General features: G+C 36.1%; 4 protein-coding genes across 6 annotated transcripts; 2 read left to right on the top strand and 2 right to left on the bottom strand.

Annotated features, from left to right (window-relative positions):
• Positions 1-16,601: 16,601 nt before the first annotated feature.
• Positions 16,602-17,060, bottom strand: LOC130472177 (uncharacterized). The gene has a single exon (XM_056842661.1). It carries the CDS (start codon positions 17,058-17,060, stop codon positions 16,602-16,604), a length of 459 nt encoding a protein of 152 aa, XP_056698639.1.
• A 4,554-nt stretch (positions 17,061-21,614) lies between these two features.
• On the top strand, positions 21,615-32,574 carry LOC110786645 (CMP-sialic acid transporter 2). The gene is made up of 15 exons (XM_021991207.2): positions 21,615-21,813; positions 22,046-22,103; positions 22,223-22,268; positions 22,403-22,514; positions 22,859-22,938; positions 23,168-23,243; positions 23,340-23,440; positions 23,991-24,062; positions 28,075-28,123; positions 28,204-28,245; positions 28,334-28,455; positions 29,902-29,961; positions 31,368-31,416; positions 31,764-31,858; positions 31,956-32,574. The coding sequence occupies exons 1-15, from the start codon at positions 21,787-21,789 to the stop codon at positions 32,005-32,007; spliced, it is 1,041 nt and encodes a 346-aa protein (XP_021846899.2). The 5' UTR covers positions 21,615-21,786; the 3' UTR covers positions 32,008-32,574.
• LOC110786597 (putative disease resistance protein RGA3) lies at positions 32,291-34,841 on the top strand. Its single transcript, XM_021991148.2, has 4 exons — positions 32,291-32,444; positions 33,038-33,639; positions 33,746-34,041; positions 34,166-34,841. Exons 1-4 carry the CDS (start codon positions 32,291-32,293, stop codon positions 34,839-34,841), a joined length of 1,728 nt encoding a protein of 575 aa, XP_021846840.2.
• Positions 34,842-36,183: 1,342 nt separating this feature from the next.
• LOC110786643 (uncharacterized) lies at positions 36,184-41,246 on the bottom strand. 3 transcript variants are annotated; one of them, XM_021991205.2, is made up of 7 exons: positions 40,530-41,246; positions 40,358-40,433; positions 38,099-38,229; positions 37,935-38,005; positions 37,439-37,520; positions 37,142-37,172; positions 36,184-36,908 (listed from the first exon to the last, which is right to left on the bottom strand). In XM_021991205.2, the coding sequence occupies exons 1-6, from the start codon at positions 40,938-40,940 to the stop codon at positions 37,152-37,154; spliced, it is 792 nt and encodes a 263-aa protein (XP_021846897.1). In that variant the 5' UTR covers positions 40,941-41,246; the 3' UTR covers positions 36,184-36,908; positions 37,142-37,151. The 3 variants fall into 3 exon arrangements, with proteins under 3 accessions (XP_021846897.1, XP_021846898.1, XP_021846896.1); XM_021991206.2 differs by having other exon boundaries at positions 36,184-36,636; positions 40,530-41,245; XM_021991204.2 differs by having other exon boundaries at positions 36,184-36,696; positions 40,530-41,244.
• Between the last annotated feature and the right edge of the window lie 10,569 nt (positions 41,247-51,815).

The raw sequence follows: 51,815 nt of genomic DNA, 5'->3' as shown, positions 1-51,815 counted from the left end.
GTGATAGGAGTTAGTGGGGTATTTTTTTAATTGAATGAGAGAGGATGTAGGGACAAAAAGAATTTAGTGGGAAGAGAGAGACAATATAATAATTGTGGGGTCATTCCTAATTTAGAAGTGTAACAACTAATCTGGGACGGACGAAAAAGGAAAGTGTAACAACTAATCTGGGACGGAGGGAGTAATCAATTTCGTATTATCAATTACGTGCAAATAGAACTTTAGCATTGTTTTTCTAGCATTTAGCATAAATTTATAAACCGCCTTTTACGTAATATTTTTATAAAATAATTTATTTATACCTGAGCGATTTCCTTCAATATTGTTTGATGATTCGTAAATTCCCAAAATACGCTACTTTTTCACTTATTTCCCACACCGTCCACGTCAGCAAGAAAGGCGGTCTAACTTTTTTTATAAAATATACAATAAACCGCTATCTGAAACAACGGTTTAAAGAGGTAAACCGCTATCTGAAATAGCGGCTTATAAAACCACGCGGTTTTATAAAATTTTGTTTTAAAACAAACCGCTATCTCAGATAGCGGTTTATACCATTGAACCGCCATCTGAGATAGCGGTTTGCTTTAATACAAAACCTCCATCTCAGATGGCGGTTCAACGCTGAACCGGAAAAAAAAAATACTTTTCTTTCTCCCTTGCTGACGTGGACGGTATGGTGGGAATTAAGTTAGAAAGTAACGTACTTTGGGAATTATTGAATCTTTATGCAATATTGAAGGAAATCGCTCTTTATACCTTGGGGGATCGTGAGCTAGCGCGCACGATCCAACAACTAGTAATACAAAAGGAACAAAATAATTGGAAAAAAATGAGATTTCGATCTAGTGCTGAACACAGAGAGGTATATGTTTGATAATTCTCGTGAATTTAATTTGTATTACCTTTATTACTCCCTCTGTATTTATTTAAGGGATACACTTGTCTTTTCCGGTCGTATTTATTTAAGAGATACACTTGTCATCTTTAGTAATTTATCAACCCCACCATCTAATTAAATAATCTATCTAATATATCATATGTCCCACCATCCTATTAAACAAATAATTTCATAACTATACCCCCTAGCTCTCACCCCCTAAAATGACACAGTCCCCACTTGTTTTACTTATTAAAATATCTACCCAACCCCACTTGTTTTATTACTTTATTTCATTCAATTCTTCTTCTTAATACACGTGCCCGGCTAAGTGTATCTCTTAAATAAATACGGAGGGAGTACTTATTTGCATTCAGGAAAACGAGTAGTTAAAAATAAATCGAGGAATTAAACAACCAAAACTTTTTCGCACGTGGCGGGAACCTTGGAGTGGGAATGCGCGGGAAAGGGAATGCGGATTATCCTATGTATCACAGAGTGGTGCGGTGTGAAGTGGGACCATGTGAAGCTGTCGGTTGAAATTACGCCGCCGACATAATTATTTATCGTTTATAAAAAAAGGAAATTAAAAATTAAATCATACCATAAACTCTTTTTGTACGTACTCATCAAATTGACGGGGGCCTTTGTTGTTTGATTGTTTTATTGTTTGAGAAAGGGCCGTCTTACGAGTAGGCAGCTAATCTGTTCAATTTGCAATTTTCCACTCTTTGTAATTTCCCTATTTTCATCAAAATAAATTACATCACCAATTGCTATTTTCATTACGTGACAAAAGAAAATTTACCCAATCATGAAATTACGGAGTTTGTATTGTACCATAAGCTGCATAACTTAGGCTTTATTCTCTTCACTTTATATGTTATATTTTTCTAGTTTTTGTTCTAGTCTAGTCTAGTCTTAGTCTTTCATGCGAATGTTTTTTTTAAAAGCTTTTTTTCTTGAATACTTCCTCCGTCCCTTAATACTCGCACCGCTTTCCTTTTCGGGCCGTCCCTTAATACTTGCACCGTTTCTATAAATGAAATTTTTTATCATTATTATATTGTTTCTCACACTTACCTACACCCCTATTATTTTATAAAAAATTATTTAAAAATTCACATCCTCCACTCACCACTCCCCACCTCTTACACATTTCCCACTAACAATATTAAAAAAATACCCCACTATTAACTAACACCATTAAATTAATAAGTCAATTCAAATGTCTTAAACTCCGCACCGGTCAAACCGGTGCGAGTATTAAGGGACGGAGGGAGTAGTTTTGTCTGATATAATAAACAATAAAAATAACGTAAAAAGATCAAAACCTAAATTATACTAATACTGGTATTATATGCAAATGATGCGTTCTTAGGAAACAAAAGCGGTAAAAAAAAACTTGTTCACAAATGAGGTAAAAATAATGAAATTATATGGAGTATCTATTTTACAAATATCTATTTAATGTATCTATGAAATGATGAATTGAACAATATAATTAAAACAATTTACTCTTTTTCCCTTAAGAGGGGTAAATAGACTTTTTGACTTGTTTACTTCGCACCAAGGTCCTTACATAACTACACGTGCAGAAGTGCAGTCCATTCATTCGTCTAATAGATTTGCACCATATAACTAACATTATATAAAATTCCAAAAAATAAAACATTATAAATTTTTGTGGTTTTAACTCTTTACTTGATGGAGGTAACCCCATGAAAAACTTTATATCGAATAAGCAAGATCCGGGTGCGCACAATCAGGTTGTTAAAAAGTATTTTATTTGTACAACAGTATTAAGAAAAATTAAATTAAAATGTTATTTATAGTTGATGGAGAATATGTTGTTCAATTTATTTCATGAGCTATGCACCATAAAGCGTATTATGAAATGACATACGAAGTACAATTTTAAAAGTATTTAAATTGTGTATATTAAGCGGAGTACACACTACTTGCATCAAATGGCATTCCGCCAGGTTCGACACTAGGGGGCGTTTGGTTGGGGGTTTTCAGGAAAGGCAAAGGGAATGAACTAGTATGAATCCCTTTGTTGTCATTCCCTTTACCATTTTTTGTTTTTCACTTATCCCCAAAAGCCTCTAACTTGATACCCTACCCCCCCAAGACTTTCCCATTCCCTTTCCCCCAACACCCAAAAAATTGTTGACCACCACCATTGACCAACAATGTAACACCATCGAACACCTGAACCACCTTCACCGTCGACGCACCTTACCCCACCCACCCACCTTCGACCCTTTCCTGTCGACCACCCCACCCACTCAACCACCAGCGACTTCCACCCTTTCCGGCGACCACCCCACTCACCCACTATCGACTTCCACCCACCCTTTCCCACATCTTCAACCACCCTAGAACCACCATTTCCACGTCGAAAACCACCAAAAACCACTCGAAAACCTACCCTAAGCAATCAAAAACCACCGTAACCCACCCCCCACATACTTCCCCATCAAGAAATTATGTATTTAAAAGGTTAAATTTGGCCATGAAAACTCCAGATCTAGAGTTTTCATGGTTGAATTTAACCAAAAAAATATCAAATTCTACCATTTATGAACATGGTGAAACAAAAAGAGAAGAAAAAGAGATATTAGAGCGACGGGCGACGGGCGACGGCGGTGGATGAGGGAGAGCTGCCGAATGAAAATGTGGGGAGAGGGGCGGCCGGCGGAAGATGAGGGAGAGTGGCCGAAAAATACGCAAAACGGCGGTAGATGTGGGGAGAGGGGCAGGCGGCAACCATTAGAGGGAGGAAGAATGTGGTGGAAGATGGCTGGTGTATTGCAGTGTTGGTGTGAGAAGGAAGAAATTACTGGAACAAAACAAACAACTACTTACAACAATGGATTTCACATTCCATTCCCCCCCTTTCCCTTTGTTGAGTTCATTCCGTTTACCCCGTGCGAACCAAACCGCCCCTAGTTTATTTTTTGTGATAGGGAAACAATATAATATGAACATAATATAAATTATAGTCTTATGTGTTTCAAAGATTACGAAAATAAAAAAATCTATACATATATTTAGGGGTGTGTAAAAATTGGTCCGGACCGAAAAAATGGATCGGATCAGACCGGATCGAAGACAATCGGTCCGGTCTCCGGGTCGAGAAATATCAATTTCCGGTCTTCGGTCAGGTCCGGTCCGGTACGGTCCAAAACACGATTTTGGACCGGATCGATTTTTCCTTAATAAAATATGATATAAACTATTTAAAAATTTAATTCTCTCATCTAATATGTTGTAAATATTACTATATTGTGATATATTTTATTTTAGCTTCTAAAAAAGGCCTTAAACAATTGGGATTTTATACATACTTTTCTTTTACACCATAATTTTTAGAAAAAATAAAAAAATATAGAAATAGGTCTACAAGCGGTCCAAACCGGTCCGGTCCGGATTTTGGACCGATTTTTCCGGTCTGGTCCGGGTCCGGTCCAAGCTTAATTGGTCCGATTTTTAGGTCTTGAATTATTAAATTTCGGTCTTCGGTCCGGTCCGGGTCTGTCTGGTCCGGTCCGGGTTTGGACCGATGAACACCCCTACATATATCAATGTATGCTAATAATTTGAATAATGAGTTGGCAAGTCATATATTTTTTTTGGCAGTTAATATTAGGATTATATTAATACCAAAGTGCATGGGAAAAAAACCCAAGAATTACAAGTAAACCAGACCACTAGGCCACAAGATACTACAAGAATACGAACTAATCCTGTAGTAACCTATTTCTTAGTTCATCAGTGAAGGAAATAATGCCCTTGGTCCAAGTATGCATTCTATGTTAAGTCTAATAAATGCGGTTCAGTATTAATTAACAAGTTAATAATTCAGTGAGATCAAGTGAGCTGAATGCCTAGCTAGAGGCCGCTTCAGTTCAAGTGGAATTAATGATATTAATCCACAGCTTACTCTTGACTGAACCCGTAGGGTCACACAAATAGTACGTAAACGGATCAAGTATTTAATGGCATTAAATACTCCATCTATGAATATTCGGAACCGACGGATCTTGGTTTCAGTGGGAGCTAAGATCGTCACAGGCAAGAAATGAATACTCCGGAAACGATGATATTGCCGGAAACGGAAATATGGATCGTATCGGAAAAATAAATATTATCCAAGTCGTAGATGTTGCCGGAAACGGAAACATGGTACGTATCGGAAAATATTATCGGAAATGGAAATATTGCCAGAATCGGAAATATTGCCGGAAACGGAAATATTGTCAGAATCGGAAAATAATTCCGGAAACGGAAATATTAAATATTTGTTCGAAACGGAAATTAATTCCGGAATCGGAAATATTAAATATTGTTCGTATCGGAAATGAATTCCGGAATCGGAAAATTTAATCAGAAGCGCATCGTACGAATAAGCATCGGACGAGGCCTGCCGGACGAGGCCCAGCACGAAGCCAGGCCATCGCCCAGCAAGCCAAACGCGCCGCACAAACAGCCACGCCAGGCCCAGCGCAAGGCCAGGCCCAGCAGGCTGCGCAGCGCGCACAGCGCGCACAGCACGCGCAGCGCGCAGCGCGCTCGGGCGCTGCGTGGGCTGCTGCTCGCGCGCACGCATGGGGGCCCATCGTGGCTGCCGTGCGTGTGTGTGCAGGTGTTTGTGTTCGTGCACGTTTCCTAAAACATGCAGAGTTCGGTTAATGATTAAATTCCTAATTCTATTTGATAAATTAATTAAATTAGAGTTCTTGTAGGATTCTAGGTTTAATTAATTTGTATCTGAATAGGATTTCGATTCCCTTTCCATACCCCTATAAATATGAGGCTAGGGCTCACAATTTATAAGAAGTTTCAAAGTATTCAAAAGTGAGTTTTTGAGAGAAAATTAAAACACACATCTTGCTCATAAAGTGCCGAAATTTTCTAGTACCTTAAGGGCGATTCTAGTTGGTCAATCTTAAGGCGGATCCGGACGTGCTGTGGACTATCTACGGAGGGACGACACTTGGAGTCCTAAAGACTTGTTCTTGTTCGGTTCGGGCGCAGCTAGGGAGGGCACGCAACAAAGAGTATGCATCTAAATTATGCTATATGATTATGTGTAAATAATATGTTGTCCTGGGTTAATGGTTGTTTCCGCATGATCTATGTAATGTCATATGTATCATAACCTAACAGTGGTATCAGAGCCCCTTATTATTTTCATAATCTAAATTGCATGAACATGGTTAAATATTACAAATTTGCAAGAATTAAAAGGGGTGATTAATTTTCGTAATTGTTAATTAATTGCAAATTGCGTTTATTTAATTATACGTACGCAGTTTTTCGGCAGTTTCTTCTTTACTCATCCGAATTGAGTGATTTTTGTGTCAATTCCGCATGTAAAAGGCATTCTAAAATTTTGACAAAAATAATATTTTTCTGCCGAACCCAGAATTCTCAAATTCGAAGCCTAACTATGACTTTTCGAAGGTTTTAGTTTTTCGAATGCAAAATTTCGTAAATTTAAGATGTTAAATTAAATATTTGCGATTCTTGTTGATAAATCTTGAATTTTTGATTGACCTACTGCATATGTTTAACAAGTTTGAATGCCTAGTCTTGTTAATTATGCAATCTAATTTGTAATTATGATTAATTTGTTGAAAATTAGAATAATTTAGAATTAATTTGATTTTCATAATTAATTGTAATTTAATTAGAAACCTATGATTAAAAACCACCATAAAAATTGTAAATTTATGTTAAATTTTAAATTTTTATGACCTAGACTTGAATCCATAACAATCGGAAATCAATTGGATAATAAATTTTCGATTTTTCGCCCTAAAATTATGAAATTAATATTATTTATTAATTTGTCATTAATTTTAAATATAAATTTTAAATATTATGCGATTCGTTCATAAAACTTGCACGCACGAAGCAATGGACGCTTCGTGTTACCCTTAAGGGGTGTTGTATAATGCGGGCATGCGACGACGAGCAAGGGAGCTCGTCGCCCGTGCGGCACGAATGCAATGAGCAAGGGCGTAGTGCACGAGCACAAGGCAGCAGCCCTGCCTTGTGTCGTGTGCCACGAGCAATGGACGAATGGGCATGGGCGAAGGGCGAGCCAAGGCAGTCGCGTGTGGGCAGCAAGCGAGCTGCGCCACAACGCGCGCTGCCTCGCACAAGAGCGCGCAGCCTCGCGCGCAGCGAGCGCAAGCTCGCGTGCCACGAGTGCTGCGCCCAGCGTTGCTCGCGCGCACAGCGAGCGATGTCGCGCGCCCAGCGAGCGATGTCGCGCGCCCAGCGAGCGATGTCGCGCGCCCAGCGAGCGATGGCTCGCACGCACAGCGAGCGATGTCGCGCGCCCAGCGAGCGATGTCGCGCGCACAGCGAGCGATGGCGCGCGCGCACTGCGAGCGATAGCTCGCGTGCGATGAGCGCTGGCGCGCGCAGCGAGCACCAATGCGTGCGGAGGCTTGCGATGGGGATGCAGAAGCTATGCGACGAGCGCATGGGCTGCGCGCACATGGCCAGCAATGGCTGTGCGCGTGCGGCCCATGGGCGTGCAACGCGTAGGGTGTTTGCGTTACGATTAAAGATCGTTTTGAATGTTTAATTTGAAAATTCCAGTTCACGTAATTTTAATTAATTTTAAAATTAATAATTTAAATTATTTTCTTGGATTTTAATTTTGAATATTATAATTATAATAAATGTTATTTATTCTAATTATTTTACTAAAATTAAAATCATGAATTAATTTAAATACGACTGAAATTAAATTAAACTTTTGGATTCAATTATAAATTGATATGAGCTTTAAATTTTAATTAAGTTTGTATGTTTCCGGTTGGACTAGAAATACATTTTTATGTTTAAAATTAGTAAAGCATATAAATTTATTGGTTTAAGTGGGAGCACTTTTTAGTCATAAACTCTTGATTAGGTCTACAAATCCTTAAGGTTAAAACAACTTGATTAGAATTAATAAGGACTGAATAATTGGTAGATTATTGGTGCCCTTGATTAATTGCTGCAAATGTTTACGTGATGCATAATGTGTTTTACTAACCAGCTATGTGGGCCATTCATGATAATGAATGGGTGAATGGTATATATTGTATATGTACTGTTTTGCAGGTTATGAAGTGACTAGTATGGCCCAAATAGGATAGAAAATATGGTCTGCGTACCATTAATTTGAATGTAATTGGTCTAAAGTACCAAAGTTATTTTTCAATTCAAATATGGTCTGCGAACCATCAAATAGTTGTAATTAGTTATAGCTTATCCTATTTGAAGAAAATGGTGCCTCCCACGGAGATTTTCAAGACGGACTTTGAAGTCAAAGCTTCAAGATGAAGTCGGGCCATACTAGATCACATTTATCTTATGCATATTTTAAGTTATTTATTGTTTTAAATATGTCTTAAAATGCATGAGATCAAAAGCTTGATTATGTTGCATGATTAAGGATTTTAGTTCACTTAAAATCTAACCAACATAGTAAGAGCCTTAAGTTCCAAACTTAAAAATTGAGTTAAAAGGTGCCATGCCAAAATATACACTTGCTTGGATATCCTTTACATCAATCTAGTAATAGTTTTCGCTCAGCGAGGTGTTACTTATTGGTCCTAAAGGGGCAAGGTACACAAATAATTGTGAGTACATGTTAGTTTTGGTGAAACTCAACGATATAAGTAAGGAGTCCTTTTATGTCGTGGCAAAATCGATAGGTTTACCTAACAAGTTCTTAGACGTACCTATCAACCAAGAGTAGTTTCTAGACTATTAGAAAAAGGCTTTTGCTTACCTAAGATGTTTTAGGATTAAGTCGACAAACTGTGCTTAGTTCTTCAATGATTTTAGGATCTTGGAATCATTTTATTCACACCTGCCGGAACAATAAAATCGAATAAAATGCTAATAACTTGTTTGAATTGCATGGTTGCTTTAATTTCAAGTTATTATTCATGATAAATGTTTAGACTTTGCATGCTTCAATGTATGTTTTAATTATTGTTTATAATTAAATATCTTGCACTGCAATAAATCCTTTTAGAAAGGTAACAGTAAATTTCCTCGATTGGTAGTGAATCCAAGAACGATTCACGGAAAAGAGAGAAAGTGAGCAATTTAAAATGTACGTTTCTTATATCGACTTTTATGGTTGTTTTCGAATATCAAAATCGAATGGCAAACCAATTGGTGCTTGTGAATTCAAAATACAATGTAGTTTTGAGATCATAAAGCATTGAGTTTAATACGCTCAGCTTTACCAATGGTTAACAACCTAATATCTTTGTCCATTTAATTCTCGAATGAGTCTAGTCCCTAGACATTCGAATAGATCGATGCTTAGAGAACTTTAGAAGCTTCTGGTAAGATCATCTAGTTGAAACAAAATATTCAAAATAAATTAAAATGGTAAAGAACCTTGTTGGTGACATTGGACATGTCTAACAAAGTATAAAAGTCAACACTAAAGAATTCAATTCTTAAGACTATAAGAAAGGGTACAAGAAATAGGAAAACGAGGAACAAATGAAAGGAATTACGATTCCGTTTCTACCTATAAATTTATGTTTAAAGAGAAGTAACCTAGCAATCAAACTTCCTTGGTATCATATACCGCTTGAGGTTCTTACTTCGGTAATAACTCAAACAATGGAAGCTAGGATACACTAATGACCTACAAGTGGGAAATGAAGCATGGCAATGCTACATTAGTTGTAGGGTCATCTAGTTTGTTTTAAGTCCTTTCAAAGGCTGGAACTAAATGGCTATTTTGTTCCATAATCAGCATACCTAAATTTCTGCTTCAAACACAGAAAGACTCACATTCAGAAGAACAAAAACAATGATTGTTTGTTTGTTTATTTGAATGAAATGGCCATTTAAGGAATGAGTCAATATGCTTGATTAAAACAAACAACTCTTTAAAGAACTTTACTAGGTTCAAATCAACCCCTTGATTTGAGTTCCACTAATTGACAGGCTAAATCGTACTCCTATCAAAGATAAACCTAACGTTCACCAACTAAAAATATAGCAAGGGAAGCAGGGATCGTATCCACAGGGAAACAGGCGTTCTTTCTACTATTAAATTATTAATCTAGACTACTGGTAACAAGAGTTTGGATTGGGTTGTGTATTAAACTAAAGCAAATAATCAAATCGGAAAATAACAATATTAAAGGAATCTAGGGCAGCAGTTCACCATAAATGCAGACCGGGATTGGACAACGAACAATGACAATCAATTAACAATCATAACTAGGAAAACATGCATCTCTCGAATCTTATGAATTCCTTAGGATAGAACAACTAGCGGGCTCTCGCTACGTACTAGAAATAATTCCTATCTAATAGCCACAGACCAAAAACATCAGATTTATACCTCTCGGCGCATAATCCAAGGTTAATCAAACTCAAATCAAAATAGTCCGGCCGAACAGAATTGACGAGCAATAATAATAAGCTATAGAAATTATAATCAATCAATCAATAATCAAGCCCACATATAATCCCAATCATGCATTCATGGATCCCCTAAACCCTAGAAATTAAACTACTCACTCATGATAATAAATAACAAAGCAATTAGCATAATGGAAAACATGATTAAAGCAACAAAATAAATTAAGGTAGGAAATAATACCGACTTGAAGAACAATGGAATAATAAAGCTTGAATCTTTGATTAAAATTAAAACTAAGTGTTTGGAGAAAATAGAGAGAACTAAAATAGACTAAGTAATTAGAAAACTAGAATCAAAGATGTCACTAAAAATATAAGGGGCTAGTATTTATAGTTTACCCAAAATAGAGCCCAAAATCGGAAATAAAATCTCGCGAAATACGCTGGAGGTTGGCGTGGCCCGATCGGGCGATGTGCTCGATAGTCGGCCCGATCGGGCGAAATTCCGCCCGATCGGGCGGTTGCAAAATGCCCAGAACAGCGCCCAGAATGACCGCCCGATCCGGATCGGGCGAAGCCCGCCCGATCGGGCGCGTGTTGAAACTGCACGATCCTCTATCTTAAAAACACCATATCTCCTTCGTTATAAGTTGGAATTAGGCGAGTGACCACTCGTTGGAAAGCTCTTGAAGTCTAGAATCCAACCCAATTTGAATCGCTGCATTTGGAGTTGTATAACTCGAGTTATGATCAAAAGAGTGGACGACATTCAGTTTTCTACTTCTTTCACTATTCGCTTTGCATGCAAATTCTTCCAACTCAATGTTTGCGCTCTCGAAAGTATATAATCTCTTGTATTGATTCAAATGAGTAGGAAATGCACAAAAATATGCTAATTCCTACAATGATGAACCTGAAACTACAAACACACTACAAGGAGCACATTAGTACTAAAATCGCTCCGAAGAGCTCATTTGAGATCAAAAAGTACTAAGGGACGGGGGTAAAAACTCTATATAAAACGCATATATCACTAATCTTTGGCATTGTTGCTTAGACCATATCAACAAGTTAACATTCAAAAGCTATATTTTAATGGACTTTTGAAAGTTGGTTGATTTCTAGATCAACTTAAGACAAGCTAGTCTTACTTGTTGAAAGTAACAAAAGATATGAACTATTGTTAGAACGCCTAGACAATAGAGTTCAAAGCTAAAGAAAGATTTTATGACTTTATTATTTCACATGGATTTGAGTGAATATAGGTTTGTTTACTCAAATGTGATATAAGTTGAATCTGTTTGGCTAGTTCAAAGATTCAGAAGTATAAAATCCACTTGGCAAGAAATCATAATGATCTAGGTTAGATCATGTTGATGATTACTTGAGACCAAATATGATCATCAGTGATTGTGTGTTGTAATTTCACAATCTAGGTCCATAAGATAAGGCATATCGTAGTTGGAATAATCGAAGTCAATTAGTACTTGATTCGATCAATGATGAATCATAAAGACTTTTCCTATAATTTCTAAAACAAAATGCTCAACTACCACCAAACTAAACCAAATTCGTCAAAGCTATTGAAAAGTAATTTCAAAATATCTTTTCATAATATATCTAAAGAGTTCTTAAACTCAGTGGGAGCTTAGTGTTTGTTATTTAACAAACTAAGGCCCAAGTATAGATATATGTTTCATTGTGATGAGACGCAAGGGTATTGTTTCTACCACGAATTTTGAGAACATAATGTTTGTTTGCTCGAAATGATGTCCTTTTGGAGATTCGTTTCCAAAATGACAAGTGGGAGAAAATAGACCTCGAAAGTCTTCGAGGCGAACAACAAACATAAACGGACATTCCGGAGGCTTTTCGAAGTGCTTCAGAAAATCCGAACTTATTCTTTAAGGGCTTTAGAAGTGGCTTTAAAGAATAGACATCTCTTAGAAGACTTTACAAGTGCTTCAAGGAGAAACAGAATATTCAAAGGACTTTTAAGTGGCTATTGATATTCTATTTGTTTGATGTTCTATACCCAAAGTAGGCATAGAGTTCAGGTCACTGAAACTATGCAATTCTTCTATTAGATAGTGAAGAAACCTACAACTTACAGTCAAACTATTATCATGTAGATTAATGAGTTTGTGACCTGTAAGAAAGCTATGACGAAACCCAGATTCCCTAAAATGGTTAGAGGCCATATATAGACTCAAATGTTTTAGATGGTTAAAGGCCATAAAACATACTCAATGTTTTGATGACAAAATTAAAATTTTGTTGATTTGCAAGAATAGTTTCACACCTATTGGTTGCAAGTTTGTTTTAAGGATAAAAACCATCAAACATAAAATTGTGTTTACACGCAAAGCTAGATTAGTTGCTAAAGGTTACAAGCAAATTCATGACATGGATTGTGTTGAAACCTCATGCATAATCGTAATGCTCAAGTCTATAAATCAAGCAATGATTGCATATTGGTACATATGGCAATTGGATAACAAAACATATTCCTCAATCAAATGTTGGAAGAAAACTATGTACATGGCATGTCATAGGATTTGTGGATCCAAATAATGCTTGAAATGAATGCCAGCTTAGGAAATCTAAGTACAGATTTAAGCAAGCAATTGGGAATTGGAATTGTATTTTAGTGAAGCTAATAAGTATTTTAGTTTCATAAAATATACATGATTCTTATAGAGATATAAGAAGTTTAGTGGGAGTACGTAAAACTTAATTGGTCCTATGTGTATCACACACATATCTCTCTATTGTGAAATAACATTCAAATACTAATGACTTAGATTTGAAATTATTCATCAATGATGGACCATGGCGAAACTTAGTACATACTGGGTATTAAAATCTATTTACAAAGATCTTATGATATTGTTTTGGATTAAGTAATGGCATTTACTAAATCAAAGACGAAAGACTCCATTGGAGATATTCGACCCATATGAATAAATCTAAGTAAAGGATGTTTGAACTATGTATAAGCATTTACTAAGTTAAACATCAAAGAATCTAAGTAAGATTCTTAAACCTATATTATATGTCAAAGAATTTAGCTGGATTTAGTATCTACTGAAACTAGATGAGCTGAAGTTACATGAATAGAATTCAATTGGGAATTATTCTGCAAAAGAATTTATCATGTATGATATAATATGAGGATCGCCAAAAACGTATCGTATGACTTTAGGCATGACGAACATATACCAATCTCTATTGATCTAAGTGAAGATCAACTAGATTGAGATCAAGAATACTTATGGTACTTAAAAAGGTACATAGGAATAGTTCTTGATTCAAGGAAATAAAGATATGCTAAATATTGATGCTACACGCATAAACACTGGCAAAGGATCAAGCAAGACCCTTTGGAGTTAACCATTGATAAGGACGAGCTATAGAGCATCGTGTTTTGAAATGGCAACATGGATTGGAGACCATGAGTTGTTGCGTGGGAAATTAAATATTAAATGTTCTAAGATACAACTGGAAAGTCTTCCACATATCTGTGAACTGCTTGGATAAGTAAATCCAAACAAAGCATCACTAGCAACCTAAACAGTTGAAGTAAAAGTACTTATTGCCTAAGAAGCAATAAAACAGGGTTGTTTGTTTATGTTAAAGAGTTTCTTCACTGAACTTGGGTAGATCATATGTCTTCTGACTTGATGGTTCTTCATTGCAAGATGCGTAGAACTACTCTTGTAGCTAGAAGGAATAGATCACAAAATAAACACACTCAAAAGATCTTATCATCATATCTCGAAGAACATTCGATGAAAGGATATTAAGATTGGCAAAGCATGATAACTAAACCTATGCAACAAGTGAGAAACAACACTCACATTGTGGCACTGGAAATCAAGCATAGCTTTGAATTCCATGAACTGTTTTAAAGATGGGTTTGAGGCCCATGGTTATAAAACATTGGGGTTGAACATTTATCATATATGAAATGTGTTTTCATATTCCATTTAATCTTGGTTTAGTATTAAATGATGAGTCCCTTCAATTTGACAATATATTCAAGATAGACTGTCAGGACCAGTCCTGTGACTAAGAAATGTCTATCAAGTGAACTTGAATGTCAAAGGTTGAAAATGGTCCCTAATCGGAGTTTTCTATAAAATTGGACGCATAGAAAACGTTAGACGATTAGAATGCAAGATGACTAGTAGTTCTGTTTCTTGAACTATGTGGACATGGCAATGTCATAATCATTTGCATAGATACTTACTTTGGGAAGACTAGTATCGGACAAGACCTATGAAACTTTACTGTAAGAGATGAAAGTCTGTCATAAGTAAATTTCATTAAATTATTAGACACTAAATCCTCAATACCTGAGTGATTTGAGATTACTTGTTTGAGAACTGGTTGCTTTGACGTTGACCACCGTCGCACCGTAAAAGGAGGCTATAAAGGCAACGCTCAGGTAATCACCTATCAAACGAAGTCTAATCTCAAGATCGCAAGATTGGGATTGTCCTCCCATAAATCGGGATGAGATGCTTAAAAGTTGTACAAGGCCACTCGGAGAGCTAGAAACTGTGAAATGCATGGTCGTGCTCGGATGAATCATAGGCTATGATTATCTGTTTATTTGATCAGTTGAACTCTGAAACCGAGGAACACCTCTGGACATAATAAGGATGACAACTCTTACCTTATGTTCAAGAGCAAGCATCGAGCGAAAAAGGAATTAGGAAATGCACACTTGTCCCTAAGGACAAGTGGGAGACTGAAGGAAATAAGGCCCTTGGTCCAAGTATGCATTCTATGTCAAGTCTAATAAATGCGGTTCAGTATTAATTAACAAGTTAATAATTCAGTGAGATCAAGTGAGCTGAATGCCTAGCTAGAGGCCGCTTCAGTTCAAGTGGAATTAATGATATTAATCCACAGCTTACTCTTGACTGAACCCGTAGGGTCACACAAATAGTACGTAAACGGATCAAGTATTTAATGGCATTAAATACTCCATCTATGAATATTCGGAACCGACGGATCTTGGTTTCAGTGGGAGCTAAGATCGTCACAGGCAAGAAATGAATACTCCGGAAACGATGATATTGCCGGAAACGGAAATATGGATCGTATCGGAAAAATAAATATTATCCAAGTCGTAGATGTTGCCGGAAACGGAAACATGGTACGTATCGGAAAATATTATCGGAAATGGAAATATTGCCAGAATCGGAAATATTGCCGGAAACGGAAATATTGTCAGAATCGGAAAATAATTCCGGAAACGGAAATATTAAATATTTGTTCGAAACGGAAATTAATTCCGGAATCGGAAATATTAAATATTGTTCGTATCGGAAATGAATTCCGGAATCGGAAAATTTAATCAGAAGCGCATCGTACGAATAAGCATCGGACGAGGCCTGCCGGACGAGGCCCAGCACGAAGCCAGGCCATCGCCCAGCAAGCCAAACGCGCCGCACAAACAGCCACGCCAGGCCCAGCGCAAGGCCAGGCCCAGCAGGCTGCGCAGCGCGCACAGCGCGCACAGCACGCGCAGCGCGCAGCGCGCTCGGGCGCTGCGTGGGCTGCTGCTCGCGCGCACGCATGGGGGCCCATCGTGGCTGCCGTGCGTGTGTGTGCAGGTGTTTGTGTTCGTGCACGTTTCCTAAAACATGCAGAGTTCGGTTAATGATTAAATTCCTAATTCTATTTGATAAATTAATTAAATTAGAGTTCTTGTAGGATTCTAGGTTTAATTAATTTGTATCTGAATAGGATTTCGATTCCCTTTCCATACCCCTATAAATATGAGGCTAGGGCTCACAATTTATAAGAAGTTTCAAAGTATTCAAAAGTGAGTTTTTGAGAGAAAATTAAAACACACATCTTGCTCATAAAGTGCCGAAATTTTCTAGTACCTTAAGGGCGATTCTAGTTGGTCAATCTTAAGGCGGATCCGGACGTGCTGTGGACTATCTACGGAGGGACGACACTTGGAGTCCTAAAGACTTGTTCTTGTTCGGTTCGGGCGCAGCTAGGGAGGGCACGCAACAAAGAGTATGCATCTAAATTATGCTATATGATTATGTGTAAATAATATGTTGTCCTGGGTTAATGGTTGTTTCCGCATGATCTATGTAATGTCATATGTATCATAAACTAACAATCAGAACTTCTACAAGCCACCCGAAACAAAATTTCCTTAACAAGACATTCTGAATTTTTGACAGATTCTGAAAATAACAGAATTCCTCATTAGCCAGATGATGTAGACTGTTTCAGTGAAGCACATCACATATAGCTTAGCAATACAACCAGTTTCCTGCTAGCTTAGCTGCTTCCCTAACTCATAGGTGAGTCCGGCACTCCCCCTATTGATACCCAATTTCTTTAGCACAGCTTGCCAGACTGCAGTTGAAAAGGAACAAGAAAATAATAGATGTTCTACTGACTCCTTCCCACCAGAACACAACACACAATCATCAGAACACCCAATTTCCCATGTTTGCATTCTGTCAGTAGTATACAACCTGTTGAGAATGGCTAACCATGTAATGAAAATACTCCTAGGACTAGCCTTGTTATAACACAGCACCCTCCTCCAAGACACCTTGGGAAAATCATCTTGCAGATTTCTATAAACTATGCTAATAGAGTATTTACCTTTAGCCACAGCCTTAGTCCAACCACCAATCTGTAAAATGAATTCTTGACTTTTAAAAATCTTTTTAAGAGACCAGCAGGAACTAGGAACAACAAATTGGAGAGGATCTTGTCCTTTCATATAGAAAATGTTAACCCATTGCACCAAAGCTTGTCTTTTTTGAAAGTCAAAGCCCACAGAAGCTTGCCTATTGCTACTTTATTCCAGAGAGCAATGTTCTTCACATTCCACCCACTTGAAGATCTAGGCATATACAACTTTTCCCATGCCATAAGTGCCTTCTTTGAGTTCACAGTATCACCAGTCCAAAGAAAGATTCTGCAAAAAGCTTCAATCTCCTTGATAATTCTTTTGGGAAGGATAAAAATCTGGCAACCAAAATGTCTGCATCCCAAACAGTATAGTCTTAATGAGAATAAGCATGTCTGCACAAGAAAGGAACTTAGTAGACCACACATTTGCTCTGGCAAGAATCTTATCAACCAGTGGCTTACATTGGTGGTAGTTGAGCTTTTTAGAGGAAAGAGGGATCCCTAGGTATCTAAAAGGCAAGCTACCTTCTTGTATCTCTGTTGTGTCTAAGATATAGTGTTTCTCAACAGTAGACACACCCCCAAAGTAAACATTACTTTTATTCATATTAGCCTCCAACCCTGAGACTTTTGAAAACTTGAGAAAAGCACCAAGCAACAGCTGCACTGAAATCTTATTTGCTCTCGCAAACAACAGCAAATCATCAGCAAACATCAAGTGAGTGATGTTTAGTTTTTCACATCTAGGGTGAAAATTGAAATCTGGAGTCTTCTTCAACTGATTCATGCACCTTGATAAGTACTCCGTTCCAATGGAAAACAGAAAAGGAGAGAGAGGATCTCCCTGTCTCAAACCTTTCTTAGCCTTAAAAGGTTTACTAGGGAAGTCATTGATGAGAACTGAATATGACACAGTAGTGATACAAGCCATAAGAAATTGCACAAACATCACTGGGAAACCTAATTCATGAAGTACAGTTTCTAAGAAAGTCAACTCAACAGAATCATAGGCTTTCTTGAGATCAATTTTAAGAACACATCTAGGAGACATGTGAGCTCTACCATACCCTTTAATCAACTCAGTTGCTAGCAGGATATTGTCAGTAATATTCCTACCAGGTATAAACCCTGATTGGCATTCACTAACCACTTTTGTAATTACTTTCTGGAGTCTTGCTGTAAGAACTTTAGAAATCACCTTGTAAACCATAGAACAACAGGCTATTGGCCTGTAATCTTTCACATAAGTAGCATTCATAACTTTGGGAACCAGAGTAATAGAAGCAAAATTCATACCAGGATACATCTCCCTAGTTGGAAGAAGTAAAACACAGCCTTATACATGTCTTCTTTGATCACAGGCCTAGTAGCTTTAAAGAACACAACATTATATCCATTCAACCTTGGAGCCTTGTTATCATCAATATCCTTAAGAGCATCATAAATTTCCTTAATAGTAACAGGCTGACAAAGAAGGTGAACTGCAAGAAGACAGTCTAGGACCTGATCTGATAGTTGGTAAGTCAACTTTAGGTAAACTGGTAGCAACAGTACCCAATAAAGATATGTAGAATCTTTGGATCTCTGCAGTAATATCCCCTGGGTCAGTCAATTTATCCCCTTGATCATTATACAAAAGAGAAATTCTGTTGGAATTTCTCCTCTGCTTAACTGATGCATAGAAATATCTAGAATTAGAATCTCCATCAACTAACCACTGAATTCTAGATTTTTGTTTAAGAGCAGATTCCTCCAATGAAAGCCATTTTCTAAGCTTCTCAATGCCCAACTTCTCATCTGCCTGTAATAATAAATCTGTAGGATCTGAGCTAAGATGATGTTGAATATCTTCAAGCTCATTTTGAGCTTGTTGAATTCTCAAATTAATCCCTGCAAACTCCTCATGATGAAGTTGTTTCAATTTCCCCTTAAGTCTCTTAAGCTTGTACCAGAAACTTTTGAGTGGATTACCTTGCATAGGTTTACTCCAATCTTGTAAAACCACCTTCTCAAATTGAGAATGCTTCACAAGGAAATTGAAGAACTTGAATGGTCTACCACCTCCCCTCTGATCATCATCAAACTTCATCAATAAGGGAGAATGATCTGAAATGGAACTATTTAGGTAATCTACAACAAGATAACCATATTTCAGCATCCAACACCCATTCCTTAGAGCTCTATCAATTCTACTAGATATTCTAGCATCTCCCAACCCCTTGTTAGTCCAAGAGAAGTAATTCCATGTACTTCTTAGTTCACCCACTCTAGTGTTAACCAAGAAAGATTCAAAATCCTGTGTTTCATTCTTGCTAATATCAGCTCCATTAATTCTGTCTTGGCTAGATAAAACCGCATTGAAATCCCCAAGAATAGGCCAAGGTGATTGAGAAACACCATCAGTTAATCCTGTCAAAGAGGACCATAATGGTTTCCTGGTATCCACTGTATGTAAACCATACACAACAGTAAGAAAACAAAGGAAAACTCCTTTACTGTCAACAAGTTCAGCATGTATAAATTGTTCATGAGTGACCAATATGTCCACAGTTGCATTCACCACTCTCCAACCAACCCAAATTCTACCACTGGGATTACAATTAGAGTTACAGTGCCAACTCCAACCACTACCCAACTTCTGCTAAATTCTAGTTGTATTTTTATGCTTAACTCTAGTTTCCAATACAGCCATGACATCTACTTATTCCTGGACAAAAACTTACTCAAAGTTGTTGTCTTATTAGGGTCATTCAGACCCCTAATATTCCATGAACACACTATCATTAGGCAGTTTAGAAGTAAGTTCAGCGGGTCCCCTTCCACTTATTCCTCTTCTTCTCCTATCTCCTGATCAGGTAGCAAAACTCTAAAAGAGTTCTGGACTGGGGTATCAACCTTTGCAGAGTTTTCAGTCTTGTGCTTAGTCCTCCTAGTGTCAACTCTCCAACCTGCATCATCATCTGAATGTACCACTGCAGTGCTACCAATAGGTGTGACTTGAGTATTGCTGAACTTATTGTCCTTGTTGGATCTTCTTTGGCACCCACTTTTTTGTCGTCACTTTAGTATGAGTAGTAACTGCATTGCCTTTCTTGTGACCTTCGCAATTATGTCCAACTAAGCAGCATTTCTTAAAGTATGGGGCTTCCAGTCATAAGTCACAACTTGCTTAAATTTCTGTCCTGAAGGGTCAGCAACTGTAATGCTATTAGGCAGTGGCTTAGTTACATCAACCTCAATAAGCACTCTAGCAAAAGATACCCTAAGTTGCTGAGTAGTGCATTCATCTGCAAACATTGGAACTCCAGTCACACTACTCAACCTGCTCAATGAATCATCTCGCCAACAATTCATAGGAAGATTTGGAAACAAAACCCATAAGGGTATCACTTCCAGAACTTCCTCATGGAAGTTAAAATGAGGGGACCATTGCTTGATAATTGTTGATTTTCCATAAAAGAATTGAGGACCAGCAAACAAAATGGCATCCTTGTGGCAAGTCATATCTATACCTAGTCTATACCTAGTATTTAAAAAGGATAACCATAGATTATTGGAAGCCATGTGTGATGTGTCACCATAGATTATTGGAAGCCATGTGTCATCTCTCATTTCATTCATTAATTCATTATTAGTTTTTTATTTTTTATTTATTTTTTATTGTTTCTATGTTTTACAACTTTAACTACTCTTCCACTTCATCTTCCTTATTCAATATAAATTACCAATAGTCCAATATACACATTAATCTCTTCCACTTCACCCCCTTTAACATTCAATATTAACTCAACATATATTTTTTTATATTTTTTCAACCTTCAAATTAGGGGTGACAATTTCATCAAAGTACGACGGATATTTGAACAACCCGAACCGAATATATGGTTGAAACCCGATAAAACACTGATTTTAAACGGGTGGCGCATGGATCGGGTCGAATTCGGGTGGAGCTTCATCCAACCCGTCACCCGATCCATCATTTGATCCATCCATCCATCCTTTAAAATTATTAATTTTGTTTACTACAATTACTTAATTATTAATAGAATCATGTATGTATTACTAATAATTTTTTATTATTAGTTTTCGGTTATTTTATAATGTAGATGTCAAAATTATAATTCATTGTTCACTATATTAACACATATTACTTTATATTGATCGATATTATAAATAAAGTTGACGATACTTTTAATTACTATCGTTAATCATCCGCGGATGCATGATGGATGAGTCGGATGTGGATGGAGGGTAAATGGAGTGACAGATGGGTTTGATCATAGATGAAAAGTTGACGGATGGAGGCGGATGAATCTCCACCCGATCCACCTTCGATCCATTGCCACCCCTACTTCAAATTACACCTCTATTTAATTCATAGATTACCAAAAATCACAAGTCATCACTAATTAAAACTTTAAAAGACAGTTGAACAACCATTATACAACCACCCGTTCAATGAACGGGCTCAAAAGCTAATTATTATCCGTATATTGCACATATTTTTAAAATTTTAAACACATGTCGCATCCTAACCAACTCAACCCAACCCATACACGGCGTGTCCTAACCAACTCAACCCAACCCAACCCAACCCAACGCTTACCCGCCCAAAAGCCTGGTTTTTGGCTCAACAGCAATCAGATCTCACTCCCTTGCATAGTCCTCTTCACTCTCCTTCACTTTGCTTGTTCAGACACGAAATCGAACATACTCCAACTCCACTGTACTATTCCAGTACTGCACAGTGAATGACGGTGTGCAACAATCACTTCACCATCAAAACCACAAAATTGATTGTGTAATTCTCTCTAATGGAGTACCGCAAGATCAAGGATCAGGTTTTTCTCTTTATTCCTCACAATTTTTATGTAGTTTCATATTTTTATTTTGTTCAATTGATTCTTTCTATTTATCGACAATGTGATTTCAATTCGCCGTAGTTGCATCATTATCACGTTTAATCTTATCGTGATTGCTGGAGATTGTTGATTTTTGCAGTCAATTGATCTTCCTTATCCTAAATCATTCTTCAAGATATTTTGAGAATTTTTTATTTTAATGTTGTTTTAGGATAAAGATGAAGAATCCGCGGGTAACCTAGAAATTTCACGAGGGAAACCTAATTCAGGTATTTATTCCCCAATTTGATTGATTTGGACTTGATTGATACTTAAATTTAGAGTTCCGTAGTGTTAAACTTGAATTCTTTCTATGGCTGATAATCATTTGGCATTGTTAATAATGTAGCTGTTTTGGGAGGTTTATCTGGCGGATCACCTCAATGGAAGCGCAAGTATGTTTATGTTCTTTTAACTTAGCTGATTTCAGCGTTGTGTTTTCATGTGCCTAGAACTAGAGAGATTTAAGATTTTTAGCTTTTTTATATTAATTGCTCTTGGTAATTTGGATTTCTTGTAATGTAAATAGGTCAATGGTTACGCTTGCTCTAACTATACTTACTAGTTCACAAGCTATACTCATCGTCTGGTCAAAGAGAGCTGGGAAATATGAATACAGTGTCACTACCGCAAATTTTTTGGTGAGCGTAGCCTTCATTTGGCTGAGCTTATGGTGTAGTAATATGTGATCACATTCTCTTTTCGTGTTCTTTGTTATTTGTTTCTTGAACTTGATCACAACTCTTAGATAGTGGATATGATCCCTAGAGAATTGATGGATGTCCCTTTAAAGTAGCCTAGCAGCGCATGCCTAACTTTCAGATCTTCACCTCTAATGTAATTTGTTATAATACTGGTAGCTGAGTTTGAAATTATCGTTTCTTTGACTATTTCTGGAGATCTGGACTTCTTTGATATTGATTCAAAGTTTTCTTCTGTTTCAAGTTTTGAGATTTTATTTTCTGACCCTACCCTTTGCTACCAGGTCGAAACTTTAAAATGTGCATTATCACTCCTAGCCTTGGCAAAAATCTGGAGAACTGAAGGTGTTACTGAAGACAATAGGTAGTGAGTTGTTTGTTAAGTTTTCTGCCTATAATCCATCAAATATCTTATAATTGCGTGACTGGGAAGTTGTCTCTTCATGAATTATCTTTCACATACATACTACCAGAGGAAAACTAGGTTGTCTTTGCCAAAATTTTCATTTAACTTTCCCATTTGCTCTTATGGTTTCAGTGTCCATTTGGAATTGTGATGCTGATTTCAGTTTTCCATATGGCTGTCATGTTAGGTTAAACACTACAGTGGATGAAGTAATTGTATATCCTATACCAGCAGCGCTTTATCTTGTTAAGAATTTGCTCCAGGTTGTTACCAGTTGTCTGGGTTGCTTCTTTTCAGATTCTTTTAAAGGAAGATTTTCCTCTCTGGTTACTCACCGTTTTTCCCCCTGACGTGATCAGTATTATATCTTTGCATACGTGGATGCTCCAGGATATCAGATATTAAAAAATCTGAATATAATCAGCACTGGTGTTCTATATCGTATCATTCTTAAGAAACGGTAAGCCCTTTTATGTTAAAGATACTGCACGCCATATATCTGTCCACTAATGAAGCATATATTTTGTTCTTCATATTTTCACTTGAGAAAAGTTTAGAAAACCTTGTTAACCTTCTTAAAACATCAGAAAATATATACTTTATCCAAAATGGTTTAGAAAACTTTAGAAAGTTGTAAAGGACCCTGACATAGCCAATAATTACAATAAAGCATGATGAATCTGTGTGTGTTGGGGGGGGGGGGGGGGATTATGTTTCAACGTAATATTTAAACATTCTAGGGAAGTTTCGAAAATTTTATATAGGTTTAGAAAATTCCAGACGTACCAAACATACTCTTGGTATTATCGAGAAGCTGGGATTACCGACGTATCAAGGAAAATGAACTGATTACTTTTAGGATCTTTTCTGTTGACACAGCTTTGCTATTCTTGGTTGTTCGATGATATTGTGTTGCAAAATAATATAATTTTGAAACTCATTGTTAGAATTATATTTATGAATGTGGCTGCTGATATTGATAATGACCATTCTAATTGTGACGTTTTCAGGTTAAGTGATATCGAGTGGGCTGCTTTCATTCTACTGTGTGCTGGGTGCACCACAGCACAGCTCACCTCCAAGTAAGTGTGGTCATTAACTCATTACTGTTATGGTTAGACTTATAAATGTTTGTCACCTGGGTTGGTTATAAACACCGTTGACAGTGGTATATTCAGTTTATCTATAACATATTAACAAGAGCAATTGGCTCCTTACTTTCATTTGGCAGTTGATAGTTTTCCAATTTTCTAATGTTTGCATAAACAGAAAAGGAAAATATATAGAAAGATGGCACCAAAAATGGAAAAAGAGGTGTGAAATATTCACATTCTCAGAGTAAGTCATGAATTGAATAGAATGGTATAGAACAATACATTATTGACAGGGTAAGATAATTTTCTTCCTGATGATTAGTTTGCTTAGATCTACATATATGGATATTCAAAGTAACTTTTCCTATTCACATCTTTTGAAATGCATAAGTATTACATAATTCATGTCACTGTATTCCCAAAATATGTCCTCCCAAAGGTTGATATCCTCGAATAAAATCATGATAATGGGAACAAATCACTTTAAACTCTGCACCTTGTGAAATTCTCAAAGCTTCATGGCCAATTACTTTTTATTAATCTGTCGATTTAAGCCATTGTTGCCTTACACCACAACACACATACAGAAATTGTGAGCACCAGGACTGTTACATTGTGTTGGAGAGAGGAGGGTGGTGGTTGTGGGTGTGGTTGTGGAAGAGGGCCACGCTGCTACGACACGAAAGGAATAGTAATGAGATGAAGATAGGAGCCAGTGAGTTAGAAAGGGATCGATCAGGTGTATGAATAGATTATTTCTTACCCTCTTTCCTTTTATAGTTTTATGTTATGGCTTGAGGATTCTCACGAGTATTTGGTAAAGCTTGATTAGAAATTTAGAAAAATTAGCAGAGAAACTATAATAATGCCAGTGAAAAAAAGGAAAAAGTGAGTTTAAATAAAACCCTGTGTATAAAAGGCGTATCTAGGCGTTGAGGTCAAGTGCCTTTATTGGCCTAGGTGAGGCGATTTCAAAGAGGCGCACCGAGGTGTGCATACATCTTTTCTTCACTTTTTTTTTTTTTTTGAAGTGCCCCTCTCTTAATGAAACCTGTGCGCTTGAGCTTTTTTATACATTGATTATGACTATGATTATGATATTATTTTATTACAGTGATGCTAATAACAATAACAAATCTATCTATATACTCTACTAAAACACAAGGCACTCATTTTGAGGCTGACAAGTGTCCCTGTCTAATAAATTTTATTAATTTTTCTTTTTATAATAATTAACATATTTAGTGATTGTCAGTAATATATGGGCTAGATAGTATAATATAGACAATGGAATCAAAAGATCTTTTCCCATACTTAGAATTATTTTTTATATGCGCACTTTCTTATTAGACAGTAATTCTCCTATAATAATTCAACATATTTGAGATCATATATTTGACCAAATATAAATTATAATCTACGTTAAGACGGTAAAATATGACTATTACAAAAGAATTATTTTAAGAGAAATGTATAAAATGAAATATATCTTATCGAGTACATAAATTGGTATATGCTTCCTCAAAATATGAAACCAAAACTAAATTCTACAAACTGCGGACATGGTTTATAGTCATAAATGCATTAATTTTGTTAATTTTGAAAATATTTTTATTACCATAGTCTAAAGAAGATATTATCTTACTTCCTTACTCCTTCACAAGTCTAATTTTACTATCATACTTCTAATATTTTGGTTGCAATTGTTTTTTTTATATCAATAATACCCCACATTAAAATAAACGAAAAATAAAATAACATTATTAGATTACAACAATCTAAAATTATCTAGATAACTAAAGAAAGAAAATTTGACTAACTTAGAAATTTAAGTGTATATATTAAATATGAAGCAATTCAATGAAAATATATATGAAGTACTTTAATTTTTGTTTTCGTATATGGATTATCAAAATCTAAAACCTATAAAGATAGCTTTGTGAATTTTTATCCGTATAGAAAAATATAATCCTATCAAACATGGCTACCACTAACCCATTTGAAAACTAATATTATATATTTATATGTTATATATTTACACTACTGAACATACAACAAAAAGAATATTAGTATTAATTGTATATGGATGTCCAACTAAGTAATGGATGAGAATGATAGAGAATAAGTTTATATCTTTTTCTTTTACTTTTTTTAAAAAGTGTAATAAAAACTCAAAGCTTATAATTAAACTCCCTCCGTCCCAGTTTATAGTGTCCCCTTTACTTTTTCATCATCCCAACTTAGTTTGGGACTTTATAAATTTATAATGTTATGTCTATAAGTATATCATACTTGAGACATACATAACTTTTAATTTTCTAACTTCATAAACCATAAAATGTATATTAGTATTTATCTTATAAGGGTTTATAGTTTTATGTTGTAGTATTTTATATTATTAAAGTTATTATTAATATGTTTGCAAGAAAAAAATATTATTAATATGTTAATGTAACAATTGCAATATAACTTATGTATAAAATTTTGTGCAAAATTAACATTTAAGTACTTAATCTTGCATCGATCTCACCATGGTGGATTATGGGGATAAACATGTATCAGTACAATGATGATGAATTTTAGTCTAGAACCGCGTGCCTAGCTTATCTTTCATCTAATTGATTATGAATGTACAATTGTACATACATTTTTTCATTATAACCTACATATTACAATATTTTGATTATTTACTCAATCACTCTAATCAGAAAGCCGAATTAAATCATACAACAATAGTGTCTTAAAATTCAAAACTCTCCTACAAAAACAAAATAAAATTGGTTGGATTTAGGAGTGGGTTTGAGGCGAGTGTGAATACTCGGGTGGTGAAGGAGGTGGGATGCAATTTTTTTGTACCCCGCAAAGCATGATTTTGGTTGGGATGGGGATGAGTACGATATACTATCGTGGGTAGCAGGAATGCATATGACATTTTTAGGAGGGTACGGATGTGGAGGGACCATCATCCGCACGTGCCCCACCACTAAAGTAGATGGTGTAGGTAGGTGTTAATTGACTGGGTAATGGGGTAGATGGTGTATCGAGTACTAGATGGTATTATTATCAAAGTAAAGGTGGATGCAAATAACTTTATGTTTGACACGGGTGATGAATGAGGGGTCAAAATAATATTTGTGTAGAATAGGAGGGTCTTCCACAATTTGCTTCAAGTGTGGTAGATTTGGATTTTGCGCCTTTTTCCCTTTAGAGAAGAGCTCATATGGGTACCCTTATTGGTTTTAATTTTTTTTTCAATAAAATAAGACGAATGAGCAATTACATATCTATCCATTTTCATTAGAAAAATATTTTTAAGTTATATTTAGATGATAATTGTATATAGCTATAGATTTCATGCAAAATTAATATTTGGATCATAAACCGTGCATCGCACGGGTATTATACTAGTGAAAGTAATGATAGCAAGGGCAATAATATCAAATAAGACTATGTCACTGCCAATGTGAGCTGCAACAGGTGAAGAAAGGAAGTAATATAAGTACAACTAAAGCAATTGTTGAGAAAATATTAGTCAAGGATACCTAGGACTCGGGGGTTGTGGGGTGGACAGAGTGGAGAGTGGAGACACCAACACCTAAAATTTTGTACAAAACAAAGGATAAATCCCCTGATTGAGGTCACCTGCATGGATTGTAGTGCATCAAAAGTTAAATTAAAGATCATATCATCACAAAGCTTGAAGCAGGCCAAATCTTGTGTTTTCAGCTCGATGCAACTTTTCTTGGGTCTATCTTGTCTTCCTTAAAAGTCCCTTATAACTAATTTTATAATTTGTCACTCCTCACCAGAGTGTCTAGATGAGCCCTACCATTCTATTCGGTTTTATCAAACTTGCAGTATAGGCATTGCTTTTCCTTGAATCTGTCTTTCTATGAACTCTAAATTTTAAGCACAGCTGTGGAAATCTTGTCTTTTTTTCCTGTTCTATGTGTTGGTTTTATGCGTTCTCTGCTCAATGGCACTCTTCCTGTCCATGCAGCTCTGATCATGTTCTTCAGACTCCACTTTATGGTTGGGTGATGGCCATTGTAAGTTTTTCATTTATCCAAAGGAATTCGCCTAACAATGGATATTGGACTTTGGAATAATGAGTTGAAATTTCTTGTAGGTTATGGCTCTTCTGAGTGGATTTGCTGGGGTCTACACGGAGGTAACTTCAGCAGATATAACTTGTCAATTAGCATCAATTAGAACTCAAATGTTTTTAGCATTGATTAGAATTTGTTCCGTCTTTACAGGCAATTATCAAGAAACGTCCCCAAAGAAACATAAACGTGCAAAACTTCTACTTATATGTCTTTGGAATGATTTTCAATGCAATTGCAATAGTGATTCAAGATTTTGATGAAGTCGCGAATAAGTATGTAGCTGTTCAATATTTTCTTTTTTACTAAAAGTTTTCATGTCCCCCTGCAAGATTTGTAAAGCTTGTAGGATTGTATTTATTAAGGGGAGTGTGGGTGGGGAGACTTCTCATGAGTGGAATAACAAATTGGTGATGTGATTGAATGTTACTATGCTGATCGTTTCTTGTAGGCTCAAAGGACTGAAAATTTCCTTGAAATCCTTATTCCTTAAGCTGTGAATGTGATCATGTTCCTGATGAAATTGGAACGATTTTAACTGTGAAATACTCAATTCCTTGTGCGTTCATTTAGATTTAAGATTGATAATATGGCTTATGTGAATATATCAGGCATATAATTTTCCCAACTTTGACCTTGCCTTCTTTGGACTCAATCGAACTGCTGCTTGAGATATGCTACAGAGTTACTTCATGATGTTTTTCTGGATTCAAATCTGATGGTGTTTAATAATTAGGGTGTATTTCTCCAAACTGGAAGCTTTTTCTTTTAACATATCTGGTCTAGTACTGAGCAACCTAGTGATTAGATGGCTCTCTGTATTGCTGGAGGAATCAGAACATGGTGTAAAGCTTATATAGTTTCTGGAGAATAAATGAAAATGTTTAGTGGCATATGATGATTGGAGTCGTATTGGTTCTTGATCGATCCTTTTATGTGGTGTATGGTTGTTAGAGGATACCTGGAACTGGCCAGCTTCCAAGGAGTCGCAGTACTGTAGCACCGGTGCTATGGTTCGTTTCATTGGTGATGAAAGATCGAGCCTTTTACTTTTTCACTTTTCTGCCTGTCACCAGGCTTGGTGTGGTGTGCTTTGTTTTCCATGGATACCAGAACTGAGTTTGGGTCAAAGAGGGAGTTTTATGAACTTTGCAGAATGCAACATGAGCAGAAACTGAAGTGACAGCTGACATCTAATCTGTATGATATTTGGATGGACAATGATGAAAGGAAATTCCGTGGATGCCATAGACCTTTGCAGCTATTGTTGCTGAGTTACAAGATCAAATTGCTGCTGGGTTATTTATAAGAGTTAGAAGAGTCCTTTGCTAGGCATATACTCTGCTTGCTCTTATCTTTTTGTTCTTGTGTTTTTATGCTGTAATCTGGAAGGGCTGTTTGTTTGACTTTGCAATTCTGTAGCCCCTATGATGGAACTTGAATACTTCTTTTCTGAGAGTGATAATTGTCATCCTCTGGAGATGGAAGTACAATTAACATTTTCCAAACAGTTAGGAACCTGTACTATGAATTTTCTTCTTTGTGCTGATCAACTGTGTTTTCCATATAATCAATCTTGTCACTTTGTCAGTTGTAATGTTCAGTGTTTATTGATGGTCATGAATGATTTTATCTTGGATTTTACATGCATTTGTATACTAGTGGCATTAGTATGTCTTGTAACTTACTGTATCCACTTTCATTTTTCTTTTTCTTTTCAGGGGCTTCTTCCATGGCTACTCGTCCGTTACTGTAGTCATGATTGTAAATCATGCACTCAGGTATATTTACATGACCTTGCTGATTGAATTATAGCTTAATAGATGATAATTGCTCTCTTTTATTTTAATGAATCATGCTGTGATGGTGAGTTATTCTTAGATTTAGTTGATTAAACAAGATCTCAAAAGTTGTTCAATCATGGCCAATGCACAAAGTGGTTGAGATATGTATGTTGTATAAAAATTAACTGCATATGTTGGATGACAACAGGATGTTGTACAAAGTGGTTGAGATATATATGTTGTATAAATGTTGACTACCTCAGTTGCCTCACTTGCCTGGAAAGGTTTCTCAATTATGAGTATGGACTTTTCTGGGGTATTCAACATAGGGTCTTTCCATTAGACATTAGGAGAAACATGGAGGGTTGCCAACATTTTTCTGCTGACATTCTCAACTGGGTTTGGTGTGTGGTTTCCAATGTATAAAAAGGCTCAATGTGACCAAGGCGAATGCGTTTTCCCTGTGCCCAGTGGGCCGAATGAGGCACACTTAATTAAAAGTAAAAAATTAGGAAAAAAGCGGTGCGCCTCATCAAAATCGCTTCAGCTAGACAAAGCAAAAAGCACCTGACCCATATTGCCTTGCGCCTCAGGCGTGCTTTTCTAAATACCGGTGGTTTTTTGGCCAAAAGCTTTGGAAATGGGTCTGCCGAGATTATTTTAGGTCTTATTTTCTTGTTGCTGTTCATATGTTTATATTGTATAGGATGAACTTTGGGTTTTGGCACAGTATGCGAACGCATTTGAAACGCCTATTCTTCCAGGAGATATTTGTGATGCGAGCATAAGGGCTTTTTTATGGCACAGTCAATTTTTTGGTTAATTTTTATCTGGACTTGCCTCAGCCTCTTTAGGTGTTATACCATAATAGCCCGAATATTACACTCTTCACCTGCTTATGCGGTTACAGTACTACTTAGTTGCATTTCACACACATCCTCCATACATAGCTAGCTTTATCGTAACAGGAGCTTTTGCTCATGGAGCTATATATTTCATTAGAGATTACAACCTGAAACGGAATGAAGATAATGTTAATAAGCTGTCAGCCTTTCACATCCCATTTAAGATAAGCTACCCTCTATCTTTCATACTTAAGATCTTGTTCACAACATTGTCATGCTTTTGTAGTTCATATGACCAATATCAAATATAGAACTTGAGCATGCGGAAATATTGCTTGGTATAATGCAAGAGGCTTTTCATTGGAGTTCGAATCGGGTCTTCTGTGTGTGTCTAAGTGAACTGTTTATATACGCATTTATTAGAAATAATTTGTAAACCCCCCCCCCCCCTCTCTCTCTCTCTCCCTGTGCTATCTCCTTGAAGTCTTTTATACCGAGTTTTGTCAGTTTATTTTATGTTAGATAGTAAATTTGCTACTTTTCAATCTTCTTATGCAGTGGCATTGCTGTGTCGATGGTGATGAAGTATGCCGACAATATCGTGAAGGTAAGAACCTGTATCTTTTCTAGTTGTGGGTTTTCTTTATGGCTTAAGCCTCAAAGACTGTCTATTAAGGAGCTGAGAGAAATGAATTTACCCAATTGCATACTCTCTCTGCGCTTGTTCCCCAACAAACTGCCCATTCCTCATTTTGGGTTGGGTCCACATAATAAAATACCGACTATTCTTAAATTTGGACCTGTCAAGTGTCAGTTGATGTATTGACAAGCATGGCTTCTGGACATTCTGTCCCGGTGTCGCTCGTTGCTTGGGCATCAGAAATGCCAAACTTAATGTCTCCAGGAATCACACACTGCTTGCTTTGTCCATACCTGATGCCTATACATTTGCAGGTATATTCGACTTCGGTGGCAATGTTGCTGACAGCAATTGTCTCAGTTTTTCTGTTCGGATTTCATCTTTCCCTTGCCTTTTTTCTTGGCGCTACGTAAGTTTCTGAATACCTTATAGTATTCACTGATTTGTAAAACAGTAGATTTTACTTCCTGTTATTGAATAGTATCTAAATTTCATGTTTTTGGCAGTGTTGTTTCCGTCTCTGTATATCTGCAGAAGGTTGGAAAACCTCAAAGATAGCAGCAATCCCTTTCTATATTGTTGGGCCCCATCGAGCTTTTGGAATCTATGCTAATAGAATGAGACAGTTGATATCGTGAATCACATATCGACCATGTCCTGAAGCAGTGCTGTCACAATTGGTGCTTCTGGTTCTAATAATTTTCTAAATCAGACTAAAGGCGATAATTTTTCTGAAGCTGCCGTGATGCTTCCTGCTACTAGTCCTTGTGAAAGATCAGGTTACATATAGAACTTGGCCTTGTGGTCATATCTCTTTTTTTTTTTGTATGGGTCACTGTAAATGTCAATATGCATTACACTTGAGCCACCGGTGGTAATATGTTGGTTCATTTTAGCCAATCTCGTTAGGTTCAGACTTGGAAAAGCTGCTAGTACAGGGGGATTCTGCTCTTCTTTGTACAGTATATGTGTCACCTCATGTGCTACATGCCAAGGTTGCCATAGGAGTACCTTAATTAATATGTTAGTTTCGAAAAGTTGTTTGATCTAGGATTAATGGATTATTTTCCAATTTGGATAACAAGAAATGATTTTTTCAATGAAAAATTGATGTTTCAACTCCCATTTTATAACATCTGAGTATCTCTTGGGTGAAGATTTGTCTTTTGTCAATGAGTTTGCTGCTTGCTCCTCTTTGTCCCTTGGATTTTGTTCACTTTTCTATCCCGAAGTCGTAGGACTTTGGAAGGGAATTGAAACTAAGAAGCTGTCAATTTTTTTTCTTTTTCTAATCATGTTTTTTATTACGTCATTCTTTTTATCATATTTGTAATGGATCCTACATTCATTTGCATATTTATCAGTAATTTGCTTGCATATTCTTTTTCATCGTACATTCCTTATACGGAGTAGTTGGTATTTATATGCCATGGCTAGGTTGTAAACTTATAAGAGTAATTACTAATTAGGGCCTTTAGAGCCCTTACAAGTTACAAGAAAGGAATCCATTTTGACCCTAATAGTAATAGTAATAGTAATAGTAATAGTAATAGTAATGTTGAGGAAAATGTTTCTTGTATAACTATAGTTGGGATTGGAGGTTTAGGGAAAACAACACTTGCACAGCTTGCGTACAATGATGACAAGATTGAAAGAGAATTCACCTTAAGGATGTGGGTTTGTGTCTCCCAAAAATTTGATGTTGATAAAATTCTACGTAGAATGTTTGAGTTGCTGACAGATAAGTGTTATGACCGTTTCACGACGGAGACAGTCCAGATCGAACTTGAGCACAAAATTACAAGGAAGAGATACTTGCTTATACTGGATGATGTGTGGAATGAAAACCGTGAAGAGTGGCTTAGATTAACAAGTATGTTGATAGTAGGGGGCAAAGGAAGCAGGATTCTGGTAACCACTCGGTCTCACCTGGTTGCAAGAGTTATATATGAATTGGAGGGTCTGTCACTAAAAGACTCGTGGACTTTGTTTGAGAAAAAGGCGTTTGAAGGGAGAGGACAAGCAGATGTAGAACTTGTTGAGATCGGGAAAGAGATGGTTAGAAGATGTGCAAACATTCCACTTGCCATAAAGATCATTGCCAGCCTTGTATACGGCCAGGGTAAAAGTAAATGGAAATCTTTCAGAGATATTGACTTGATACACTTGAAACAAGATGGAGTTTTACCTGTATTAAAGCGAGTTGTTTCAATTACTGTGCTTTGTTTCCTACAGATTATGTGATGGAGAAGAAGACCTTGATTAGACTTTGGATAGCACAAGGCTACTTGGTCAGAGTGTTGAAGAAACAGGTGAAGAATACTTTATGACCTTGTTGCATAGAGGCTTCTTACAAGATGTTAGACAAGGCAATCTTGGTGAACTTGTATCTTGTGAAATTCCGGCTGTCATGCACAATTTGGCTCAAGAAGCTTCAAAACTAGAGATTTTAGTCGCAAACTCTGATACCAGCCAGTTTAATGGAAAGCTTCGGCACTTATCAGTTGGAGAACTGAATACTTATCCTACTGAAGATTCTTCGGTTGAAGATTTTGCTATTGAAGAACGTACTGTTGATCCAAGGGATTACAAGTTGTTCTTGCGCACATTCTTTAACCTATATACGGACATGAGGATTAAAAGCATCTTCAGTCAGGAAGTTAATATCAAGAGTAAGAAGCTTCAGGGTGTTGAGTTTACAATATGCATGTTTCAGACGTTTGCCTACACTCAATAATTTGTTGCATCTGCGATATCTTGATCTATCCCATAATGAATACTTGTTGGAGCTTCCTAATTCACTTGAAAATCTGCATAATTTGCAGACATTGAAACTAGATCATTGTCAGAGACTGAAAGAGTTGCCACGGGGCTTGAGGAAATTAGTCAATCTTAAGTACTTGGAGATATCTGGATGTGACAGCTTGACTCATATGCCTCAAGGGATTAGTTGCTTGACCAGTTTGCAAAGCCTAACAATGTTTGTTGTAGGAAAGACAGATCTATTCAAGCAGGTCCGAGTAAGTGAGCTAAAGGGATGGTGGAAATCATCAGGGAAACAGCAGCAATCATTGGCATTTCCTCGGCTTTTTGGTCTGCAAGTACGCAATTGCCCTCTCCTGACATCCATTCCTCTCTGTCCGAATGTAGAATATTTCGAGTTGACTGGATTTAATGAAGCATTCAACCCATTTGGTATCAGCAGTAACAAGAAAGCTGTTGCTGTTGCTGTTGCTGTTGCTGATCAGTCTTCCTCTTTTTCTGGTATTCCGACTTTGAAGAAACTGATGATAGATAATGTAGGATATCTGAATTCTTGTCATGTGGAATCATTGCAGCAGTTTCATTATATGGAGATACAAAGCGCTAAACTACGCAGTCTATCAACTTGATATTGTTTTCTGTACTGAGCTGAGAAGCTTTTATGAAGGAGGATTGGTGCATCTTCCTGCCTTGGAGAATCTGAGATTTTTATATCTGGACTCCTTGTATTTGAGGGCTGAGGATGTTGTTATGCCATGGAAATATTTTCATAAAAGCTTACGTTCTCTAGAATTTGAGTCCCTCCCCAAGTTGGTGAATCTACCAAAAGGGATGCAGTACTTGACCACCCTTCGTTCACTCAGAATTTCCTGCTGCCCAAGTTTTGAAGGCATACCAGAGTGGATAAGCTGCTTATCTTCTCTCCAATCCCTAAACATTAGTGGTGAAAAATTGAAAACATTGCCAAAAGTAATGCAGGATCTGACCTCTCTCAAGTAACTTATCTTATCATCATGCTCAGCGTCTCTTGAAGCGAGATGCCTCAAACTCACAGGTGAGGACTGGCCTAAAATTCAGCACATTCCTCATATTAGAATCTATAAGAAACTATAGTACTATACTAGGTGGATGCATGCACTGTCATAATTTGTTTGCCTTTTTAACTCCAACTAGCTTTTGAGCCCGTTCTTTAGTATATTGATTATTTAGTCTATCTTTTTAAGTTCTAATTTTATTGAGCTTGTGATTTTAGTGAGATAATATGATTTAAATAGAGATAATTTTTTAAAGTTGAAAGAATACATAAATTAAATAGTATATTAATATTGAGTGTTAATGGGGAAGATGGAGTAGAAGATGTTGAATGAATAGATTGGTGAATTGATGTTGTATGAGGAAGATTGAGCGAAAGAGGTGATTAGAGTTGTATAATATATCAAATAACAAAGAAAAAATAAAATATAAAACCAAATTGATGGAGAAAAAGAATGGATGACACGTGTCATCTAATCAAATATGATGACACGTGTCATCTAATCAAATGTGGTTTTGCTAGGTATAGACTAGGTATAGATTGTAGTTCCTCTCTTATACGGTGGAGTTAAATGACATGAGAATCATGCTGTTAGGCCTATCCTGCATGATTGCTCTCCTTTATTATCCATTTTATTGTAAATTTGTAATTTAGTTTGTGCTCATTCTGTTGAAACTACCATTTTATTCTTCAATTATTATGCTCAAAATCCTCAGTGAGAAAAAAAGGGTAAGGGAACACCTATTGCTTTAAGTTTTTTTGGAAAATATATCACCAATTGATAGGAGGTACACTCAATTGCATGTAAAGCTACGTGCAACCGAGTCATTTGTACTTTTAATCTTTTAAAAGTATATCTTTATTGTTTAAAAGAACATATTTACCGATTAAAAGCACATTTTTATAGACAAAAAACACTTCCGCTTTAAAAGAACATATTGTTAAATACTCCACAATCGCTAAAATTAAAAGTATTTTTCAGAAACAATGTTGTGTTTTTTAACCAAGTTAGCCCACAACTAAACTAGTTCAACATTTGACCATTATCAAAGAAATACAAGTATTAATCACATAAAATTTATGTTACTTAATTTATGAACAGAACAGAGCAGAGCAGAAGCTACTAATCCAAAAATTGAATCGAGAAGCGATTGGAGTTGTCATCCAAGCTTTTTAGCAGTTCAACTGCTGTTGATAGGAATCTGTAAGCGCCAAATGCCTGCATGCTGCATCAGTCACTCTTAACCAGTAATGAGGGGCAGTAAGTAGCCTGGTTCCAATTGCAAAATCAACTGATTGGTTAAACCATGGAGTATCTGATCAGGTGCCGGTAGAATCCGGTTCAGTCTTTCAAAATGGACCTATTTTGATCTTTTCCTGGGTGAACCAGCCTGCGCAGGTCCAGTTTTCACTTTTCAACACCAGGGGAAGCATCAGCACTCAATATAATCCTGAAATTGTCAGTATGTTTGGATATCATGGAAACCAAAAAGAAAACATCTATGTCCGTTAGGAGAAAGGTTTGACTGTGACTGCTGTTGTCGATCTTAAGCCAAAATCCAGACACAAATTCAAACAAAATAAGATAAAAAGAGAAACGCTTAAATAACACAATAGTTGGTAAGACTTACACAGTAGTGGCTCTAGAAGCAAAGTCAGATGGCTAGCAAACATGACAGATTAAGGGCCAAGTAAAATTTATAAGTTCCACTTATTTCAGGAAAAATAAAGGATACCAAGTACAGTTTATAATTAAGAAAAGTATTAATAAGTTCAATTCAGAAAAAATAAGTGAAAATCAGGTGAATACAACGCATCCTAATACACTTGTGACTTCTAAAATAAATTCAAAATACACAATAGAAGAAAGACAGAGAAGAGATGCAAATAATTTACCAAGTTGATGCTATTTAAGAGGCTTCATTCCCTGCAAACATCAAAATAAACAATTTAATGTATAATTCATAATGTCACCATGTATGAAACCATTTGTAAAGAAAATAACATATGCAAAAAGTTAACAGCGTCTAAAAAAGGGCAATTGAAAACCTAGAAAAATATTGAAGGTCTTAAGAAGAATGATGTCATCCAAACCGAGGTATAAGTTCTGAATGCAAATTTACAAGGTTACTAAGACACATCTTGTAGTAGAAATCCATAGGAATGTATCAGCTTAACAGTTTGAGTTGCTACCTTTGAAGCCCTTAACTCATTAACTGCCGCTCGAAGGTCGTCATCAGAGAGAATGAGCCGCGACAGTGCCCCTGTGCTCATCCTACAGATTTAACAAGTGAATAGCAGTATCAGCAACTACAAATTGACATCATTACACAGCAAACTAACTTTCATTGTACTAGATGAGAGTTCTAACTGCATAACTTTTTCATGGAATTACTTCATGCATATAAATTCTAATGTAGAAGCTCAACAATGTAAGGTCCTAGAGAGTAGAGGCATGACTTAAAAGGATCACATGGGCTGAAAAGCAACCAAGATGATTCATCTTAGAAATCAGAGATTCCACATGATATGTGCGGGTTCTTTGGAACTTAACACATCGAAAATATCTTCCAGTGTCTTTTGCTGCATAAACCTCTCTACCTCATGAAAAGGCACACCATTGCAAAAACAGTAAAACACAAATCAAGGCAGAAATAGGTTGATTATACAGAGTAAATTGTGACGTTACCCTAAGTGCTTAGAAGCATCTGAGACGGAACCTCCAACTGCATGGATTAAATCCAATAATCCTTGCATTCCCTGAATACATAAAACGAAAATTTGACCCCATAAAGCTTTGTAAAATTGCATGTACTTTAAAGAAAATGGATGTTTGAAACAAATATGAATCACCTCAACAAATTTTGCATTATTGGATTTAATTTGTGGACCGCATTCTGATCCCCTGATAGTAGATTTTGTTGGAAGAATTTGAAGAAGGGCTGGTGGAGGAGAATAAGCATCGAGATCCACAGGTCTTCTTACTGACAAAGAAACAAAGGCAAAATCTTTTCAAATTGGTGTCACAACACTAGTTCATTCGGTAAAGACCCCTACAGTCAATCAAAAGACCTCATGATTCTTGACTCCTGAGGTATGTTGAAAATCTTAGATAAAAATGGAACAGAAGGTCCCGACAGCATCCTTTCAGGATTCCAAACTGACCCCATAGTGATCTAAATTACATTAAAAAAAAAAAAAATTAAATCACCCCTTGGAAGCTCATTCAAAAGCAATAAATAATGCAGAGGAGTTATTTACAAGCCTGTGATGATCTGGACAAAACTTGAGTGGTAGCTCCGTGAACTATAGACCCATGAAACATAGATGACACCAGATCTAAAACTAGTTGACCCTGGCAAAGGCCCAAGTCAGGCATGGGGACCCTCTAGATATACAGTAAAAGAAAAGGCAAAATTGAAGGGAAATGAAGTTCTCGGTAACTAGTAATGTTTCCTAGCTGCGTAAGGACCTCCAACAGTTGCCTGAAATACATTCTAGCAGTATAAACCGTATGTCAAAGGACCCAAAATTTCCTCTACAATCATGCCTACATTGTCCTTCTGGAACCAACAATGAATCTTGATAATTTGTGGAGGGAAGGCTCCCGAGATTAACACCACACATTCACACATGATTGACCCAAAGTCATGTATAGAGATCTCGAATATCCTAACATCATCAAAGGCCCATCTATATTATACGAAGTATATGACACCTGAAAGTAAATTTCTCCTTAAGCTTAATTAGAAGGTATAAATTATAGCTGACTTGTGCCAAAAAAATTCCCCATAGAACTAGAGCACGTGATCTTTAAGTTGCCAACAGCCCATGCCTTTAAGAGCACACTAGATACTGAACATAACACCAGTTGAGAACAACAAAGACACAGTCGTGTGAGCCTTTGGAGATCTAAATTGGCCACCTACACCATATACGGGACTAGATCCAAAACTGTCTCTGGGAAGCCCATTTTAAAATATAGCATGCCTAAGAGACTCTTAGGTCCAACCAGACAACACTGAATTTCAAGGAGAACCACAAAAAATATATGTCTAGTTGCTTAATGACTTCCCACGTTAGCCAAATGATCCAAATATAACAGTATAACACTACTCCTTTGAGAAGTGTCCGATTCAAAGAAAGTAAGAAACGCTATGTGAATATATATACTTAAGCCTACAATTTATGGCTTGGAGATCCATGCTATGTACAGAAGTGCAATGAATTTTAAACTTTTCAAAATCCATGTTTGTCAAACCAAATCATATGGATTTCTCATTAAATCCTAAGTTCAACACATTGAACAATCATGCTCTTTCCCTTCCTCGTATATCCTCCAGAATTTCATCTCAGCGTTACTCCATGCTTCCGGGAACATCTAGTTTTTCAATAAATGTCCACAATTCCATCTAAATATTGTGCCCCTTGCCATTCAACTACTAAATTACGGACAAAACATTTTACTCAAGAAGACTAATTAAGTAATTATGTTAAAATTTGATAACTAAAACAACTAAGAATGCTTGACACTTGAATCATAAGTCTTTTTGTTGATATATCAGATTATACTCATATTTCAATTTTCGACTAACTGAAAAAGGCTTCAAAATTGTCTAAAGTAAGTAATTGTTAACTGATTGTCTGAGCAAACGTATAAACAAAAGGATATTGCAGCACCACTATGCCTTGAAATCATGTAATACAACACAAATCTCTAATTACTACCCTCTGAATTTTCTGCAAAGCCAAGTTAGCAGCATATGCAACAACCAAGTAACCACCCGGAAACATGCCTAAAAGGAAATTTCTCTAGGATCCTATCAACTTGGTTCACAATTTTTTCCACATAACCTTACTGGGCTGGAAAATGCCACGCCAAGCCTGTATCATGCCTAAACAAAAACTTCTCTAGGATCACATAAGATTATAAGAAACTTTAATTTAAAAAATCCAGACCCTATCAACTTGGTTCACAAAACAAAATACTATACATACCCTAACAAATGCCATGATTAACTCAAAGTTCCAAACTTGAAAGTAAAAAACCCAACTAAACAACCGAATTATGATCAAAACTCATACTCTAAACTAAAATCATCAAGACCTCACCTTTAAGAGCTAAAAGAGAGCGAAGCCGCACCAATGCCGAGGCACGATTCATATGCTGTGACCGATCCTCAGCTGCCTAAACATTGAGTTCAAAACAATCATCAACCAAATAACCAATTACATAACACAAAACAACACATAAATTACAAAAAAAAAAACATCTTTACAAAACCTGAGCAATAACCCCAGTAGGAAGATGCCTAAGACGAACAGCAGTCTCTCTCTTGTTCCGATGCTGCCCACCTGGCCCGGAAGACTTGAAAGTCTCCATTTCACATTGACCCATCAACTGTTCATCTGTTAATTTCAAAAACCCGCCTTCATTTTCACCTGGGGGTGAATTTTGATTATCATCACACACACTTCCAATTCTCTCTCCTGCTGCAACAGAAGAAAACCCTAGAATCCTTTGATGATAAACTCTTAATTCTGGAAACTTCATTCTACATGATACTATTGGGTTTTGATGGGGTGAAATTGAAAAAGAAATTGCCCTTTTTGGGCAAAGATTGGATGATAAATAGGGCATGAATTCTATAACTTTAATTCCTCCTAATTTTAAACAAAATGGGAATCGACCCATGATGCAAAATAGAGCAGTTAGCAGTTAAATCCAATCAATACGTCAATTCAATTAAGAACATAATCAGAAAGGATGATGAAGAGAAAATGGAATGTGGGGGTAAAGATCGTAGTTTTATCCGTGAACATGCTAAAAGAATGTGATTATATTTGCTAATTATCGTTAAAGCGGGGAAATTCAGGATTGTACGAGTATTGTTTGAGTGTTCAATGAAATTTGAAGATGTGTGAAGAAATGGAGACTATTGGAGATGGTTCCTCCGCGGTTATGTGGCACTTGTGTGTGTGGAGAGAAGATACAGAGAGAGAGAAAAACCGGATCCGGATAACTTGTTTTCGCATGAACTGGACTGAGCTCGGCCCAGATTAGTTTAGACAATTTGTTTTTTTGCGGTCTCTAAAACACAAGTAGATGCTTTGTTTGTAGTTTAACAAACTAATCGAGACAAGTCTAATAAAGTTGCACATGACTTTTTTTCATAAGTAGTGGATTTTTTTTACGTAAATGGAATAAGTTTGTAATATTTGACTATAAATATTAGGAAACTTTGTCAAAAAAGATCTTTTATAATCTAAATTTTACGAGAAAATAACTTATAGTATAATTTTTATTTTGTGAAGTTACCCTTTAATGTAAATTTATTTTGCAAAAGACAACCAAAGGCAAGTTTTCGACATTGATTAAGTTTTTCCGGCCATTGAATTGCGCGTGAGCAGCATGTGCGGCTTTATTTTGTTATAAAAGGACCTTTTATAACTCAATTTTTGCGAGAAAGGACCTTATATATATTTTTTGCGAAATCACACCTTAATGTAAATTTTTTTGCGAAAGACAACCAAAAGCAAGTTTTCGGCATTGACTGAGTTTTTCCGGACATTGACTTGCACGTGAGCGTGTGGCTTTATTTTGCTAACCTCACCCAATTTCTTGGACGGTACTCCAAACCCTCATATTTCCAAATTCTCTCTCCTCCCAAATCCATAAAAAAGTCATCAACAATGGCGGCATTAACCATGGTGCTCGGCCCTAAACCAGTCTCACCGCCACCCCAACCTTTAGAACCACCAGTAACTGACTCATTCACTCTCTACGGCCGATTGAAATCTCTAGGAAGACAAATCTCAGAAACTTCCCTCTTTTCAAACTTGAACTAAATAATCGCCCTTTTCTCAAACCAATAGATGTCATGCAAAGAAGAAGAGAACGCATCCGAGCTAAAATTGGGAAAATAAATTAGATTTTTCCCAATTGTCAAAACTCCTGGGAAATTTTATTTGTTGCTTGATCAATCCGGATGGTGTTTGATTTAAGAATTGATGAAATCGACCCCTAATTATCCGGAGATTGGGTAGATATTAATTCATTCTTATTTCCACAATTATTTCATTTTATTTTCTTATATGCATCACTGTGTGAAATTTTTAGGTGGCATTTATTCCAATTCGTTTATCATGAGCTCAACGGTCAAAATACTAGAGACTTTCTTGGAATCACTTGTTAAAAATGGCACAGTCTCGATGAAAGATGCAATTTCTAGATGACAATCAGTTTATGAAGAAGACGTAGTTTCAATAAAAAAAAATACACTTTCTAGAATTCACTTAGGTAGTGTTCTCTTCACCTGAATTTCACTTATCTTATCTTATTTTATCTTATTGGCCCTGAACTTATCTTATTTTATCTTATCTTATCTTATTGACCATTATCTTATCTTATCTTATCTTATCTTATTGACCCTTATCTTATCTTATCTTATTGAAACTTATAGTATTACCTTATGTAATATTTACCTCACCTTATCTTATCTTATCTTATCTTATCTTATCTTATCTTATTAGCCCTGAACTTATCTTATCTTATCTTATTGACGCTGAACTTATCTTATTTTATCTTATCTTATCTTATTGGCCCTGAACTTATCTTATCTTATCTTATTGGCCCTTATTTTATCCTATCTTATCTTATCAGACCTGAAATAAGTGAAAATAAGGTGAAGAGAACAGAGCCTTAGCTTCAGAAGAAGACATAGAGAAATTGGGTGTGGTTAGCAAAATAAAGCCACACGTGCTGCTCACGTGCAAGTCAATTGCCGGAAAAGCTCACTCAATGCCGAAAGCTTGTCTTTGGTTGTCTTTCGCAAAAAAAAAAACATTGAGGTGTGATTTCACTATATATATATATATATATATATATATATATATATATATATATATATATATATATATATATATATATATATATATATATATATATATATAAGTTCCTCTCTCATAAAATTTTGGTCATTTTTGGCAAATTTGCCTAAAAACTACTCCCTCCGTTTCTTTTGTTCTTTACGTTTGTCCATTTGCACGTTTATTAACGTCTAATTAATGTGCATTGAGATTGCACTACTTTTTTATTTAAACAAGGAAAATTACGTTTATTTATAATGTTTTCCTTTTTATCAAAAATCTGATATTGAGAAAATGAGAAAAAATTAATGTCCCAATAGAAAATGTGAGAAATTAAATGACCCAATGAATTTAAGCAAATTTGCTAAAAAGGACATTTTATAACATAAATTTTGCGAGAAATGACCTTATTTTTTTTTTTTGTGAACTCACACCTTAATGTAAATTTGTTTTGCGAGAAAGGACCTTATATAATTATTATATTTTGTAAAATCACATCTTAAAGTAATTTTTTTGCGAAAGACAACCAAAAGTAAGTTTCCGGCATTGACTGAGCTTTTCCGGTCATTGACTTGCACGTGAGAAGCACGTGTGACTTTATTTTGCTAACCATACCCAATTTTCCTCCAAAATTCTAAGCTTTAAAACCTAATGTTGAAAAAAGAAATCGAAATAAAATCAAATTTGAAAATTCAAGACTCGGAAAAATCAATGTCTTTAGCCAACTTAAGCCACACGTGTTGCTCACGTGCAAGTCAATGGCCGGAAAAACTCAGTCAATGCCTGAAACTTCCCTTAGGTCCTTTCTCGCAAAAAAAATTACACTAAAGTGTGATTTCAAAAAAAAAAATTATATAAATTCCTTTCTCGTAAAATTTGAGTTATAAAAGGTCAATTTTGGCAAATTTGCCATGACTTTAATTGGTTAAAATAATTATAAGACACGAAGTTTGATAGAATATTAAAGCATTTATGTGATAATATAAAATGAAATGTAAAGAATATTTTGAAACACACAAAAAAGAAAAACGTAAATAACAAAAAGAAACGGAGGGAGTGGTAGAATAGAGGGAGTAGACGAATGGTTAACCACTACCGAGTAGTAATAAAGCAACTTCTAGAATGTGAAACTTTTTCAAATTATTATATGAATGTAATTTTAGATATGAAGGCTGGTCAATCACTCATATAGTCATATAAAGTACGGAGTAGTACCCAAATACCCAATGCGTGTGATCAAATATTCAAACAAAGTACTCCTTTGTATAACTGTCCTTAACATTAAGGCTAATCAACAAAATATTCCCTAATAAAAATATTAAAATAAAATAATATAAAATGAAAATTCGAGTGCCATTTATCTTAATTTGTACTCCATGGTTTCCCCTCACACCGGGTTCAGCTTATTAGCCAGTGTATTTCTACAGTCTCGTATAAAATTCTTGTAACGGCCAGACGTCAGATCAATTTAAGCCTTCATGCGGGATTAGGTAAGGCGATCCTTTATCACCTTATTTATTCCTGTTTTGTATGGATATTTTATCTCGTATGTTGCAGCTGGCGTCAGATATAGGACAGTTTAAGGGGATCAAGGTAAACCGTGGATGCCCAGAAATATCGCATTTATTTTTCACAGATGATGCGATGCTCTTTTTCAACGCTAATAGGACAAGCTGCACCAACATTAGGGATATTATTGCTAGGTTCTGCCATATCTCAGGTCAACAATTGAAAGTGGGGAAGTCCCATCTCAAGGTCAGCTCCAATACAACGATGCAGGAGAAGCAGGAGTTCATAGGAATATTTGGGATGCCCATGGTCACTACACCAGATCATCATCTTGGCTCTCCAATTGATTTGCAGGGGACAAAGTATTCGAATTTTGTGTTTTTGGTCGATCAGATCTCGAAGAAGATTAATGACTGGAACTCGATTCCGCTGTCCCAAACCCAAAAGGTTATTCTTATTAACTCGGTTTTAATATCTATGGCGGCCCATGTGATGAGTTGTTTTTGAAGGAAATAAATGCCCTTGGTCCAAGTATGCATTCAATGCTAAGTCTAATAAATGCGGTTCAGTATTAATTGATTAAACAAGTTAATAATTCATTGAGATCAAGTGAGCTGAATGCCTAGCTAGAGGCTGCTTCAGTTCAAGTGGAATTAATAATATTATTCCACAGCTTACTCTTGACTGAATCCGTAGGGTCACACAAATAGTACGTGAACGGATCAAGTTTTTAAGTGAATTAAATACTCTATTTATGAACATTCGGAAACGACGGATCTCGGTTCCAGTGGGAGCTGAAATCGTCAAAAGGCAAAATATAGAATGCTCCAGAAATGATGATATTGCCGGAAACGGAAATATGGATCATGACGGAAATATAAATATTATCCAAGTCGTAGATGTTGTCGGAAATGGAAACATGGTACGTATCGGAAAATATTATCGGAAATAGAAATATTGCCGGAATCGGAAATATTGCCGGAAACGGAAATATTACCGGAATCGAAAATATTGTCGGAATCGAAAATAAATTCCGGAAACGGAAATATTAAATATTTGTTCGAATCGGAAATAAATTCCGGAATCGGAAATATTAAATATTTGTTCGAATCGGAAATGAATTCCGGAATCGGAAAACGAATCGGAAGCGCGACGTACGAGCTTGCGAGACGCAAGGCCCAGCGCGAGCGCCAAGCCCAGCGCCCAGCAAGCCTGCGCGCGCGAGCAGCAAGCAAGGCAGGCCGAGCAAAGCAGCGCCCAACATCATGGGCCGCGTGCTTGCTGCCAACGCCCATCTCTTGGGCCGAGCCGAGCATTAGCTCCCCTCGTGGGCTGCGTGGCTGTGAGGCTTCGTGCGACCAAAGCCTTGGTCGGTTTAGGATTGCTTGCTTAAATCTCGTTTTCCTAATTCTACTCAAATTGGATGTTTTTGTTAAATCTGAAACACTTAGGTGTTTGATTAAACATAAAACTCTAATGATATAATTTAACTAGAATCCTAAAGGATTTAGTTATTGGAAACCTAGTAGAATTCTAACTCCGTTATTTCCACCTTATAAATGTAATCCCCCGTAAATTTATAAATTTTATTAATATATTTTAACGTACATTATTTATATTTAAATAGAATTTATGAATTTTAAGTAATAAATATATAATTAACGTATATTTATTTTATTTTAAGTACGTTCTAAATATTTAACGATTTTAGAACTTTATTATATATTTAATGTATATTTAATTTTATTTAAGTATATTCTAAATATTTTAACGGTTTGTGCAATAAAGAATAATTTTAGAATTTTAAGTTAAAAAGAATTTAAATTACGAAAATCGATTGAATTTAGAAACCAATCTTAAGCGGTGTTGAATTCAAATACCAAACTTAATTCTAATCCTAGCCCAAGTTAGCAAAGCCCAAAATAAGTAAACCCACATCCCTTACCCATATTCCAAATTCATGTAAAACTCTCAATCCTCTCCTCTCCTTCACGTGAAAAGAAAAGCAGAAAAACCCTCAAACCCTCTTCAAGAATTCACGTGAACTCTTACACCCTTTGCTTCAGCCACCACCACCACACAACTCTGCTTCAGCCACCATCGTCGACCAACCACGCCCCTGGCTGCACCGCTGCCGTCAACCAGTCGGCGCCCTCCCTTACTCTCTTCCTCTTTCAATTCGCGTGGAGTTCCCTCCTCCTCTACGTGCTTCTCTCACCACCACCGACAGCAATCCCAGCAACCACCAAGCTCTCGACTGCCGGCAACCAATCACCAGACCACCGGTCGCCCTTCGCCGTACCCTCTGTATCGCCGCCGCCGAAAGGACCAGCCACCGCCCTCCTTCATCTCTCCACTTGTTGCTTCTCTGTTTCTTGCTCAGCCACGTGCAACCACCACCGCGACCACCTGCAGCCACCTGCTGCGTCGCCTAGCTCCGCGACCGCCCAGCTCCCTCCGCCGCTCAACTCCCTCGCTGCCGCCGCCCCTGCCGCCGGCCAGCTCTCTCTCTCTTCTCTTTTTGGTTATTTCTTAAACCCTAAGTAGCTAATTATTTTAATTTTGTTTATTAAATTAATTTATGTTTCTTGAATTAAATTTATGATTTTTATGATTAAGTTATGAAATTTCATATTATATGTTGTTGAAACTAATTTAATTATTTTCAGATTTGTTAATTACGTTAAGTTAGGGTTTTAATGGAGTTTTAATAATTTAATTCATGTTTCTTGAATATAAATTATAAGCTTTTATGATTAAGTTAGATTTTCAGATTATATACTATGCTTAATTAATAATTTAATTTTCAGATTACATAATTGAATTGAAATAAGAGTTTTTAATTATTAAAGTGTGAATTTTTAAGGTTTTTAATGATTAAATCATAATAGAATGACTATATATTATTAAAGCTATTATTTTTACGATTTTAAGAACGTTGATTATGTTTTGTGGACGTTTGAAATTATTCTATATTGCTGGAAATTTTAAAAGGGATGTTTTATTGGAGTTTAGAACGTTTTGGGATCATTAGTTTAATAGTTATTATGCTTGGAGATTATTTAATTAAGTTTCGATATTGGGGAATGTTCTAAATAGGTTTAGGATGTATTTAGAATACGTTAGTGTTGCTGTAAATTATTAGGAATTGATTTGGGTACGTTTCTTGATTATTTTAGGCGGAGAATTCTTTGTGGGCGACTTTTGAATTCGTTAAAGTGGCCTATCAGTTTGTTTACACAAGGTACGTACATACCTGTGTGCTTGGAATGTGTGTGATTTGTGGAAACCATGTTGAAATGATTCATGAACTTCGTTATGTTGAAATGATTAAGGAACTTGGTTATGTTGAAATTGTTGATGAACTAGATTATGTTGAAAGTGCATGTTTAATATTGTTGGATGGACATGTTAAGCATATATATTTCGTTATGAGAATTATAGCATGTTGGTATGGATGATTGATGCGAACATGCTGGTTGGGAACATTAAATTATTATATATGTTGATTCAGATCGATTGTTCATTGTTCCCTTTTAGCTTTTCACTACTTTATAAGGGCCGAGGACCTTGTTTAGTAAGTTGAAACCTTATACCCATATAGAGGGGTTTATCAGTATTAAAGGAAAGGTTGAATTAATTGGAATAAGTCTTGTGTGACGTCTCTGTGATCACTTGTTTAATTCAAAGATAAAAGAAGTTGCGTTTACTTGTTGAATATAATATTTATGTTTGATGAGTCATAACCAAGTATTAAAAGTTAAGTCATGTAAAGTGAAAATGAGTAGCAATAGCTTTAGACTGTGCACGTCTAAAGTGTCGGACAATCAGGAGTTGGGGTCATGGGTCGCCTATGGCTTTTTCTGGGGCCGGATTGATCACCGGTTCTATTTTATTCAAAAGTCCCTCGATATCGCAGGTCATTGGGGTTTACGGAGTCGCGCCCGTACCTCGTCTTCCTTAGTGAAGAAGAAGAAGTTTTTAGTAGACAACTCAGTCCATTGACTATTTCAATTAAAATAATGTTAATGATACAAAGGTCTAGTTCAGTCAAATATAGTTTTCAAGTCAATATATCTTGATTATCCTTGCTTATGTTTTATTTAGTACCATGTTAGGATTGTTCGTTTAATAGAATCATGTTAGGATTATTATTGATTTAGTATGTAGTACTCAGCTTTGCTGATTACGTGCTTTTGCTTGTGCATGTTGATCATGGCTATGCCTTATTGATCCTGTGATGACCCAATCTTTGGTGAGCAGTCTCTAAGGATCAATAAGCATTGTCCATCTGCAGGTTTGAAGATGTTGCATCATTGGGATCGGGAATAGAGAGCTTGTATTTAGTTTTGATTTGCTAAGTTAACTTGGGTTTGTTAATTGGGACTTTAAACTTGTCGTACTAGTTATATTTCCTTATTTTCGTTGGATGATTTTTGGGGACTAAATCTGTAATAGATTATTTATAAACCTAAAGTTAGTTTTATGTTTTCCGCTGCAAAATTCTGAATAAGCCGTTACGTTTTCACACGGGCGATAATGCCTTGATAATTCTCTACGTTTTATATTAAAAGATTATTTTAGAAAAGAGAGAATTGTCGGGGTGTTACAAAGTGGTATCTAGAAGCTAAGGTTTTACTTTAATAAATTTTAGGCGACTAACTATCTGATTATTTAAAATCAATTTCTTAAAAATCGAGCTTCTACGGATTATAGTGTTCAAAAATTGGTACTTTTTTTTGGGGGGCCGATTTCCTTTTATCCTGTTTGAAAGTATATAATATTTCTTATTTAAGTTCGAAATCAAATTATTATTAAAGTTAAAGTGATACTTTCGACATTTATATTTTTCTTATTATTTATTATTCAAAAAAAAAAAAAAAAAAAAAAAAAAAAATGAGTACGTTTTTTTTAAAAGAAGTTCAATTTTTTTTTTAGTTGTTTCAAGAGTTAGAATTCGTTATTAGAAAATATAAATCTTTTTCGAATTAATAACTTTATTTTCTAATTTATTCGCTACGCATTTCCTTAATTTATTTTACTTTATTTATTTTATATTTTTATTTATGTTATTATTCTATGTTATAATTTTCTTATATTAGCGTCCTTTTACCTTGTTATTTAAATTATTCCAATGCTTTAGCTTATGAGAGATGGGTAGTATAAGAAGGGCATATAAGATAGAATTATATGTGCATTAGTGGCTAGTCAACGCTAACATTAGAAATTGATTGTTATGTACGTGCGTGTGCTAATTGTTTAAGTGTTACATTTACATGTGCATAAAGAATTGTTTGATTCCACCAAACTTATTGATCATTGAACCTTGTTTATGTTTTGGCTGGAAAATCGTTAGTGAGACCTTGAATTGTTTATTTCAGGAATAAAATGTTTCTTTCCAAGTATACCAACATAGGATCCTTCGAGAAACTTGATATAGAAACCCCAGATATTTACGTGAAGAAAATCATGTTTGGATGTGAATATTATGCTAAAGTTCAAGGGCAACCTATCTTAATGAGAAAGGATATCATAGCAGCCACTATCATTAATTGCTTACCTAACAAATTTCCATACCTAGAACTCAAGAAAAAGTTTAAAGACATGCATTCTGATAATGGAACTCCAAACTTGGCTAAGTATGGAACTTGGGATGGTAGATGGAAATATGATTCAGAAATTCTGACCACCGTTATTGAAGCGGCAGAAAGTGGGTTTAGAGACGGTAAAATCGTAGGAAGTCATGTTGGGGATTCAGCTACAGAAGAACCTATGGGAATAAGTGTAAATAATGACCTAGAGGAAAATGATGTAGCTGTGGAGAATGAGAATGTAGGTGTTGAGGCAGAGAATCCTAACCTAGTGGCCCATGAGCCAATCATTGAAATTTCTAGTGATTCAGATGCAGAGCTCGAAAGTGAACAGGAGATGGCAAGTGAGCCTAATCAAGATGAAGACATGGGTGAAGATGCAAACCCTGAGGAAGACCCCGATGAAGACCCTGAAGAAGAGTTCGATAATCTTGAGATCTAAATTTCACTCCGCAAGTTTCAAGGGCAATGGATAGGCAAGAGGCCACAAATATTTTGAAGTCATAAATAGTTAATTAGCTCCTTTATGTTTTAAAGAATAAGTAGCAAAGCTACAACTGTGTAAGGTTTAAGTTTATTGAAGTATGAAATATTCTTTATTATTTTCAAGGATGTAATAAACCTCTATGGAATTAGCAATAAAAGTTAAAGTTTTCAAGGAATTGTTCTTTATTCTATTTTGAGGATTCCATAATACCCCAACCTCTAGGTAGTACGTCGTGGATTAATCTTCCTATTGGTTGCATACTCAGTGTGAATTGTGGATCAATTCAATTGCCACAAAAATATTAAATGATTTGAGTACATAAAGGAAGTGAGGGTCAATCTAGATCCTCATGACCAATATGATTCAAAATGATATGCCTTATGTGTAGTGTGTAAATGTCTTTCGTGAATTATTGAGGATTATTATTTTCCAATGATTATTGCATCTTGTAGACGATCGTTGCACCTTCGTAAACGATTGTCGTGCCTTCGTAAATGATGTGTATTAACGTGAACATTGTTGGTTGAGGCGATCTTTATGGTCAAGTATTAAATTGTATGGGATAATGTATAAGTGGTGTCTCAAACCTAAAATAGAGTATACTAATTGCAGGTCGCGTTCTAGAATGGCCAACAACAATGATCTAGCTGCTGCGATTCGCCTCTTGGCGGAAAAGCTAACCCAGGAGAGAACTGAGCGCCCCGATTCTGCAGGGGAAATGTTTGAAAGACTTTCTAAGGTTAAGCCACCGTATTTCAAGGGACAAGCAGACCCTACCTTCCTGGAAAACTGGATTAGGGAGTTTGAGAAACTATTTGAGGCTGTGAGTTGCCCTGGGAGTATGAGAGTAAGTCAAGCTGTCCTATATCTAAAAGATGAAGCCGATTTATGGTGGAAAGAAAATGGAACTAGACTAAGTGCTGTCGAGGGATTCAATTGGGATTCATTTATTGTTGCCTTGAGGGGGAAGTTTTATCCTCCTTTTATGAGAAAACAGAAAGCGCAGGAGTTCATCAACCTTAGGATGGGGAATATGACTATTGCTGAATACTATAGCAAGTTTATAGCTTTGTCGAGGTTTGCACCTGAGGTGGTAGCTACTGAGGAGCTAAAA

Source organism: Spinacia oleracea, chromosome 4, assembly GCF_020520425.1.
Source record: "Spinacia oleracea cultivar Varoflay chromosome 4, BTI_SOV_V1, whole genome shotgun sequence".
Lineage (NCBI taxonomy): Eukaryota > Viridiplantae > Streptophyta > Magnoliopsida > Caryophyllales > Amaranthaceae > Spinacia > Spinacia oleracea.
The sequence above is the reverse complement of the archived record's forward strand: the minus strand, read 5'-3'. Positions and strand labels throughout refer to the sequence as shown.

Excerpts from the sequence above, each read along its gene's own strand:
- LOC130472177 (XM_056842661.1), bottom strand. The coding sequence starts at position 17,060 with ATGAAAGGACAAGATCCTCTCCAATTTGTTGTTCCTAGTTCCTGCTGG.
- LOC110786645 (XM_021991207.2), top strand. The coding sequence starts at position 21,787 with ATGGAGTACCGCAAGATCAAGGATCAG. Across the intron at positions 22,104-22,222 it reads ACGAGGGAAACCTAATTCAG|CTGTTTTGGGAGGTTTATCT; the intron begins GTATTTATTCCC and ends TTAATAATGTAG. Across the intron at positions 22,939-23,167 it reads GGTGTTACTGAAGACAATAG|GTTAAACACTACAGTGGATG; the intron begins GTAGTGAGTTGT and ends CTGTCATGTTAG.
- LOC110786597 (XM_021991148.2), top strand. The coding sequence starts at position 32,291 with ATGTCAATATGCATTACACTTGAGCCACCGGTGGTAATATGTTGGTTC. Across the intron at positions 32,445-33,037 it reads CTCATGTGCTACATGCCAAG|TTGGGATTGGAGGTTTAGGG; the intron begins GTTGCCATAGGA and ends GTATAACTATAG. Across the intron at positions 34,042-34,165 it reads GTTGATCCAAGGGATTACAA|ACGTTTGCCTACACTCAATA; the intron begins GTTGTTCTTGCG and ends TGCATGTTTCAG.
- LOC110786643 (XM_021991205.2), bottom strand. The coding sequence starts at position 40,940 with ATGGGTCGATTCCCATTTTGTTTAAAATTAGGAGGAATTAAAGTTATA. Across the intron at positions 38,230-40,357 it reads CTCTCTTTTAGCTCTTAAAG|TAAGAAGACCTGTGGATCTC; the intron begins GTGAGGTCTTGA and ends TTTCTTTGTCAG. Across the intron at positions 37,173-37,438 it reads ATGAGTTAAGGGCTTCAAAG|GGAATGAAGCCTCTTAAATA; the intron begins GTAGCAACTCAA and ends TGATGTTTGCAG.